We start from the raw sequence: 67,134 nt of genomic DNA, 5'->3' as shown, positions 1-67,134 counted from the left end.
GAACCCAGAATTAAATTTCCAAAATGTCATTGTGCAAAGCTAGCATTTACACAGAAATTTAATGTTTGCAAAGCGTTTTACATTTGTCGTCCCATTATAATGATTTAAGATATTGCCATTTAATTTAGTACATTTATGTAATGTCTGGGCTAGTTCTCTGGAGGACCACGGGATCAGGCAAAGTCCTTGGTCTGAGGGTGGGGAAGTGAAGGAAGCAGGAGCCTCCCTGTGGCTGGTCAAAGAAAGAGTGGACTCTGAAGTCTGGAGTTTGAGCCCTTCTCTGGCTAAGAGCTGTGGGTGAGAACGCTGTGGCCAAGAGAACTGTGTTCCTCCCTTGGCCCTTAAATCCGTTAGTAGGATTACCTCACTACACCACATTAAGCTTGCAGCCATAAGCACCATGCTCTAATTCAAGTATACCTTTTCAGAGTTCACACCTACACATTTACATATACCTTCAGATCGTTATTAAGTTAGGGATCCTTTAAGAGCCAATATCCACTTTTACTAACTACTTTATTATTCCCCTATCAAACATATTAACCAACAAAAATTATCTACTTTCCCAAAAATTTACTAGTTCACTCTGACACTGCCAGTCATTTACCCTCAAGGGACTTTCAATTTAGCAGAACTGTGTTGTGTGTGTGAGTATGTGTTTGAAATCAAGCTCACTATGCCTTGTATGGCTTCCATACCTGTCTCCTGCATTCATGACATAAACAGAGGGACATGAGCTCAACCATAGGTTTTTATAAAAAACCAGATTAGATCAGACAGATAAGATCTGTAAAGAAATAAAAGGGCACAGAAATGAATTCTCACCACCAGCCAGAGTTTGCAGGACCCTTTATAAGATGTTTTCATAGACCTTATCTCCTATCTTCACAATAAGCCTGTGAGGTAGATAAATAGGATAGATATTATTATTATTCTCATTTTACAGTTGAGGAAATGGAGATTAAATGAGCCTAAATAGTTTTTACAGGGTTTTCTAAGACAAGCATGAAAGCAAGGACCCACAGTCAAATTTTTTTTTTTTTTTGAGTCTAAATTCAGTGCTCTTTTGTTATTACATGCACTCTTATCTGATATTTTCTTCCACAAACATATTTAACAGACCTGAAGATTCCTCACTTAGGAATTATTTAAAGAATGTGACTCAGTCATTTGACATGTTAGCAAGAATGGATGAATTTTATAATTGTCATGAATGTTGCAGCATTATAAAATATTGATACAGGAAAAGTAACCTTTCTATTTTCTTCTAACCTCATGAATACATATAAATGTATAATTTGAAAAAATTGTAATATAGTGAAAGGTACTATAGAAACAATTCACACTAATTAAAGAATTATATACAATGGAAACAAACCACAGAAACAATTCACATCAAGAGGCTATCTCCTTCAATCCCTTCATTTTCAAGATAAGGACAACTGAGGCCCAGGGAAACTAATTGATTTTTTCATTTTCCAAAGGCAGTATCAGAAGGGAGATTTGAATGACTTATCTTCTGCTACAAACAAAACAAAAAATGTTGAAACCTGTGTGACATTAGTGGAAATATTTCTACATATTATTCTTTTAAAAGTGCATTCTTTAAAAAAAAAAAAGGTATTGTCTAATTGGAATTGTGGGTATACAGCTTGATTGAGACACTTGAACCTTCTATTTCTCTACCACATTATCATTCTACATTCCAACATGGGAGATAGCCAATGAAAAGGCAGAGTTGAGAGCTGGGAATGTTGAGTGCAGAGAACAGCAAGAAGACCAGCACTGTTTTGCTTTTCCATTTCAGTTTCTTTTGGAGATTTTTCCTTTTTAAAAAGTAGAGTTAACTCCCTTTTTAAAAGTCTTGAATCATCTGCTCTTCCTGCTATTGCCAAAAATATTATGGCCTTCAGGACAGTGCTGTAATGTTTTATTGCCCAATTAAACCTGGCAGGCTGGGAGTATCTAGGGACTTCTCATTCCAAAATTCCTCAGAGCTGAGCTAGCACAAATAGCTGATAAGAAGGAAGCAGGGCAATTATGCATATGCCCTATTACACTTTTAAGAAAAACAAAACAAAACTTCTATTTTAATGTTAGCATACACAATTGTTAATAAACTTGAAGGAAGGATATTATGTTTTTAATGTGTCAGATTCTACCTTTTATGCATTTTAGTTGTATCTGCCTAAAATTTCTACTTTATTTTTAAAATTACAAACAATATCAGCAAATACAGAGGACTTATTTACCACAAGATTTTGTAACTAGAAGACTCCCTAGTCCCACTCATTTCACTGAAAAAGGAACTGAGACCTAGGGAAGGGACATGACTTGCCTGAAATCATTCAATATAGAATCTCAGATTTCAGGTGTAGTAGTTTATTATAATCTGTCTACCCACAGATTAAGTAGAAGGTTTCAAAACATATCTAAGTCTGATGTTATAAAGGAAGACATTCAAATTTGACTTAGGTACCCTGGGGACCAACTGTCCATGGGGTTCTCTTGGCAAAGATACTGGAGTGGTTTGCCATTTCTTCTCCAGTGTTAGGCAAGGATTAAGTCAGAGTCTGAGTTGGCATTTATAATTCATTAATAAACATTGATCAAGTGCTTATTATATGCCAGTCATTGGGCTAGGTGCTTATTATAGAGTTTTTAAAACTTTCTACTCAAGACCTCTTTTTACTCAAGACATTTTATACTTTGGGTACTTAGGTATATAAAATAGATATATAAATCAAATATTTATTGATAAAAAAAAATCATAATTTTGTGACTCCCAATTCAGGTATGTGGCTTCCATAAAAAGCTTTGGTTTATTAAACAGTATAAGAATATCAAATATTTGATAGTGTTTATAGAAGAAAATTTTATAAAGTCAGATGTGTTTTCTGAACAAAATGTAATACTATTAAAATATCTTTGATAATGAAAATTTCTATAACTTAAAATGTATATATTTTTAATTTTTTTTTTTTTTTTTTTTTTTTTTTTTTTTTTTTTTTTTTTTTTTTTTTTTTTTTTTTTTTTTTAGTTTGTACACTTTTTTGTAGAGAAACAGATCCATGCAATAATTACTTTGGAATAGTTTTTTTTTTTTTCCCTTGACCTGTAGTTTCATGTTCTAATTGACACTGTGCCATGCTGTCTCTCCAATATACTGATTATGTCAAAGAAAGGCTTACTCAGTAACTTAGGTGAGCACAACAAATTTTATTACTATGTGTACCCTGGAAATTTTATTTATTTTTAAAGGCAAACATTTATTGAATACTATTTGGATAATATTATTGATCAACTAAAGAAATGAATAATTAACTTTTGTTTTAAAAAAAAAAAAACTAACCTACTTTGAACACCCCCCTCCATTAATAAATAAAATTAGGACCTAGTTTCTTGAAAAGACTTATAGCCATATATATAATATGTAGTATATGTGTTTATGTGCTCGTATGTATACCTTCCTCCTTCAGCCTAGGAACTGGAAAGAATCATTTTAATAATAGTACAAAAAATCCTTCTAAACATATGCATGGCCCTGAAAATGACACTAAAACAAATACCACCCACTTCAAAAGAAAAATCCCCAAACCAAATACCCTGATTTGTAGCTTTTAGTGAGATCTTATCCATCTCTGAGCTGTGGTTTCTGCCTTTAAATCTTCTTATTCAGCCATGTACAAGCTCTGTATGAGCTTGTATTAGAATTGTAATTGTTATTATAAATGTAACATAATATGATATTATATTAGGATGGCATGAAAAAAAATGAATTGAAAAAAAATCTATCTGATTAAACTCTTATGATCCTCCAATTGTAGGAGGGAGGTAGGAAGTGTGGAGGAGTACAAGTGGGAATGGGGAATGTTGTCAAGATGCAGACCCTTCTTAGAGCCCTAAAAAGAAAGGATTTGGGGGAAGGTGTCTTCTCATTATGATAGAATAGGAAAACATGTTTTCTGGACTTTGGAAAGAACATGGACATCTAGGAAAATCAGAAGGTGGTGATGATTTGTATTTTGATTTGAGATAAGAAGAGATAAGGAAAGGGAAGGAAGACCAAGGGGCACAGCTTGGTCCTCCTTCCCCTTCCCTCTGCCCCCCCCTTCAAAGTGGTTGGCAAGAAGGGAAGGAAGACACTGGAACAGATGTTCAAAGATTGCTCAAGAATTCTTTTTTTTTTTTTTTTTTTTTTTTGTTCCAGCACCCATTTGCTATCATGTTTCTGGTGAGCCCCATTCTTTGGCAGCTGTTGGCAGATATCAAATAGAAAATGGGGTCCGATGAGAAAACCAAACCAGACATAAAAAATGAAAAAGTGGAAATTACAACACATGAAGATGAAATAAAAGATAGTGTTAGAAACTATCATGCCCAATTAAATGCCAAGCAAACTGATAATTTGAAAGAGATAATGAATATAACAATGTAAAAAAAATCCCCATTAATAGAATAGAGAAATTTAACAACCTAACTTCAAAATAATTGAAAAATATACAAATATAATAATAATGACTATATTGTTATAGCAATAAATGTTGAAAATGCTTTTATAAAATGCAACATTCATTTATGTGAAAAACACCAGAAATATGAGGGTAGAATTATTCTATGGGCACAGTTAAATGCTCACTAAGGTGCAGCTCTTTGGGAAGGTGTCCCCTGGTGAATAATCTTGTGCCAAAGTCCCCTTTTAATGTCATGACCCAGTTTCTCCAATTGTCCTATTTAGTTATTCTGCCTCAGGTTATAACCTTAGCCTCTTAAATTTTTTTTTTTAAATAACTTTTTATTGACAGAACCCACGCCAGGGTAATTTTTTACATTACCCCTTGCACTCACTTGTGTTCCGAAAGCCCTGAAGAGCATATTGTACACTACAATACGGAAGACCAGTTTAAGTTGGTGAGGCCTGTCAACACAGCCATTAAGATGAATGTCAGGGAAAGAGTGGAAGACGGAATTAGAATCTGAAGAGAGCAGGGACCCTTTAGTGGAATTCTTTTATTTCATAGATGAGACTGTAATGCCGAAGACACTGAGCAAGACAGAGATTAGAGACCAACTCAATAGTTTATTAAATGGAGAGAAATACTGGGACCACTGGATCCCAGGGCTAGAGGAGACTATCATCTCAAAGAGTCTAGCCCGAGTACCGGGGCAGCAAGCTTTTTATGGAATAACAAGAACAATGACATTACTGATACTCTAATGACATCTGAAATGGATAAACCTTAATCTAGTCAGACATTAAGGGATGTCTATGACACCTTTATCTCAAACGTTAAGAGGGGACGGTTATAACCTAAGGCAGGATTACGAAATAGGACAATTGGAGGAACTGGTCGCCCCATGGAAAGGGAACTTTGGCCTAGCAAGGCAAGGCCGAGGAAGGTGAAGTGTCCTGCCTGAGGTCAGTAGTAGTAAGGGGCAGAGGGAAGAAAGTGTGTCCCTGTCAGTTCTGCAGCTCTGTCCGGACAGTGCCCTTCTCGCCAACTAAATCCTTTCTCAGCAAGTTCCATTTCATCAGCATTTTCCCAAATTTTTTCTTTTAAGCCCTCTTTCGTGTTTATCAAACCCTCAGTCCTTATGAAACCCAAACGTTTATCCCCCAAATTGCCAAATCCTGTTTTTCTACAACGGGGGAGTTTTTGACACAGTTCTCCACCCTGTAGGTGAGGTCCCGACGCACCCCCGGGGGGCTGGGTCGCCTCGGCGCGGGGAGGAGGCTGCCTGACGTTCATCACTGGCCCGATCCTGGACGAGCACCTCCCCTCCCTGGCCTCGGTGCCCCCACTTATATCTGGGGCACAGCTCCACCTTCCTCCCAGGGGATGTGCCACAGACAAGCCTAGCCTCCGCGCTCGAGGCGAGGCATCTTTTTCTCCCCTCTCCGGGCTCAGTCTCTGCACAGAGGAGCTGCTTCCTCGCTTGCGTCTCGGAACCTCCGGTTCCAGCCCAAATGCCCCTTCCCTACAAGAGGCCTTCGGGTCCCCCAGACTGCGGCCTCCGGCCTCCGTTCCCTTTTTAACCCACAGTTTGACGTTTTCCCTCCCCCTTCTGCCCAGCGGAGTAAGCTTTTGGGGGCAGGAGACGATAGTTTCCGCGACCTCCAACGAGTCACAATAAAGGCTGCAGGAACGAATGAATGAATGAGGAAAGAAGAGGGCGGAAGGGCCGCAGAGGAAACGCGCATGTCTTTTTTTGGCTCCTCCCCCTCCCTCGTTCCCCCCCGCGCGGGTTCTCTGGCACCGAGAGGCCGAGGAGAATCGTCATACGCATGCGTAACTCGGGTTGCCTGGTTCACGTGATCTCGCCTCAGCCGGCTAGGGCAGAGTAGGGTATGCGGAAGTGTTCCTTTCGCTGGCGAACCCTACCCGGTCTGAAACACGTGCTCCCTGGAGAGAGGTTCCTCCGGCCCCCGCCCGGGTCGGTTCGGTCCGGGTTCGGGGTGGGGGTGGGGTGGGGCCGGCCCGGCCCAGCCAGGGCGGGAAGGGAACGGTTGGCGCGGGAGGCAGAGGTGGCCTCGGCCTGAGGGGCCTGAAGGCGGCATGGAGCCGGGGGCCGAGGACTGCGGGGAGGCTCCCCGCTTAATGGCCTCCTCCTCCTGGGAAGCCCCCCAGCGGGGCTTGGCCCAGAGCCTGAGCCTGGCCCTGACGGGCCTCGGAGGCCCTGACGGCGGCGGCGGGGGCGGCGACAGCTGGGAAGAAGAGGTGCTGGGGCCGCCGGCGCTGGGGTAGGTGAAGGGCCTGGGGGGCCCGCCTTTGGACTCCGAGGCCTGAGGGCCGGGGGAGAGGGAGGTCTCGGGGCACTCCTGGGAGCTGCCGCGTCCGGACCCCCGGGAAAGCGGCGGGAGGGGCGGGGGCAGTGAGCACAGGTGTGTGTGGCCAGGCGTGTGCCCAGGTGCATGTACACGTATTTGTGCCCCTTTGCACGTGCGTGCATGCGTGTGCGCGCGCCCAGGTGCAAGTCTGCACCTGTGGATAGGAACCGCTCCCACAGAAAGCACCCAACCTCCAACCCCCACACACACACACACGTGAGACAGTCAGTGCAGATTCCCAACCTCTCCTTGCGTGTCAGGACGCGGCTCAGACGTGACTTTGAAGTCACCTTTCAGACTCCTGCTGCCAAAACTTTCCTTGTCCTCCTTAATCCCGTGGCCTGTTTCGGTCTGTTCTCTCCACACTGTCCTGTACGTGGTCGGTTTGTGCACAGCTGCGGGCGTCGCACCAAGAGCTTCCCGAGAGCAGTTTTTGCCTTTTCTGGATCCCGCAGAATTTGTTTTGCAGCGTCTGGCCCTTAGTAGGCACTTTCTCTGTGCAGAACGCATTGTCTGGGGTGGAGCATGTCATTAAGGTGTGAGGTCCCCCCGGTAATAAGTGTACCTACCGCATCGTGAGTGCACACGTGCCTGCGTGTGTATTACATGTGCCCGTAATTAGTGTTACTTACATGTTTGTATAATGCAAAATGAAAATTACATAGTGTGCTGTGTGCGCCTACGCACGCCTGTATCCAGCTTGTGTACGCGGAGGCAGAGAGAGAATGCATTTCTGGGTGTGTCCATAATTCCATTTTGTCACCGTCCCCTGGTTCCGTCACTTACCTTCCTCAGTTTCCTCCTCTGTTAAAAAGGTTGGGTGGAATTTGGAGTCAGGCAGGGCTGGATTCCAGGTATTAACTGTAACACTACCATGTGATACCTTGGACAACTCATTTAATTTGCTGAGGGGATGACAGTGCCTGTGGTATGTACTTCTGAGGTTTGGAGGGGGGGGCTCAAATGAGATAATATATATAAACCGCTTTACTATAAATTAATGTTATGTTTCTGTTACTAATTAAGCATTGTCATGATCCACTAAGTGTAGATACACACACATACATAATGTAGTAGGATTCAATAATCAATCACCATTTCCATAATAAACAGTACCTCACATTTTTGTGGATCTTTACAGCTTACAGAATATTTACTTCACAAGAAAAGCAGTTTAGTGGAAAGAATAGAACTTAGTTTCACAACAGCTCTTGTACAGTCGCCTTAGTTTTCTTCTGCTTCCAAAAGACATACCTAAGTTCAACCTACCTACCCCTCATTACCCTTTTTCTTCATTAGCTGTATATTCACTTAAGGTCCCAGAGTCTCAGTACGGTGGGCCCATTTTGACTAAATACCTGTATATTAAAATCTTCAGAATGGGAGGGTCAAATGAGGTACTGTATGTGAAGAGCTTTGCAAACCTTAACTTGTTTTATATTCGGTAATGTTTTCTCAGCTCTAAAGTGAGGAGAAGGGATAGAATGATCCCTCTGGGTGCTTTCAGCTCAAAATTGACTGTGAGGTGGATAGGGCAGGTCTTACCCTCATTTTACTGATGAGGTTCAGTTTGATTACAATGCCATTTCTCTGATTTCAAATCCAATGCTTCCTATCTCCTCCACCATGGATGCAGTTTTACTGTATGAACTATATGAAGTTCTGCTTCCAAGTCCATCGTTCTTCCCATAACACACTAGTAAACTAAGGCCTGAAGAAAGAAAAAGACATACCAAAGTCGACTGTACAAGAGCCGTTGTGAAGTTAAGTTCTATTCTTTCCACTAAACTGTTCTTGCATGTTCTCTGAATATTTTACTCTTAGCTTATTTAATAATAAATTAGCACTTTCCTAAATTCATAGTAGTTATTGACTTCTCTGATCCATATGTATTTTACAGATGAGGAAATAACCCAAGAGAAGCTGTAATTTTTCTTAAGGAAAATGTATATATTCACTGCTATTTGTTTAGTTCCCCAAAAAAACAACCTTTTCTTTCTCTCATGGAATTGAAAAGGATTTCAAAAGTCTTCTTGTCTTTTTATTTTTTTTTTTCTATTGCTTCCCACCAAGAGAAAAGGAAGACTGGGGAAAAAAAAGAAAAAGAAATGAAGAATATAGAGAATTATAAAAAGGTGATATCCCAGAGAAGCTAGTAGTTTACCATCCTGAACTAGAAGTATAATTTTCAGTTTGTGGGCAGAACTTGGTATTAAAAATTCAAAAGTTAGCATATTTAGTAATAGTTGATGCTGTTAACTAAATATATATTAAAAACAAATACTCTTTCAGTGAGGACCTTGTGCTTTTGAAGAGGAAAGTGGACAATGAAGATGAAAGTTCCTGCTTTCTGTATCTAAAGTGTAGTCCTCACAGATGTGAAGAAATAGTTTCACTTGGGATTTTAAGTGAAGCCAGGAATATGGAAGTGTACGCCAGAGAGGAATATTGTGGAACCAGTAGAGGAGAGAATGTTTGTACTGTGCAGCAAAACAGGTTTGTACCTTTAAAATTTGAAGGTTTTTTTTTTTAGTCTTTTTGCTTTTATTTTAATTATTCCAACTCTTTAACTAATCATTGACTCTCAAGTCAATATCACATTCATTATTCAAATGTTTATTGAGAAAGTATAATGATATTATTGAGATTACAAAGATATATTGAAAATCAGCATTTTAGAAATTTAAGGGTAGAAACTGCTAAATCTTGTGTCATTCTGACTGTGGTGCCATGACATCTGAATTTTTTCTTTCTGGCTGCTTGCATTATTTTCTTTTTTCCTGGGAGCACTGAAATTTGGCTCTACCATTCCTGGGAATTTTCATTTTGTCATCCCTTTCAGGAGATGATTGGTAGATTCTTATAAGTTTTTATTTTTACCCTCTAGTACTGGAATATCAGGGCAGTATTCTTTGATAATTTCTTAAAAAGTAGGCTTTTTTTTTGGATCATGGCTTTTAGATAGTCCATTAATTCTCAAACTCTCCTGGATCTATTTTTCAGGTCAATTGTTTTTTCCAATAAGATAATTAACATTTTCTTTTATTTTTCATTCTTTTGATTTTGTTTTTATTGCTTTTGATGCTTCATTAACTTCTACTTGTCTAGTTCTAATTTTTAAGAAATTATTTTCTTCAGTGAGCTTTTTATACCTCCTGTTCCATTTGGCCAATTTTGCTTTTTTTGAGGGGGTGGGGGGAGGGAAAGGGAGAGAGGTAGTCAGGATTAAGTGATTTGTCCAGGGTCACAGAGCACATGTCTGAGGCTTGATTTAAATTCAGGTCCTCCTGACTCCAGGGCCAGTGCTCTTCTACTGCTCCATCTAGTTTCTGCTCCATTTTGCTTTTTAAGGAGTCCTCCTCAGGCCTGAGGCTTATTCTGGATTTTCTAAGGCATTATTTTCTTCAGTAATTTTTGTTGCTTCCTTTACCAATCTGTTTGCTCTTTTGTCATGTTTTTCTTTTGTCACATTTCTTTTCCCAGTTTTCCCAGTTCCCAGGAACTGTCTGTGAAGTTTTCAATTCTTCCAGGGGGGTATGATAGCAGGAGAAATGTGTTCACCACTCTCCTGGCCATATTCTCTTGCCTGGGAGCATTGGGTCCCAGGACTACAGCTACAGTGTGTGGTCAGTACAAGAGCTAGGAACCCTCATTGTCTCCTGACCAGTTGTTTCATCCCCACCCCACCCTTTACATTCCACTCCCCCCTTATTCTCAGTGAACAGACAGCTCTGGTAGCTGCTGCTTCCACGGGTCATCCCCAAGGCCTGCTGCTGGTTTGTTGGGATACAGCCTGTGCTAGAGCATGCTCTGTTCTCTCCCCACTGTGACAGACCCTTTCTGTTGACCTTTTAGGTTATCTTGGGCTACAAGATTGTTTCTAGTTCTTTTATTGGTTCTGCTGCTCCAATTTGAGATGTTCTGTAAAGTCATTTGTAGAGAGATTTGGGAGAACTAAGACAAGTCCTTGCCTTTCCTCTGATATCTCATAGTAGAGAGGATTTTTCACTTTGCATCATTAAAGAGACTACCCACTCAATATCAATAATTGAGATATATTATTGAAAAATACTTCTTATGCTCATGGTAATGTTTTCATAATGATTAGTATATGTATAAGGAACTGATTAGCATTCATTCAACAAATTTTGAACTCATGTTTTGTGCTAAATATTCTTTCCTGCCATCATGGAGTTTACTGTCTCCTAAAAGGGAAACAGATAGCTCTAATACAAAATGTTATATAAAAAGTGCGTTTTAAAAGTTAAAGAACAAAGGACTTAGTTTGTGAGATCTTAGTGGTAAGGGGCTGGAGGCAACTGGAAGTCACATTTCGAAATTTCTGGGCCCTTTAGAGATCTGTTCCTTCTAGGCAGCAGCACATTTTAGAGATCTGTCCCTATTAGGCAGCAGCACATTTTGTTCCTCTCTTGTCATTTCTCCCATTTTCTTTCCTCTCCACCTCCTGGGATAGTAGAATTCTTCTTGCCCTTGGTTAGTCTCCTTTTCTTCCTTTTTCCTGAATCCCTCTGTGAAAACAGGGAAAAGTATGGGAGAGTGGAAAGAACATTGGATTTGTAGTCAGGGCAGACTTGAAATTGGATCCCACTTTTACTTCTTAACTTTACTTCTTAATTATAAGGTTAAGAGTAACCTTGGGCATGTCACATGATTTCTGATTCCCATCTGTAAACAAAGGTGGTTATAATAATTCAAGAAAATAATATTTGAATGACACTATAATAGGAATTATCACTTTTTTAAATTTTAATTTTTTTAAATTTTTTATTTAATAGCCTTTTATTTACATGTGCATGGGTAATTTTACAGCATTGACAATTGCCAAACCTCTTGTTCCAATTTTTCCCCTCTTTCCTCCCACCTTCTCCCCCAGATGGCAGGATGACGAGTAGATGTTAAATATATTAAAATGTAAATTAGATACACAATAAGTATACATGACCAAACCGTTATTTTGCTGTACAGAAAGAATTGGACTCTGAAATATTGTACAATTAGCCTGTGAAGGAAATCCAAAATGCAGGTGGGCAAAAATATAGGGATTGGGAATTCGATGTAATGGTTCTTAGTCATTTCCCAGAGTTCTTTTGCTGGGCGTAGCTGGTTCAGTTCATTACTGCTCCATTGGAACTGATTTGGTTCATCTCATTGCTGAGAATGGCCAAGTCCATCAGAATTGGTCATCATATAGTATTGTTGTTGAAGTATATAATGATCTCTTGGTCCTGCTCGTTTCAGTCGGCATCGTGTGTCGGCACACGGCAAGTCACACGGCATCGTGTAAGTTTCTCCAGGCCTTTCTGAAATCCTGTTGGTCATTTCTTACAGAACAATAATATTCCATAATAGGAATTATCATTCTTAAGATTTCTGATATTACTAGTGACTTAAGAGGGCCACAGAAGCCCTCTTGTTGCAGGTGGAACTTTATCTGTAGAATGGCTAGGACTTGTAGGTAGACATTCAACCTATAGCTAATAGTATCAGCAGAGGCTTGTTATTAAGTGACTGGTTTGTGAGCAGAGTGTGGCTTATTTTAGTTGGGAGCAAGAGTATATTCAAAGAAGTAAGAGAAGGCTGGAAAGGTAAGAGGAATATGTCAGATACAGATGTTGAATGAAAAAAAAACCTCTCAATATGCTTCCAAAAGGTAACTGGGAGTCATTGAGGACTTTTGATCACAGGAATAGCGTGACCTGATTTATCTGTCTAAGAAAAATTATTCTTGAAGCATTATAAAGGATGAATTGGGTGGAGAAAGTCTGAAAGTGGGAAGAACTGTTAGGAGGCTACTGTGGCAATCCAGGCAAGTAGTAGTATGGTGATGACAGAGAAATTAGAGAGGAATGGATGAGGAAATGTGGAGTGGTAGACAGAACTTGGTAGATATGGGAGGTGAAGGAAAGGGAAGAGTCAGTCCAAGTTTTTAAGTATGAGAAACTGACTTAATAGGGGATTGCTAACTAAAATAAAGTTGTAAGAAAGAACAAATCAGGCAGAAAGATAATTAGCTTGTTTTAAATCATGCTGGATTTTTCTTTCTTAATAACTAATTGAATTTTTGAGCATTTTGAACAGGAGTCTCACTGCATAATGTTCTCAGTAGATATATTTTGAGGCCAAGTCCAATGACTCTTCAATTCTCTTTGATCTTTTTGCATCATTTGAAATTTTTGACCACCTTCTCTTTTCTTGTCTTCTGCAGCAATGTGTTTTTCAGATTTCTCTTCTTTTCTCTGATTCTTCTTGTTGTTTTTTTACTTTCTTTTGGTCCTTTGTTTTCCAAACCCCTGAAATGTTTTCTTTGGTTTATTTCTCTTCTTTCTTTAAAGGGTTTTGGGATTTTTTCCCCCTTAGCCATTACATCTCCTTCCATCATATCAGTCATTCTTTCTCTTCAAACTAACTTCCAAGTCTATATCTCCAACCAGTTCTTTTACACAATGCCTGGTACACACCATGTGCTTAATAATTGCGTTTTTCTTTTCTTCTTTGGCCTCCTGTCTTAAGTTTCACATTTTTAACTCATTGTGGAACACTTTCATTCAGATTTCCCATCCCCCCCTCAAGTTGACATGTCTAATACCAAAATCATCATCACTCTCCTCAAATCAACTCCTCCAGTTTCCTTACTTTTATATATGGCACCATAATTCTGTGTTCAAAACCTTGACTTGATCTTTGATTTATCATTTTCCTTCATCCCTATAGCCAGTCAATTCCAAGGTGTATCCATTCTGCCTTTGCATTATTTCTTGACTCCAACCCCTCTTTTCTACCCTCTCTTCATTCCTTTGGTTTAGACACTTAGTATAGCTAGAGTAATTTTATTGATCTTTTAAATGGTTTCTATGTGTGCAGGCTCTCTTTTCTGATTTATCCTTCATACCTTAGTGCCAAGTTAGTTTTCCTCATGCTCAGGCCTGATCATATCCTTTTCTAACTTAAAAAAATCTTCAGCGATTCCCCATTCCTTACTGACTAACTTATAATTTGTGTTGGGACATGCATGGCATTAAAGGTTCTTCTTAGTCTGGGTCCAAACCACCTTTACAATTTAAAATTTTATAGTTTTTGCCTGGTTGGTTTTAGTGCTGTTCAGTTCTCTGTAATCCCATTTTGGATATCCACAGTGGATAGACTGCTGGGCTAGGACTTTTCTTCTTGAGTTCAAATCCTGGCTCAAACATTTACTAGCTGTCCCTGGGCAAGTCATTTAATCCTGTCTTACTTAGTTTTCTCATATGTAAAATGAACTGGAGAAAGAAATAGCAAGCCACTCTAGTATCTGCCAAGCAAATCTCAAATGGGATCAGAGAGAGTCAGACATGACTGGAAATGACTGAACAAGAATAGTAGCAACTATCTTTTTGCTGCTTTGATCCGGTAAAACACTTGCTGATTTCTTCCTTGTCCTGTCATCATCTTCAATCAATGGTAAAGTATTAGGAAACAGTCCTAGTATTTTTAAAATGCTGGTTCATTAACATTTAACTTTAAACTCTTAAAAAGTGATAATTCATGGAATAAAGAATGGTTCTTTTTTTTTTTTTTTTAGTGAAAATGAGATTACTTTGTATAAGAAATATCTAAAATTAGAATGTCCCACAGATTATTGTAAAATTAAGGTAAGACATTTAATTAACATTCTTTTAGAGTATTAATTTTAACTTTTAAAAGTTATCCTACTATTTTAATATTTAATTTTGATGTAGTGACTAGAAAATTGGGATTAGAACTAGGAAGACCTGAGCTGAATCTTGCTTTTAGCTCACAGGTGTGAGTGTGTGAAAATCAAATGTGATAATATATTAAAACACTTCATAAACCTTAAAAGTTCAAATAATATGTTTGCTTGTATCATTAGCTATTGTAATTAGCTATTATATATTAGGGTCAGATCCAGCCTCAGACACTTCCTAGCTGTGTGACCCTGGACAAGTCACCTAACTCTTAGTGTTCTCATCTGTAAAATGAGCTGGAGAAGGAAATGGCAAACCATTCTATTACCATTCCAAGAAAACCTTAAATGGGATCACAAATTGTTGGATATGATAATCAACCAAACAGCTACTCAATTTTTTTGTTTGAAACAATAAAAATGTAGAAATTTTTTTTTTTCTAAAATTTTCTATTTTTTGCTTAGAGTTTTGAGCTGTCAGTTTGTGCAGTATTTATACTTTTAGGAGTAGTCAGGTATTTTGAAAGGTACTGAAAGTAAGAATATGCTTTTACCTTTATTTCTTTGGTACACTCTGCAGTTCTGTAAGTGATGATTAAGAAAAAATGAACATGGATGGTAGGATCATTGCAGGACAACAAACTTTTCAGAGGGTTATGGCTAGTTTATTCCAAATAGCAAAAGGATTAGGACTTCTCAGTCTGGAAAGTTCATGTAATCCTTTATGGATAAAATGAATGTTCTCTCCCCCCCCCCCCCCCCCCCCCCATCTCTCTGTCTCTCTTTTCCTCCCTTCTCCCCCCTCTCTTTCTCTCTTAAATTATATCCTTTAAGGTTACCCTGGAAGCTGGAGAGAGTTAAGGACAAATGAATTCTTATTTCACATAGCCAGTATGAAACTTTAAAATGTAACTCATTACTTTGATGATATTGATTGAAATTATATATAAACAGTTTAGAGTAGAGGTTCTTAATCTGTGGTCCATGAACTTGATTTTAAAATAAATTTGATAACTGTGTTTCACTATAATTGGTTGAAGGAAAAGGGTCCATGGACTTTACTAGATTGCTGAAGAATTCCATTGTACAGAACCTTGTCTAGTCCAGATACATTGATCAGTGGCAGTCCTAGTTAATGAAAACCAGAATGCCTCAGATACTAAGATATCCTTAACTTTTTTGAAGTTGAGAATGGATAACATTGCCTTATAAAAAGATAGCTTTCTACAACACTTTATATTACTAAGCCAAAATATTGAATCAAACTGACTTTGTCAAACCCACTCTTGTGACAGTTATGGTTTTAGAAAATTGTTTTAAATTCTGAAATCTCACCAACATTGTCAAAAGGTTTCCTGCAATTGACCCAAATTAAAATGAAACTTTTTGAGGATTTTGGTAGATAAACCCTCTGAATAGATAATTAAATTTTACTCTGTGAAATATCTCAGTAGCAAGTTTGAGAGCATCAGCGATGGAATAAGTAAGAACTGTAATTGATAACATTAAAGTAGTTGAAACATTTTTAAAAATGGAAAATTTCATTCTTGTAGAGTTAATATATAGATATTATTTCCAATATATTAAAATGCATTACTCTCATTCTAATTTTTGGAAAAAAACTTTTTTTTAACAGCTGCTCTCTTTTGGTGATAAACAAAGTATATTTGTGAGTAAAATTGTAGTCCAGTTAAAGGCAGGTTCTGCAAATTCTTCAATAAGCTTTCCTGCTCTAGGATCAAGGATAGATCTAGACAGAGTTCAAACCATGATGGAATCCATGGGTTCAAAATTATCACCAGGTGCTCAACAACTCATGAATATGGTTCGATTTCAACAAAGGGTAAGTTACAGTACCATATAGTATTAGCATGCTGATTTGAAATTAATGTTAAATTACATAAACAGATTGGTTTTCATTAAAAAAATACATTTAAGTTAGAAATATTTTCCCTTTTTTACATTGATTTAGCAACTACTTTTTAGATTCTTAAAAAAACATGTGCATTGAGGGCTTTTAGCATGTGTCATCAAGATAATAATTTCCAATAAATAAGTTATTTTGATGGATTAAAATTGTAATTTTAAAGATTAGGTTAAATGGTACCACAGAAAGATGTTTTAGGGGCCTTACTTAGAAAATTCAAACTTGCCAAGTTTGATTTTTTTTTTTCTTCATTAGATATGAAAATAAAATATTCTATAATAAAATAAGAAAGGCTTTTTTCTGTCCTGGAATGCATTAACTAATGGTTATCTTTAAAGAGATTTTCTAACTAATAGAAAAAATTTCATAGTTCAAGAATAAGATTAACATGGCAAAAATATGTTTAGTGTTTTGTTCCTTGTGTCAAAAAGATCATTTGAAGAGGGAAATAGTCACATACATATACAGCTTACATTTGCTACAATCATACAGTATTGTAGTAGTGATAGCACTGACATTATAAGATTACTAATAATAACCACATTTTAAGATTGGTTATGTGTATACTACTATAAATCTGTTACAAACATAATTATGAGTTTTACATTTTCTTTGAATACAAAACAAGTGACTTTAGAACACCCACTCTAAAAATAGTTCATGGCTTTTTTATAATTGGTTATACATAAAATCATATAAATGGTTTTTATAATTGGTTAGTTACAGACTGAATAGTAGAAATAGAAAGGACTTTAGGTCATTTAGTTCAAAATGCATTTTAAGCAAGAGAAAGCAAAGGCTCAAGAAAGATACAGTTAGTAAGGCCACTCAGACTCAAATGAAAACCTTACTGTGGTGATGGAGATAATTAAAACTGTAAAACTTTAGTACTTTTGCTAATAAATAAAGTATTTTCTTTTAATGTGTGTGTGTGTATGCGTGTATGCATGCATGTATATATTTTCCTATTAGAATTGTATTCCTTTTGGAGAGCAACTTCAGTGTTTCTTGGGAAAGAAAGAACCACCTGTTTTCGGAGATGAACATATACCTGATGGATTGCATAAGTCAACGGCTTCAGGAGTACTAGACAAGTCATCTTCTACATCGTTTCCTTTAAAGTCTGGATTGACATCTGGAGCAGTCACTGAAGACATAAAAGCTTACACTGACAAAAACACAGAACTGCCTGCTAGAGGAAATATAGGAAGTATTCCAGATCTTGAAGAATGTAAAAGTGTACAACAAAACAATCTTCTTCCTGAAAATGATCTTAAATTTGTAGTGTCCTCTTGGTTGCAAAAGAAAGCAAATGATAACTCAAATATACCTAGTTCTGAGCTGCTTCCTTTTCTTCAAAACTTGTGTAGTCAAGTAAACCATCTCCGTGTAGGAGACAAGAATAAGCCTCAGGGAAACACCACCAAGCCAAATGAAGGTGTTGTAAACATTGGGTAAGTTTTATACATATATGGGAATATGCAGTCCTTAAAAGAAGGTAGTGTGGAGGGAGGGTGAGGCTCTCATTTGAGGGGAATCATGAAAGGTGCTGCATGAAGTATATCTTAAAGGAAAAGAGGGATTCTGTGAGCTGGAGGAAAGGAAAATGGTTCCAGGCATGCTGGCGGCTGGTGCTAAATGGGAGATGAAGTGTTATATGTGCTAGAACACTAGTATTGGCATGGAAACATGTGCGTTTAAGTCCTAGATCCATGTGTAAGTTCAGTTAATGATAGTTTGTTTCCTTGTGTATAAAATTATGTTAAAACTTGCACTATCTCGCATTTTTGTGAAGGAAGTAATAAGCCCTAAAGTATTATAGTTGTGATCTACTAATAGTTAGTGTCATCATTGTCAACATTTTTATTACAGCAAAATAGTCTTTTAGTTAAGTAGATGCATGATAATATAAAAAAGAAACTGGCCAGACATAGGCAAACTCAATGTGCAGGTTAGTAGTCTATTAAATATTATTATAAATGTACATATTTTTTGCACCAGAACATCCTCTTTCTTCGTGTCACAAGAGTTTGATGTTACAAGAAGTATTCAAAGGTGTCCCTAGACAGTTACTCACAAAATTTATAATTTTTAAAATCTTGTTTAAGATGCCTTACACTGGCTTTGAGTAGAACTACTTGAAAGAGGGATGTGGAATCTTTTTAAATCTGGGAGTTCACTTTTCTCCTGAATTTTAAAATTCAGAAGAAATATGGGGGATTTTTTAAAAGAAATGTCCATGGAGTAATGTATTAGATATCTATTTAAATATAAAAACTGAGGTTTTTTTCTGCTCAGATTCGCTTTGATGTACATTTCTAAGTGTTTAAAATCTTCAAGATGTTGTTAGATACTAGAGAAGCAAAGAAATGAAAAGCAGTTTCTCTCCTCAAGAACTTTATATATTCTTACTTGGTTAGATACATGTGAGCAGTCTAAGTAAGTAAAAGGTAATTAGAGCAGTTAGAAAACATTCACAGCAGAGGTGATTTTTCTCTGTCTCTGTATACGTGTTTGTATGTGAGAGAAATATGATGTATGAAAAAATAAGGTTGATTTAAGGAGCCATTAAATATGTTTAGATGAAAGAGCAACATACTTAAACATGTTCTTTAGGAAGATGTTTAATAACTGTGTGTATGTTAGACTGAAATAGGGAAAGACCAAAATCAAGAAACCTATCAGAAAGTTATTGCACTAATCCAGGAGAGAAAATGAGGGAATTAGGTAGCCATGTAAGTGGAGAGATGGAGTTTGTATATGCAAGATGAGACAGAACTGGCTAGATCTGGCAATTCTTGAATATGGTGGTGAGTGAAAGGAGAGTTGAGGGTATTGTGCCCCCAGGGAGTTGTGAAGAGAGGATGAGTTTCAGGGGAAGAAATTGATTGATTTCCTTTTGGGATCCCTTGAATTGCTTGTGACACTGGGCATAGAGTTTAGGAGAGAAGTGAGGGATCTAAGTAGAGAAGTGTGTTTTGTTGGCTATTGAACTGTATGTAACAACTCAGTGAGAACTTATTCTTTCTATTATTTACAGAGTGGAACAGCAACCTGTATGTTCCTACTTAGAAAAGATAATTTCTAAAAATCTGGAACTGATGGAGAAGAAACTTATGGACTATATTGACCAGCGTATGTACAAACTCCAAGAGCATATAGATAATAAAGTTGTTCTGTTAATGGACTTGCTGCAAAATTCCAATTCTACATCTACCCGGGTGACACAAGAACATTATGATTCTGGAGAAAGACTCTCGAATGGCGAGCGATAACTACTTAATATTGTTAGGAGCAATAGATGCCTGCTAGACATATGCACACAAAACTCAAACCTCCAAAAGGTCTGAGGGAAATTGATATTCAGTTTGATATTCTTCCAAGGGTTATTATCTGGTTAACATAAAACAACCTCAGTGTTCATTTTTTTATTGCACTTGTTACTGTAATTCTCAGTATTGTACGCTAAAAGTTAATCTGTTAGTGTCATGAGATATTTTTTACTAGCAATATTTTTCATTCTTATGAGACCTTACTTCTGTGGCTTTATTGTTTAAAAAGAAGTTGTTTTAAAGGAGCCACTTTTAGAATTCTAATTCAGCTAAAGAAAACTTACTGTGATCTCTACACACCCTTTAAAGAGAAGAACATTTTTTCTAGACCTTAATTGCTTTGTAATTTTTAAAGTTATGAAAAACTGCTAAAAAAAAAAAAAAAAGATTTGATTGATATTGTTAAGTTTTGTTTTGTTTCTAATTGAACATTGGAAAATTGTATATTCTCAGCATGGAGACTTGGATGTTTACAACCTTGGATGTAGGTTATAAACCTACATGGTACTTGAGATAGAAAATTATATCTAATGTCGTGGCATTTGTAAAATTAATTAACCATGGAGTCATTAACTAACCTTCAAGCCATGTTGGATAGAATAGAGCAGTAGAGATCAACATTGGCATTGGTAGGATTATTATTTTTGACTCTGGTCATCCTTAAGTCCCGTGTCCATGGTGTTAATTTGTGCTTGCTAATTCTAACCCTATTCCTAATTGGTAAAGTGGAAATTCTTTTTATGTGCAGGGTCAGTGTCCTCTTTCCACAGTTATTTGCTGAAGTGGCTCAATATAAAATGATATTTTGTAGGATTATCAGGGTTTATGTTAATGGAGTCAGGGCATTGCAGGTCTCTTTGGGACATGTAATTTTTAGGATTTACTACTAGTGCATATGTTTAAGAAAATATATTCATTTCTAAAGACAAATCCATTCATTCTGAAAACCACTTATTTTAGATGAATGGAAATCTATATCCCAAATATTTGAATGGTAGATAATATTTTTGCTTAAGGTAATTTGACTTTTTTTTTTTTTTTTTAAAGAAAAAAGTGAGATAAGATATTTCTTCTTGGTTAATAATTTTGTTGAATTGATTCCTTAAGCATGGGCTAAGTGATCCTAAATCATATAGGGTACTTACTATAGGATGTTCATCTACAATTAAAACAACAACAAAAAAACCCCAAATAGTAAAAAAAAAACCTTTTTCCAGTACATATTATTGTGATTTAGATTTTGAAATTAAAAGTAATGTGAGGAGATATAATAGAGAATCTTAAAAACTCTTAGTCTAATTTTGTAAATTAGAACTTTTGAAAAAGTGAATCTGTTTTCATTAGAATGTGTAAAAAGCAAGATGCAGAGGATTGCCAGTTTTCTTTTTTGTCCTTTTTGTGTGCAAAATATCTTACCAAAAATACTGTGTTCATCTTTTTGGATTGTATTTATTTGAAACAGTCTTGGTATTATTTATTATAAAATATATATGTGTTTACCAGTAATTTTGGTGAATTTTACTCCTGTAGCCTTAATGGGGACATGGATTTCTTTGTGAGGCAGTATAGTGGGCTGTTCAATTTAAGGTATATCTTAAAAGAGGTTTCATTAAATGAAATATACTTTCACTAAATGTTGTAGGAATTTATTGGTTTTATTAGGTATTGGGTTCCCTTCAGATTTATTTTAGAAATTCTCAAAATTAATTGTCCAGTTGAAAAACAAAATTTTATTAGATGTTTTGGGAAAATATTTTTCACTTAGGTCTGGGTACTTCTGTTAGTAGTTCTGTAGCTTCTGGTATTTGCATTCTGTTCCATGATTTCTGAAATGTCTCACTAGCATTGCTGCCACAATCACCACATTTAGAGCCAGAACCATAAAGGAAAGGATCTGTAAACTGCTGAAAGGCTGTGCTTGCTGACTTTCTTCTGCATGGACTTGATTCTGAAATTCTTTAGTTAGAAAAAAAATATATCAGATTCAGAAAAAGGTTTTTTCCTAGCACAGTAAATTACTTAGCAGAATTAGGCTTTTTTCTAGCAAAGATAACAATATGTAAATACTGGGTTCATTTACATATTTTCATACATATATAGACATACATATATACATTCATACATAACTGAGTGTCATAGTGAACAGAATAGAATGCTGGTCTGGAGTCAGACTCTTCTTTTTGGAGTTCAAATCTGGCCTTAGTCACTCATACCTGTTTGCCTTGGTTTCCTCACCTGTAATATGAGTTGGAGAAGGAAACTGGCAAACCACTCCAGAATCTTTGCCAAGGAAACCATGGGAAGGGGGTGGGGGGAGACAGAATGTTGGACATGACTGAAAATGACTGGGCAGCAACATCCATAAATATATCCATATATAGTGATCCACAAATGATAATTTAATGGTAAGAACAGTGAGAAAATTTGAATAGTTTTCTATTCATATTTTAGTTTTAAATGGGAATGAACTTTAGAATGAAGTTTGTCCATATAGGATTAATTGAACTTTGAAAACAGATGGGAAATTGAACTTGTGGAATTCAAACATAATTTTCAAATGAAAACTAATTTTCACATGGAAACAGTGTACATTAATAGTAACTAAATGATGCTGCTGAGTAGGAAATCTGTTTCACAAGCATTTAAACTGAGTAGCTGTCTTTGAAATGCAAGTAAGATATTTTCTAAACTGATTTTAATTTCAAATTCTTATCAGTTTTGCAACCAAGTGATTAAAATATTTCCAGTGCATATGATCTTGATATACTCTGTGGTATATTGTTTAAAAATTTGACTAGAAAAGAATCAGTTGACTCAATTGAGATCATGAACTTCAATATTTTTGGAAGTAGCAGTAACACATGGCATTCATAATCTAGATTATTTGGAACTTTCTATTTAGAAAATATTTTTGCATATACCCCCTTCTTTGGTTCTTTCAGGCAGTCCTCAAAGGTAGATAGAACATAGACTGTACTCATTTTATAGATCAGGTAGCTGATGCTTTAAAGTGTAGTATCCTTTTTTACTATGATAATATGCCAGGTTCATTACTATCTATTTTCCTCTATACTTTTAATGATTAATAGTTTTATCTTCAAAGATAACTTGTTTTTTTCCTTTTAAAAAATGCTCAAGCCATGCATTTGCAAGACCTTATAGGTCCTGATTCTTAGGTAATTGGGAAGAGAATGAAATTGGCCTTGAAACAATACTTAGTCAAAGTTTATTGTTGTTGTTGTTTACTCTGATAGAACTTGTCAATAACATGAGCTTTGTCAACAGAGCTTTCAAGGACTAAGGGACACTTCTACTCTTTGAGAAGGTAGCAAAATGACATTTTAGTGGAGGATTAATGCAAGTGAAATACTGAAAATTTATTTAAAATCATACCATCATTGTGATGGAGCTATTTGAAAAGAAAATAATTTATAAACTTATTTAGGACTTTGTCAAAATATTTCTCTCTAAAACCTTTAAGCTTGAAATTTACATGCTGTAAGAAAAGACAACTCTTGAATATTTTCTTCCTTTGATTTCCTACTTCATAAATAAGCATATTGCTTACCTGAATTGCTGCTTGCAGTATGATGTGTTTTCAGACGAATAGGACCAATGATTGATTCTGTTTTCCATTTATATGAAGAAATATCTCGTCTTCTTCTGGAGACACAACCTTGATTACATCGAGATTGTGTGTCATTGCTTTCACAAATCAAAACTTTACATTGGAGATAAACAGATCCAAGCCTTCTCAAGAACTTAAAAGCACTGAATTGAAATCTTCCATAGTGCCCAGATAGGGGATAGATCTTACAAGTGTCATCTTTACTACATCTGTAACAGAATGAATAACAAAGTTAAAAATTGATTTTAACTCAAATATTGGACTCAACAATTTCCTCGTTGGCATGGTTGGTTACCTTCCCTCGGCACTCAAATAAAATAAACAATCTTAAACAGATTACTACCAGCAAAGATCTTGTGTACAGATCCCCCAACTTTAAAGAATAGAGAGCATCCAATTGGAATTATTTTATCTTGAGTGACCTATTAAATAACATTAACCATAACATAAAATTGTTCAATAAAAATTATCTCACATTGTTAATACCAGAAAATGTTTAGATCAAAATTATTTTCTCTTCATTTTTTTGAACCTTCCAGGTTATATCAGAGTTACATTTTAGGCTTTGTTGTTGTCATTAATTTATAATAATTTATTAAAATATTAGCATATAGGAAAAATGCTCCTATCTGGGACATTATAATTTTTTAGTATTCTTTTTTTTTCTTGTTGTTGCTGCAAAATTATAATGATCAAGCTTGACCCCAAAGTAAAGAGAGAAGAAAAAGGTATCCTTTGCAATATGAAACACTGCACATGATGACAGACTTTTTTTTTTTTTTTTAATGTCATGGTTGGCTAGTTGGCTTTGCTAAATTTTTCTTCCCTATTTTTTCATTCTCTTTCATTGTGTAACTTTGAAAGGAGATATTAGGAAAGGTATATCATTTAAAATTTAAGTATATCACTAAAATTCTAAGAAAATAACAATGCTTTGCTAGATATGATTGTATAAAGTACATACCCACTGTTGATTAGGTCATACGTTGGTGGGGCCAAGTCAGATGTTGGAGATGCTGTACAGGTATCGAGGAACACCACTAGATTTGGATCTAGCACATGAAGACTGACTTGAACAAAGAGTGTTTGGTTCAAATCCACATAGTATGGTGAACTAAGTAAAGGATTGCTGAAAGATTCTGACTCATAAAAAGCCATACTGATATTATATTTCCCCAAGGCAGTTATATTTTTAATTATATCATCTTCTGTTATGTACATTATTTCTACGGTGGAATTGTTTTCCATTTCACATTTCAGAATAATTTGGAAATGTTTCTGACGAGTGATCACTGCAGAATTGGAAGAGTTAGTAATGGTGATGATGTTCGTGTGAGTAATGGTATGATCTTTGACCTGTAGAATGTAAATAACATTTTATGTATAAATTGCAGCATTAATCCAGGATTAGGCACGAAAAATTTCTGAAAGTAGACATGATCCTTGTTTAAAAAACAAACGCAAAAGCCTTGGTTTAAAGATTCTATGTAAGCATAAAGTTCAATATAAATTAAACTCATTTTTGCATCTGAAAATACTGGAGCAATAAGAAAGGAAAATAGTAAAAAATTATATATGTTAAACAGAATACTAAAACATCAACTTTCTTCAGTAGACATAACTATATTGCCAATTAATCAATGAATACTAGCTTTGAGACCCTGGGTAATTCATTTGATTTTTGTTTGTCTTGGTTTTCTTCATTGTAAAATGGGGAGAATAAGGTTGTGATGAGGATCAATTCATAAAGCTCTTAGCATGGGTCCAGTACAGAGTAGGTGCTTAATAAATGCTTGTTTTCTTCTTCCCTCCTTTATATCCATTCATAAACCTAAGATAAGTGTTATATCCTTCACAAGTCTTTGCCCAACTGACTTAATGCTCTTTAACTGAAATTATTTTGCATATACTTCATTCTTTGTAAATGTTATTTCCTCTAAGACAAAAGTAAACTCTGAGATCAAGAACTTTAATTTTTCTTTGTAACCCCAATGCTTAATAGTGCCTGAATGAATAGGACATTATCTTTTTCATCTTGTTATGTAACTATGGATGAAAGATAAATGATAAGTGCTTTGAACTTTTCTGTAGAAAACTACCACATATGTAAATTCTCATTAGCCTATTAAACTTTGTGTCCCTTTAGTCATCAATGCTTTATTTTTAAGCATATTATTAAACTTTAAGGAATGATAATAAAACATTGTTTTGAACTGAATGCTTCAGTTCTTCACCCTGATGATCCATTCATCTATTTGGAAACTCACTTAAATTCATTAGCATACATCTTTGTCATAGTTTACCTGTTTAATTGTACCACATTCATTTAGAGGGATAGAAAATTCCAAAACATTTGATACTCTTGGTCTGCAGAGTGGATCATTCAGTTGTAAGTTATTCTCATTGTAGTGAAGCGACTCCAGATAAGATTTGCTTATGATGACTGTCATTTGGTCAGAAGAGCAACTCAGGGATGCTATCAAGGAAAAGAGATGTTATACTTTATACAAGCTGGGGCCAGATGATTTACATGAAACTTGTCATAAAGGAGCATCTCAAAGCCATATCACTGAAAGATATTTTGCCCCAGATTGTGAAATGTGTAGATAGCATAAAATTACACCATTTTCTTGTGCTTATGAACTTTAGGTTGCATATTAGAGTCTGTAAAGCTAATATTGATCTCTATAACCTTCCAGATGGTTTACTATTAAATAACTGATTAATACTAAAATTTTACTTTAAGGACTTGGCTTTAGGAAACCTCTGAGTTGTGTTAGCAATGTCTTATTGTATTTGAGGTTTTAAAATATATTAATTACAGAATAGATTAGATTACTGCTTATTCCTAAATCATTAACATTCAGTTTCAGATTAGAAACTGTTTACTGACATTCGGTTCACTTTGGAGTATGAGTTACTAAAAGTGGGACACAATTGTTGTTTCTAAAAGAATTTAAAGTTGGACCACGAAGTAGGGCGTATCTTATTTGATTCTCACCCTATTCCATTCACTTCTTCCACAGCTGAAGGATGGAAAACATTGATTTGTACTATCTACATTTAGAAAGATGGCAGAGAGAAATTTAATCCCTAGATATTTAAGAATTCTTAACCTGGGATCTGTGAATTTCTAAAAATACATTTTGACAACTCTCAGTGTTATTGGTTCTTTTTGTAATGCTATGTGTCTGACTATGCAATTAAAATGATCATTCACAGAAGGGGCCCATAAACTTGACCATATTGCTAAGGGAATCCATGATGCTAAAGAATTCCTGCCCCAGAATTTGAAATTGAGGCCTTGTGTTTTTGGTGTTAGAACAGTGGAAAATCACAAGCAGTTGAGGATAGAACGTATTTCATTCTAGAATCTGAAGATAGGAACCACTGATTTTTGGTATCTACCATAATAATCTATCTCATAACCATATCACTATATTGGTAAATATACATTATGTACTTTATTTGTAGCTTATTAAAGGAATGAGTTCATGAAGTCTTGAAATTATTAAAAACCAGTAAGAGAAGATGGACTGTGACTTACTGTTGACTTCTTTTTCATAAATTGGAGTATAAGAAGCAGAGAAGCCTCGGTAGGAATTGGCATAATCCGTAGAGAGCGCTACCGTCAGAGTATTTGAAGAAGATTGAAAGGTGGGTGCAATCCGGCCACATACTTGTGCAAGTAAGCCAGAGTTTGTGGAGGGACCATCATAGACGGCAACAAAATCAAATCTGCAGTTGTCATCTATTTCTAAGCTAGAGAATCAGAGAAATGGAATAAATAGATTTTCAGGGTGCAAACAGCAACTGTTGATCCCACAAGATGACAATCTACTGATTAGAATGTTTCTGCAGTGGTCATTGATTTTTAAAAACTAAATTATAGTACTTCACATTTAAGCATTCTGTGATTTTTAAAGTACTTAACTATAACAACCCTGTAAAGTTAGAACTTCAAGTGCTATCTTCACGTCACAAAGGAGGAAGCGTGAGATTCAGAGATATCAAGGGCACTTGTCTTTTGGGCCCACAGTTGCTAAGCTTCAATGTCAGAAGCTAAACTAGAGTCTTTTGGCTTTTAAGGGCAATGCTACTTTCTAATAATGATGCCTTCTGAATTTTTAACACTCAACTCATAAAGCCCATAACATAACTATAGATCTCAGATGAGCTTTAGAGAACAATCTGACTCCTTTTTTTAATATGTGACAAAATCAAGGCCCATAACGGTTAAATGAAGTTTAATTGAATTGCATAATACTGTTCTTCATTCTTGAAGAAGATTGATAACAACATGAGGGTGATGACTTGCGCATGAATTGGATTTAACTCACTTTAGACCTGTGCAAAGTCATCAGCCTCCTTTCCTCTATAGTCACTGAAGTCCAGTGTCAAGACTAGAATCAGGATGACTGATGATAGTCAAGCTCCAGTGATGGTATTGCTGGATCAAAGGGTATGCACATTTGCATAACTATTTGGCCGTAGTTCCAAATGTTCTTCAGAATAGTTGGATCAGTTCACTACTCTACCTGCAGGGCATTTATGTTCCAATTTTTCCACATTCCTTCTAATATTTATTATTTTTCTTTTCTGGCATAGTAGCCTGATAAGTGTGAAGTGCTACCTCAGATTTGTTATAATTTGCTTTTCTCCAATCAGTAGTGATTTAGAGCATTTTTTCAGATAGCTATTGATAATTTGGACAGCTGGGGTAGCACAGTGGACATAGGGCTAGTACTGGAGTCAGGAAGACCTGAATTCAAATGTACTACATATGTAATCCTTGGGCAAGTCATTTAGCTCTATTTGCCTCAGTTTCTTTATCTGTAAAGTAAAGTGGAGAAGGAAAGGCAAATCACTTCTAAATAGTATCATGAACAGCAATGATTTTAACTATACATAATGTATATATTATATATGTATAAATATTAGAAGTTTTCATTATATTCTAATTCCTTGGAAATGGATAATTCTGTTTGTTATCAGATCACTGAATGAAATAGAGCATTTCATTTGCTACTCTGTTCTACAGAAAAAAACTGAGATTTACCTCACTTTACATAACTACAATGACACATAGGTTTTAAGCAGGATATAATAATACTTACAAAATCTCTTTGAAGTTTAGATTTATTTTGTAGCCCTTATCCACTTGTATGTGCCACACACAATAAGCAAATTCTGGGTGAGGCTTTGGGTAATTAGGACTGGTAAAGGAGCCCCCAAAAGCATCAAGATAGCCTCCACAGTTATCAATTCCTGAAACAACAATGGAAAGGTACAAATCCAGGTGCAAGCAAGGTCAGTTACTCTGTTAAATATTAACCAGGTTAAATATTTGGGCCCTATGACATGCATGACGTTAGATTATTACAAGAATAATTTTTTTTTTATCTCTACAAAGAGATAAAGTGATTTGGCCCGGGCCCCACCACTGTGTACTCTTGAAGTTGTCCAGTTCCCTTTTATCTCAGTGAGATTTCTAGTCAGGTTATGAGAAAGACAATCTGATTTGTTTTAGGCCTCTGCATACAGTACTTAATTTTACAGTATTAATAACAGTTTGCATGATTGATAGTGGGTCACACGAAGGTACTATGTCTTTATCCTTCTATAAATGTGGAAACTGCTCTATTAAAGCCAAAGAGCCTCGGCCAGGGACAAATAGACTGCAAAGGAATTGGGTTTTGAATTTGACACAAAGCTACCCAGGATCTTATTCTTTTATTGCAATTAATAGTAGCAATTGCAAAGGAATAAAAACATTATTAAAAGCCCAGTATTATCAGGGAAGAGAAAGTCATTTACTCAGTGTTCTCTATCTCCATTTCTTTCCCCTTCCTAATCACTTTATATTTAGTTTGTATAACCAAATAGGGAATCATCCTCAGAATTATTAGGGTCTGTATGTAAGGTCAGGCAGCCCCTGACACCTACTGTCCTCCACATGTGTCCACAGACATGTCTGTACATATATGCATTACATGTGCGCATTTATGCATGTGTAAAGACCTAAATGCATTTATAGAATGAATATAATTTGAGGGTGGGCATTTTTATAACTCCAATGCCTAGTACAATGCTCAATGTAATGTTCAATAATACAGGCTTGTTGAATTGAAGCCATATTTGAAACCTCCCTAGCCTGAAACTTTGGAGCATTGTGTTCAGGATTTTATTGAATTTCACTGGTATAGTTCTTCTAGTTTCTCTCCTTAGATTAGTGCTACTTACTCTTTTCTGGTGAAAAGTAGTAATAGAAAACAAAGGCACTTCTTTGAACTTCTGAAGAGCTGGTGGATATCTGAAATGTCAGGCTGTTAGATGATGATTCAAATACTGGAACGTAGTCTACTTTGCTGCAGATTTTCCCAAGGAGAGGCATCTCAGTGGAGGCACCATCATAAACTTGAATGTTTTCAACTTCACATTTTGCACCTGGGTCAAGTCTGTGGGCAAAAAACAATTGCAATGATTTGTCTTTCCTGCATCTACCCTTTCTATGATCCAGGATGTGTTCTGTCTAGTAGCCAGAGCAGTAACCATAGTTCCTAGCTCTGATATTGTTAATGTCTTTGTTCTTGTTAATCGCCCCACCCAGAAAGCCTCTTTCCCGTTTGCTCAAATCTGACCTGTCTTTTTCAATCTAACTGAGGCTTCTACTATTACAAAAAAGACTTATTTGATCTGTCAAGATAGAAGGAATTCCTCCTCCTTGTGGCCTTTCAAAGAACATTTTTAAAAAAACTTCTATATTTACATTTTCTGATTGGTATTATAATTATCTGTTCATATGTTTTATCTCTCCCAAGTACACTGTAAAGTCTTATGGGGCAGGGACCAGCACTGTATATATCTTTGATTTGAAGGACCTAAAATTTGAAAAGATCTTAAAGTTAAGAAGAGATCTTTTAAATCAAACGCTTTGCTTTGTAGATGAGAAAGCTGAGGCCCTTATGTAATTTGTTCAATATCATGAAAGGAGTAAAGAGCAGTGATCCAACAGAGTCTTAAATCAATCAAGAACCACAAATTAAGCTCCTGTTGTGTGCCAGTCACTGTGCTAAGGATTGGGGATTACAAAAGAAGAGAAAAAGATAGTTTCTGCCTTCAAAGAGCTTACAGTCCTTATATGCAAACAAATATACAAAGTGAACCATACCTAGGAGAAATAGGAAATAACAGAGGGAAGACCTTAGATTTAAGAGAGGTTGGGGAAAGCTTCCTGTAGGTGGTATTCAAGGAAGTCAGGAAGGTCAGTAGTTTAAGTGGAGGAAAAAGTGTTCCAGATGTTGAGGATATCCAGAGAGAATCCCTAGAGCCAAGAGATGGAGTGAACAAGAGTTTGTGGAATAGCCAGGAGCCCAGTTTTACTGGATGGAAGTGTATATACTGGGGAATAAGGGGAAAGACGATTGGAGGTATAAGGGGCCTAGATTATGAAAGGCTTTGAATATTCAACAGAGCATTTTGTTTGATCCTAGAGGGCATAGGGAGCTACTGTAGTTTACTGCTGAACTCAGAGATATTCCTATGGTTAGATATCATGGTCTAATCTGAAAGAGACTCCAGCCGAGGCATGGAAGGAACTTTCAGATTGTAGAAGTACCAGGAGAGAGTGGTATCCCTAAAACTGAGAGAGGAAGGGTATTGAGAGAGTGATCAGTAGTGCCAAAGGCAGTAGAGAGTTCAAGGAGAATGAGGATTGAGAAAAAGCCATTGGATTTGGCAACTTTGGATCACTGGTAACTTTGGAGAAAGTAGTTTTGGTATAATTGTAATTGTAAGGCCAGAAGTTACATCTGAAGAAGTTAAAGTGGGAGGAGAAAAAATACATAATTGCTGAGGTTTTAATGACATTAAAAATAAATGCCTATTTCATTGGGATAGGGATTCCTGTCATCTTGTTTGTAATGTTTTCAAATGGGAAGGGTGAAGCACAATGTCACTTAGTCAATTTCCTATAAAATAAACACATTTAATGTTATTCTGGCTTTCTCCAGGGCAAAGGGGGCACATTCTCCCTTATTGCATATTATATAGTGGTCAACATTTATATGGCACTTTATGTTTGCAAAGAAATTAGCATTCCTTATCTCATTGAAGTTTTATAACAATCTGAGAGGTAGGTAAAGTAGATCTTACTTCCCCCATTTGTAAAAATTGAGACTCGGTGACTTACTGAAAGTGGGAAAAGATGAGTCTGATAGTTTTGTTTTCTGATCTTTCTATTGTCCAGGTGCAGTTTTCATTGGCATTGAGGTTCAGGATCAGAGCCTTTTGGATCTCTCCTAGGTGGCTTCCACAGCTGGATTTGCCTGATTGGGACAATACTTAGGAAATCAGGTACCCTACCAAAGTGATCAGTAATTAGTCATTCATTCCCTCCAGCCCTTTCCCCAACACATTGAAGAATGAATCATATGGAAACATAATTTTTTAAATGGTCTTTGGCAAAAAAATAGTGATGGAGGAACTGGTGCTGCTTAGAAATTAATTTCCAACTCCTAGAATTTATTTGAAATTATGTTGAAAATATTAGTTGAAATTATGTTGAAAATATATAATATCATTATATTAAAAGGGAGAAAGAAGAGGAGAGGCAAACATATAAATACATACAAATACACACATCCTACAGCTATCACACACGTGCATTAATAAGAAAGCCAAATATTTATAATGAAAAAGGCTTCTCATGATTAGTTACAATAAAAACATCTCTATTTAGAAATGAATCATATTGTAACCCTGCTTGTGCCTTTGTTTTTTCAAAGGGTATGGGCCAATGAAGCCTCAGTCCCAAAATTTTGGATTCATAGGAAGGCAGAGCTGGGAATATATCAGAGCTCATTCTCCTCCTTTTAACAAATCTGAAAACCTGAGAGTCAGAGAAATTTATCGATTTGTGTGCGCTGCCCCCTCCATTTTATGTCCCCACTCAGGTCTCCTATGTGGTTTCTCTTACCTTGAGGCTCCATCAAATTTTTTTCTGCCAAACATGATGAAATTAAAAGGGCCAAAAAAACGAGTCTCCTTACTGCCTCCATTCTTGTAAGTGGCTCATCCACCTGCAAGGCTCTCATGTTTTTATACTAAAGTTTTATAACTGTTTAGTTATATGAAGATTAGTAGCTACTATTTGAGATTGGTCAGGTAGCTGATACAAGTGGGAAAACAACAGGTGTTTTCCATAAGTCACTACTGAAATTGAATTATCTTACTAATATACTTCCTTTCTGGAGACCAAGATGTTCTTTTAACTTCATTTTTCATTTTCGAGGTTAAAAAACGTGCCAGTGGTTTCATAATCAAGCCTCCTTCTTGACTCCTCCATTGGATCAGGACTTCAACCTGGTAGAATTATATATTGAACTTCTATCTCCAACTCCTAGTTCTTTAAAAATAATAACTCTTTGCCTCCTAACAATAATACCCATATGGTATAGCTCTAGTAGATCAGTAGGTATGAATACTTTGATTTTCAAAAAGATTTTATCAATTCACATCTCCACCAATAATGTGATAAATAAAACATTTGTGTGCCTACTGTGTGCTAGACACTGTACTAAACAAGAAAAAAAAAACTATCCCCTCAGGGAACTTAAAGCCTAATGAGAAAAAAACTATAGAGAAAGGGAAGCTGGAAGAAAGAGGATGTATGCTCATGGCTGTGTGATTTGAAGCTAGTTACTAGGAAGTGAGATGGAGATCTGATTCTGGTCAAATATCATCTGTCACAGCTTAAGATGGTAGCCTTTTTCTCTATATTCTTTCCAGAACTTAATTTTATCATTAAAAAAGTCCCACCAATCTCTGCCAAATTAGTAAGGGGTAAGTTAAGGTAACGTTTGTTTCTAAGTTTAAATTTTTTTTTTTTAAGATTTTAAATTGAACAAATTTTCAGATGATTATTGCTCATTCATATCTCTTTTGAGAATTCTTATTTCCATTGACTGCTTATCTACTGGGGAATAGAGCTTACTTATATAAATTTGCTTCAATTCCTTATGTATTTTGTATGACACTATAATTATGAAAAAGATCCCATTCCCCCCTATTGGGTATCTTTTTAAATTTTCCTTGTGAATTTTATTGGTTTTTCATATGCAATAGCTTATCTTTATAATAGAGTCCATTCTTTTGTGTGCTATTTTTTCTCCTCTCCAGAATTACTCTTGGACATATATCATTCCATTAAAAATTTTTTTTTTTTTATGATTTTAAAATCACTGGTCACTGGTTCATTTACATTTGGGGAGGGAGATATATTGTAAGAGATATTCTGATCATTAATGATTTAGAGCATTTCTTCATATGACTAGAAATGACTTTAATTCTTCATTTGAGATTGTTTGTATCCTTTGACCATTTATTGATTGGGGAATGACTTGTATTCTATCAAGTTGACTTAGTTCTCTATATATTTTAAAAATGAGGCCTTTATCAAAAACACTGGTTGTAAACATTGTTACCCAGCTTTCTTCTTCCCTCCAAATCTTGACTGCATTGCTTTTGTTTGTACAAAACCTTTTTAATTTAATGTAATTAAACTTATCAGTTTTACATTTCATAATCATCTCTAATTCTTCTTTGGTCACAAATTCCTTTGGGACATTTTTTGTACTTTGATTCTTGCTACAACTTCTCAGTAAATAAGCTTTTTAAAAAGCTAATTGATTTTAATTGATAGTGAGAAGAAATCAATAGCAGCTGATATTGGAAAGATCTAGCTAGTGACTGATATTGGAGGGAACACATACTGGATGGGGGGCCTATTAGAAGTATTACTAGAAAAACCAGCCCTGAAGTGCACAGCACAGTACGTGGCACATAGCAGGTGCTATATAAACAAATGCTTTTCTCTCCATTATTTCCTTCAGGATTACTCCTAACACCTAGAGCATAGTAACCAATTGTTCTCCAGAGACTCACCTGTCATTGTGACTGAGGACTTGTGAGAGTGACCATGAGAGGGTGCAGAAAAGACCATTAGTAAAGTGTAATACATATTAATACTGAAAAAACAAAACAAAACAAACAAACCTAAAAAGAGGTATAAGGAGGGACCTTGTTGTTTAGTCATTTCAGTCATGTTCAATTCCTGGAATCGTTTGCCATTGCTTTTTCCAGCTCATTTTTACAAATGAGGAATTGAGGTAAATACAGGGTTTAAGTGACTTGCCAAGATCATTCACCTAATAAATTTGATCTCATAAGGAGTCTTTCTGGCTTCAGGTCTTCAGTTCTATCTACTAACTGCCCAAGTAGGGAAGTATTTTTTTCTTAATGTGGCAAAAAAGCATTTATATGAAACCAAATTGTTACTTGCATATAATGAAGAAATATTGGAAGCTTCCCATTAAGAAGAGGGTGTAAAGCAAAACTTTACATTCTCATTAATGATAATTAGTTTTTTTTTTTTTAGAATTGTTAGCGTAAGAAATATTTCTGAATTCCTAAGACGTCAAGGTCATATCTAGGAATGATGCCATGTTTTTTTCTGGACTATTTACTCTACCCTCAGAAGGCAATTGGGTAGTTTTGTTCATTACAGAGAACCTTAAAGTGCAAATACCAAGGGGCTGTGAGTAGGAATGCAGCGTACAGATAGGTTCCAAAACAAGGTTTTGAGCAAGGATCATAGGGAAACTAGGAAGGAGAGGGAGGAAATAGAAGGAAAATATGTGCTATGGGAATGAATGGCATAAATATTTTCTTTCAGGTGACTTTTTATTTTTATTCCCAGCATCTAGCACAGTGTGTTATTCATAGTAGGTGCTTAATAAATGCTTGTTGGATTGGCTTGAATTGAATTTAATATGAATTATCTGACCCATCTTGAATTGGGGACAACTATTACAAATGGGATCTCCTTACCACCATTTTGTGTCCTGGCAAGTAGGATTGACTTCAATAACTTATATACATGAATTATTCATTTCTATGACTATTTTGAGGAGTTCTTGAATGAGGTACTGAGAAGAAATATACTCAAAGGATACGAATTAAGCATACAAGTGTATGACTTCCTTGCCTTGCAGTTCTACAGGCACACAAGTGAATGGTGGCTCATGCATACAATGGGATATACACTCCTATCAGAGCCTAGATATTTGGGTCTCTGGCCTTATGTTTATTCAGGGCAGAATCCTGATCAGAAAAATTGTCCCAAAGTGGTGAGGTGATTTGTCTAATAGTTCACAGATAGGTGGCTTAGGATTTGAACCCACTTCTTTTGACCTTTTTCATTTTACTTTATTCTGTACTCAGTACTGAGATGCAAATTGAGAGCCCAGGCAACTAGGGAATTAAAATTCTTGTCATTCATATATGATTCTCCCTTCTCTTGTATTGGATGGAAAGAGGAGGTGGTTCTAGGTTATTTAGGGATTACTTTCCCTGACAAGTAAGGGAAAAGGAAATCAATTAGGTATGGATTTTGATCAGATATAAACAGGGAAATTCTTATTTAGATACTCGTTTGGAAAGGGGATCAAAGGTTCAGGCCTCATGGTCTCAGGCTTCATGACTCCTGGAGAATACAAAATTCAGGTACTAGTCTAGAACGAGAATTGGAAAAGCTAACTTTACCAGAAGGACATAACTAGCTGTTGTACTTAGATAGTTAATTTGTCTGGATAGAGAATAATGGGTTAAGGGTGAGAGAGGACTCAGAAGCCCAGAGGCATTAAGTACAAGAGACTGAAGAAAATAACAGTTATGTTGGGTTACTGTCAGATTGGAGCACCAGAATTAGGAGAGAAATGTTTGGAAGACAGTTAAAATATAAGATTTCTAATCCAGCAAGCAAAAACAGATTTTGAAATAAGAGTATGGACTCCCTGAGACCAGGTGTAAAGGAAGACATTCCAAACCCCTTGTGGAATATCCTGAAGTTTGGTTTTGTTTTGGGGGAGCTGGAAGAATTAAAGAAGTGAGTTTTTTGACCAGCTGAAAACATTCAACTGGTCTTAGATCAGGGTTACAGATAATGAGTCCTATGAAGTATTTTGCAGAAATCCAAATTTGCCTTAAAGTTATAATTATAAAATATGGTGATTGGTTTCATCCCAATGGAAACATGAACTTCAAATTCAAATAATGCTACTTCACAAGATTCATCATTCACTCTAATGGGGAGGTCCCCATTAAGTATATTAAGTCCCACATGTAAGTATAACTATATTTCACATCTGTGAACCTTTCAAAATGCATTCTTCACAACAACTCAGTGAGGTAGATAGCAGTATACTATTATTCCTATTTTATCAAGGAGGTCAGGTTCCTTGTGATCCATGGATCATAAATGGTAGATCCAACTCTTGAATCCAGACCTTCTGATTCCACGTCCAGTTTGGCAAGAAATAGACTCTGATTTAACATATAATCCAGGCAAGATTTATTGAGTTTACTTTAGGGAAAATATTTGGAAGAAGAGGTTCAGTTAGAGAAGAGGGTGGCGATCCAAGGCCCCCATAGCTTGTTTCATTTTTTTCTATAATGAATAAATATAGATTGCTTGATGATTTCCAGTACCATGAAAATACAGAATAGTAAAATAAAACAATGAATAGGGAATTAGGCAAATAAGTGTGCTAGTGCAAGATTCACTACTAATTAATAAGCTGTAGGAACTGGGTTAAAATACTCATTTGTATGTTTCCTCATATCAAATAAAGGGGTTGGACTAAATGATAGAAAACTCTTCCATTTATAATAGTGGATGACTCTATAGTTGCTAAGAAGAGGAGAAAGCCTTTGTTTGAAGACCAAGCAAACTTGGGTGAAATTGTGTGGTCCTGGCAGTGAAACCCAAGGAGAGCCTACAATATCAAAGTGATGGAACTTGCTAATGGAAGAAAGGTGTGGGTAAAGGAGCTGCAACAAGCTCAAGTTTCTAAAGCATTTAGATCATGTTAGCTTCTAAGCCTTTCAGTGTTGAGGACAAAAACAACAGCACCATTTCTTTAGAAACTAACTTTACTTAATATTTTTTTTTTCAGGGAGGGGGAGGGAATTGTGGCTTGAAAAGTTATTGTTTGATATTGGAACAGATGACACTGGCATCTTCATAGTGACCACAATTATGGGAGAACCAGTTTCTGTGAAAACAGTCAGTGAGTTGATATTCATTCCCCACACATTGGACATCATCTAGGGAAATGGGTCCAGTTCCTTGGCCAAAATAGGCATTTCCTGGGGCAGAAATAGCTGTTCCACAGCCAAGTTGTCTGCATACTACTTGGGCATCTTGCAGGTCCCAGTCATCATCACAAACTGTCCCCCACTGTCCATCGTGGTAAATCTCCACACGACCTTCACATCTATTAGAGGAAGCTACCAGTCTCAAAATACCAGCTAGAAAAGAAAGAGAAAACAACTATAAATAATCATATGAAAAATGCTCCAAATCTCTTATAAGATATATGCAAATTAAAAAAACTGAATTTTTGTTTTACTTATTAGATTATTATTGTTTTTTTTTTTTTTAAAGACAATGACAATTCTTGGAAAGAATGTAGAATGATAGGTACACTAATGTATTGTTGGTAGAACTATGAATTATGCTTCATCTTTTCTGGAAAACAATTTCTGGAAATCAATTCTGGATGGCATTAAACTCTGAAAGTTACTAAACTGAATCCTCCTCTTGACTGTGTGATCCTACTGCTAGGCAAATGCTTCAGAGAGGTTAAGAATATGGAGTGAAATGATATAGATATACAAAATGTTCATAGCACTTTTTTGTAAAACCTTGAAACAAAGTGGGTATGTATGGGGAAAGGACTGAATAAATTGGAATATATGAATAGAATAATTGTTCTATAAGAAATTATGAAAAATTCAAAGAAAACTGAGAAGACTTACAGGAATTGATGCAAAGTGAAGATAATAGAAACAGGATAACAACTGATACCGTGATAATCATAATGTAAAAGAAAACTTTGAAAAGTTTCGAAATTTGGATCAATGCAATGAGTAATTAAGATTCCACAAGACTGATAATAAATGCATAATTTCCTTCTCTTTGGCCAAAAAATGATGTACTACAGGTACAGAAAGAGACATATTTGCAGACATGACCAACATCTGATTTTTTTTTATTGTTGTTTTGTGATACTTATTTTTCACAAAGAAATACTATAATTTAGTTTAGTTTAGTTTTGTTTTGTTTTGTTTTGTTTTGGAGATTTGTTGTAGTCTTCCAGTGTTGAGCTCAATTACAATGCTTTCCTTGCAAATATAGACCAAAGATTTGTTCTATACTATTATGACATCAGCTTGGCTCTTGTTATGGACTTCCTCCTCTTTTGGAGGGAAATCCTCTATTGGTTTCTGTAGGAGGGGAAGATTATATCGACAAGATGGATAGTATCAGAATGAGCACTAGCAAGGTGTGGCTAGGGACAAGTCAATTTAGACTTTTGAGACTATTTCTTCAAATAGTAAAATAAGGATATTAATACCCATGACACCTACTTCAAAATTTTGTGTTGAAGCTCAAATATGACAATGAGTGCAAGTTGTTAGACACATCAGATTATTGCTATTTTAATAATAAACAAATGAACGAGACTCTTACCTCTGGGAAAAGTTTCATACCGAGCCCGAAATCCTCGTTTTTGAATACTGTGATCACTTGTAAATATAACTGTCATCTTGTTTGTAAGTGATGCAATTGTGTGTTGGGAACCAGCACAAATTCTTTCCATCAAAGAACCATTTGGTGATCCATCTATGATGTCAATATAATCGAAATGGCAGCCTTCTAGCCTGAAGAGAATTGGAGACATGATGTTTATTGTGCTGTGTCCAGATCAGTCTTCCATAATCCACATCAATATCTTACTCTTTACACACAAGCAGACATATCTCCCTAAAAACTGGGACATTGATGCATTATTGGTGGAGTTGTGAACGAATCCAACCATTTTGGAGAGTAGTTTGGAACTATGCTCAAAAAGTTATCAAACTGTGCATATCCTTTGATCCAGCAGTGTTACTACTGGGATTATATCCCAAAGAGATTATAAAGAAGGGAAAGGGACCTGTATGTGCACGAATGTTTGTGGCAGCCCTTTTTGTAGTGGCTAAAAACTGGAAACTGAATGGATGTCCATCAGTTGGAGAATGGCTGAATAAATTGTGGTATATGAATATTATGGAATATTACTGTTCTGTAAGAAATGACCAACAGGATGATTTCAGAAAGGCCTGGAGAGACTTACACGAACTGATGCTGAGTGAAATGAGCAGGACCAGGAGATCATTATATACTTCAACAACAATACTATATGATGACCAGTTCTGATGGATCAGGCCATCCTCAGCAACGAGATCAACCAAATCATTTCCAATGGAGCAGTAATGAACTGAACCAGCTATGCCCAGAGAAAGAACTCTGGGAGATGACTAAAAACCATTACATTGAATTCCCAATCCCTATATTTATGCACACCTGCATTTTTGATTTCCTTCACAAGCTAATTGTACAATAATTCAGAGTCTGATTCTTTTTCTACAGCAAAATAACGTTTTGGTCAGGTATACTTATTGTGTATCTAATTTATATTTTAATATATTTAACATCTACTGGTCATCCTGCCATCTAGGGGAGGGGGTGGGGGGGGGTAAAGAGGTGAAAAATTGGAACAAGAGGTTTGGCAATTGTTAATGCTGTAAAGTTACCCATGTATATATCCTGTAAATAAAAGGCTATTAAAAAAAAAAAGACATATCTCCCTACTGTAGCAAGCACTAAATGTGTTGTCTTTTTTTAAAAACCCTTTGTACTTTGACAATTTATAAAAATTCGTTAGGCTTGATGACTAATGGAACAGTATTTGGTATAAAATTCATGTCATGTTTCAAGGTGGAGTTACCTAACTAGAGTTATCATGAGAAGTATGCAAGGGTTAGGGTTAAAGACTAATAACTCATCTTGGTCTCCACCTAACCTAGGACACGGCACATTTTTATATGATGACATGGAGTGGGGAGGTGAGCTTTCCTTTCCATGTGGTCCTGGAGGCTGTTGTAATTGATATTGAGGAAGGACACTTTAAGAACACTAGTCAGCCAGTCTCAGTTCTGTTTTAGATTATAAATCTCTTTATTGTCTACAATGGGGAAAGAAATATCTTACTCAAGACTAATGAATCATGCATCATATAGGTAATTTGGGAGCAGATCTCCTCACCATAGGCAGTTGCTAAGTGATAATAATTCTCTGGTTCAACTCATTTCTACAACTTATATCAGTGCCTGGTACATTTTAGCACTTCGTAAATTATTAGTGATCAAACCTATAGATAGAACTTACAGACAAAACTAATAGAGTTCTCTTGAGCCTTCCCTTTCCAAGGAGAGGACTTTTCCCTTGGGGTCTCAGTGTTAGGACAGTGACTGATGAAGTTAAAATTTCACTGATCACAATTACAATTAAACTTTTAGACACAGACCTAAAAGAACTGCTGAATTCTCGCCATTCTGCAAAGTGAGCTGGCAGATTACAAATCAACTTCTACAGAAGCACTCGGGAAAAGAAATAGCAGTGTGAGGGAAGCCAAAGGTTGCCACTATTTTCAGTTTTGAGTGACTGTCCATTGTCATTCTAGCCCGCAAATACTTACTCCACATCATCAAAGATAAGGTTTATGAGTGAATCTGGGTCCACTTCTATTTGCCACACACAGTGGGCATTATTTGGATACTGTCCGGGGTAGAACGGACTGGACAGTGAGCCTTCAGGATCAAACAGAAAACCTCCACAATCCATAGAGGGATCTATGAAATGAAAGGAAAAACCTTTTATAGATACTCAATTAAATCAAAAGTCAGGGAAGAGGAGATACCAGTCTGAGTTAATGAGAAATCTGAATTAAAGAATATTTTTATTTCTCACTTCCCTGATCTCGCATGAAAAATCAACCTAATAACTGTGAAACACAAAGTGACCTCTTCTGTTTTTGTTGAGTGCTGCCTTCATCTCTTATTTTACTCTGTCTTATGTTACATTTATGTCCCTATATATTCATCCCAGAATCCACACTGTCATAGTATTTTGGAGACAGGAACTATCTCATTTTTGTCATTGAATTCCTAGCACTCAGGAAGAAAGTCTTAATTCAACAATCATTTGTTAAGTGCCCAGAGGGCAACTAGGTGGTATAGTGCATGAACATTCTACTTGGAGTCAGGAAGACCAGTATTTGAATTATTAGTTACTAGCTCTCTGAATCTGAACAAGGTACTTGAGCCTTAATTTCCATCTACAAAATGAGAATAATGAACAAATACTTCATAGGCTTGTTGGGAATCAAATAAAAGGAGATAAATGTAAATTACTTTGCAGACTTTAAAGTATATGACAAAAGTTAGATATCGTTATAGTTCAAAAACAAAAATCAGCAGTTCCTGCCCTAATTAAATTAAATTTTTTTGGTTTTGTTATTTGCCATCAGTCATTGATACAAGTCAGAGAAGTCAGGACTTCTCAGCAGTTTGGGATAGGCACAGGAGAATAGAGTTTGAGAAAGAGACATAATAATGGAGCAATAACATTTTGCATGGCCTTGAATATAAGTATCTATATTTAGCTGACCCCTAGGCCAAAACTGTTTTACATTCCTTCTAATACTCTATCTGGGTCATCTTCTTATGTGTCCTGCTATCGGCAGTGTTACAATTTGTTGTTCATTTGTGTCTGATTCTTGGTGATCCTATTTTGGGGAAACTGGTTTGGCAATAAACAGGGCTAAATGAGTTGCCCAGAATCACACAGCTGGTAAGAGTCTGAGCCTGGATTTGAATTTAGAAAGATGAGACTTTCTGCCTTCAGGACCTAAGGCCTATCCACTGTGGCCCCTAACATCCCCTCTTAATTCCTATCCCTTGTTTACCCTTCTCTGGAAATGGCAATCAAATCATTAGTACTGTCACTTCTGGAAAGGGCAGAATTTATTGTCCTATGGATCAACTCATCATCTCTATAACTCCCCAGATCAAAACTCACTTTCCAGATCATCACATCCCAACACGTGTCTCTTTAAGGTTCTTAAAAGGTAGAATTGTATCACTTTTGCATTTTTATTCTCAATGCTTAACCTAGGGCCTGAAACATAGTAAATGGTGAGTAAATTCCTTTTCATTCATTCAATTAAGAGAAGATTGGACTTACCATATGTAGGAGGAAGTGTATTGCATACTGTTGGAGAAAGAAGTCAATGTGAGATCAATTAAGAAAACAAAGAAATCGCCCTGTCAAGACTGAAAATGCCTCCAATGTCTGCATATAGTTTTTTTGTTTGAAAGAATACAAGGTTTTTGAAGGCAAGAATTATTTTTGTTTCCGAAATTTGCAGTTACTGACATGGGTAGAGAGGTATTCCTCCCTTTACTGAAATGGTGATTTATTTGGTAGAGGAAACTCCCAGATGAGGGGACTCTTTCTAACAATGCTGTTAGCACTTTCTCTGCAACTTACATTCTAATACTTGGAAGAATGAGAGCATTTGCTCTAGGTTACATGGCTAATGGGTATCAAAGTCAGAATTTGAACTTGGGTTCTCTCTTTTCCTTCTTCCTGCTTTCTCTTTCCCTCTCCCTTTTCTTCCCTCCTCTCTCTGTCTCTTTCTCTCCCCCATTCACTCTCTTCCTCCCTTTTTCTCCCTCCCTCCCCACTCTGTCCCTCTGTCTGTCTTTCTGTCTCTTACAATCTCTCTTCCACCACTGCCTCTGCTACTTTCCAGTGCTTATGCTTGGCATTTGGGAATAGAATGATTTTTATTAATTCTAATCCCTTGAAATCCTAGCTACTAACACAGTTCTTTTTTGTTCCCTCTGGTGTATTTGTGATGACTGTCATAGGGAATATTAGTTCTGTGAAGTGTTAGTCTGACTATCAAGGATTAAGAGAATGCAGTGACTAATACAATTTAAAAACACTTTTGGATTTGAACTCTGTCTTTAGCTCTTAAAAGAGCCAACTTACCTGGTGTAGTGAAGGGAGTAGTAGTAAAGGGAGGGAATGGAGTGGAAATTTCTGTTTGAAAAAGAAGAGAGGCAGAGGTAATCAATCACATTTAGATTTAACACATACAAAATCATGTTAACCTTTTACTTTTGTTCTTAAAATCTCTTAAGAAAATGGTTCTTTACCTGTACTCCTCCATCTATTTCTTCATGTACGCAGTTTACAAGAACTGACAGCTCACCTACCTGGCAACCTTACCTGTCTGTAACATAGCCAAGAGCCACATAGAAAGGCAAACAGCCTCTCAGCAGCCAGGCTAAATGGGCCAGAGTCCCTTTCTTAAAGCTTATGTACTGTAAGTCTTTCAGACCCTCACCCAGCATCTATTAACATGAAGCTGAGGTGACTTTGGCAGTACTTCCCCTCCTCCCCACATTTCTCAATTTTTTTTTTTTAAGTTTGGTTTTCTATTTCCCAGTTCAGAGCAGATTCACAATTTCAATACTATTTCAGTATTAATAATGGGCAGGAACTATTTCAGGACTGACTTTGTGTCTCCAGTATCTAGCACATTTCCTGGCACAGAGTGAGTTTCTTGAATGAATAAAGGGAGTCTTTGTAAATGGGAAAGAAGCACAACCATCCTCGGCATGGATAAATGACAGGAAAAGTGAGGAAAGGAAAAAAAAATAAAAGCAGTAACCAAGAATCAAACACTACAGAACTATGGACACTTTATTGTAGGGACAGCCTCCTCAAGACATAGCCTCAAGAAATAATTAAGTTTTATTTAGTAATATGTGTTTAAGGATTCAGGGAATCTTGTAAACTATTTTGAAAAGAATCTATCCAAAAATGATTAAATTTTTGAGAAAGGGTGACACTTAAAGGGGTATGCTTTAGGTCAATCAATCAATCAGCAAGAATTTGTATATCATGTATTTTGTGCCAGAAATTCTGTTGGCACAGAAGACTCAAATGCAGAGAATGAAACAATTTCCTCTTCTCAAAGAACTTACCTTGCTTTATGGAAGACAACATGTGCATTTATAATTAATATGTAGTTTTTTGCTCTTGTTTAGTTATTTCAGTCATGTCCTTCTTGGCAAAGATATTGGAGTGGTTTTGTTTGTCCTTCTCCATCTCATTTTACAGATGAAGAAAACGGGATTAAGTGGTTTGCCCAGGGTCACACAGCTGGTAAGTGTCTGAGGATGGATTTGAACCCAGGAAGATGAGGCTTCCTGCTTCCAGGCCCTTAGTTCTATCCATTGCACCCCTCTAATCCCTACCCCTTTTTTAAGTTTTTCTGGTCATAGTAATCAAATTATTAGTACCATGGCTTCTGGAAAGGGCAGAATTCATTGCTTTATGGATCAACTGATTCTCCTCAGACCAAACCTAACTTCTCTGACCACACACCTTTATATGTGTCTCTTTGAAGTCTCTAACTTTTTTGTATTTTCTCAATGTATAGCCTAGGACATGGCACGAGGTAAGTGCTGAATAAATGCCTTTTCATTCATTCACCTAAGAGAAGGTTAGACTTACCAAATGGAGGATCAGCTGTGTTGAATTCTATTGGAGAAAGAAGTCTATGTGAGATGAATGAAGAAGATCAAAAATAATTCTCCCTGTTAAGACTGAAAATATCCCTAGATCTGTTCACCCAAATGGAGAGAAATCTCTCTATGGTTTCCCCTCCCACCCCCCAGAAGAATATAAGGTCCTTTTTTTTTCTTTTAAGTTCAAATATCCTCTATTCAAGGTTGAAAAATGTTCCTCATGGCATTATTGCAATAGTACAAAACACTTTGCGGCTAGTGAAAAGGCAATAAAAAGTTGACTTTTAGATTCATTACTATAAATTAATTCTCACAGTACTTTGCAAAGAATATAAGGTTCTTGAGGCAAGAATTATTTTTGTTTATGAAATTTGTAGAGCTACTGACATTGGTGGAGGTATTTCAGTACTGAAATTGTGATTTAATTGATAAAGGAAACACCCAGGTGAGGGGCCTCTTTCTAACAATATTGTTGGCACTTTCTCTGCAACTTACATTCTAGTAGCTTGGAAGAATGAGAGCATTTGCTCTGGGTTACACGGCTAGTGGGTATCAGAATTAGAATTTGAACCTGGGTTCTCTTTTCTCTTTCCCTCCTCTCTCTCCTCACTTTGCCTCTCCTCTTCCCCTCTCTCCCTCTCTTTTCCCTTCCTCCTTCTCTTCCTCCCTCTCTTCTTCCTCTTTCCCTTTCTTCCCTCTTTTCTCTCTCCCCTTTTTTCTCCTTCCCTCCTCTCTCTGTCTTTGTCTGTCTGTCTCTTTTCTCTCTGTCTCTCTCTCCCTTTCTCTCCCCCTCCCTGCCCTTCTACTCTCCTTTTCCTTCCTTCCTTCTTCCCTTCCTTCCTCCTTTTTTCTCTCCTTCCCCTTTCCCCACTCTGTCTCTCTGTCTCTCTCTCTCTTTTTATCTCTCCCACTGCTTTTCATTGCTTATGCTTGGAATTTGGGAATTGAATGATTTTTATTAATTCTAATCCCTTGAAATCCTCGCAGTTAACTTGGTACCTTTTTGCCTCCTTTGGTGTATTTGTGATGACTGTCATAGGGAATACTAGTTCTGTGAAGTGTTAGTCTGACCACCAAGGATTAAGAGAATCCAGTGACTAATACAATTTAAAAACACTTTTGGATTTGAACTCTGTCTTTAGCTCTTAAAAGAGCCAACTTACCTGGTGTAGTGAAGGGAGTAGTAGTAAAGGGAGGGAATGGAGTGGAAATTTCTGTTTGAAAAAGAAGAGAGGCAGAGGTAATCAATCACATTTAGATTTAACACATACAAAATCATGTTAACCTTTTACTTTTGTTCTTAAAATCTCTTAAGAATCTGGTTCTTTACCTGTACTCCTCCATCTATTTCTTCATGTACGCAGTTTACAAGAACTGACAGCTCACCTACCTGGCAACCTTACCTGTCTGTAACATAGCCAAGAGCCACATAGAAAGGCAAACAGCCTCTCAGCAGCCAGGCTAAATGGGCCAGAGTCCCTTTCTTAAAGCTTATGTACTGTAATATTAGAATCTTTCAGACCCTCACCCAGCATCTATTAACATGAAGCTGAGGTGACTTTGGTAATACTTCCCCTTTCCCCCCTCAGTTTCTCAATTCTTTTTTTCATGAAGCTCCAACAAGTTTGGTTTTCTATTTCTCAGTTCAGAGCAGAATCACAATTTCAATACTATTTCAGTATTAATAATGGGCAGGAACTATTTCAGGACTGACTTTGTGTCTCCAGTATCTAGCACATTGGCACAGAGTGAATAAAGGGAGACTTTGTAAGTGAAAAAGAAGCACAATTATCCTCATTATGGAGGAATGACAGCAAAAGGGAGGAAATAATTCAGTTTTATTTAGTGATCTTTGCTTAAGGATTCAGGGAATCATAAACTATTTTGAAAAGAATCTATCCAAAAATGGTTAAACTTTTGAGAAAGAATGACACTTAAAGGGGTATGCTTTAGGTCAATCAATCAATTAATCAATCAGCAAGAATTTATTAATCATCTGCTTTGTGCCAGAAACTCTGTTAGCACAGGAGACTCAAATGCAAAGAATGAAACATTTCCCTATTCTCAAAGAACTTGTCTTATGGGAGACCACATATATATTTATAATAAATCTGTAACTTTTTGTTGTTGTTCAGTCATTTTAGTCATCCTACTCTTGATGACCCTATTTAGGATTTTCTTGGCAAAGATACTGTAGTGATTTTGTATTTCCTTCTCCATCTCATTTTATAGATGAGGAAACTGAGGCACAGTTAAGTAAAAGGAAACGAAGAGAGGAAACAGGAAGCAGTAGGGTAGGATAAAATAGGATAGGGGATGACCCATAGCTAAAGGACATAATATAGATGATGGGCCAGCAGAGGAGGAAAAGAAATCAGGTGAGTAGGAAGAGAAGCAAAATTAAGCATTATCATGAAAATCCAGAGAAAAAAAATCCGGGGAGAATATAGATAGCAAATTTAATGCAGTAAAATGATAAGAACTAAATTGTTTCATAGAAAGTTCATTGATATGGAACAGCTTTTTGTCACAAAGATAAAATGCTATTCTAATTTGGTCCTTAGAATCTCCTTAATTCCATCATTTGCTATTTTAGAAATACCTGATTGTCAGAATCTTTGAATTTGAGAGTTGGAAGGGATTTTTAGGAGCTATGTAGACCAATACATACACTTCTCCTTGTCAAGAGTCCCTGTCAAAACATTGTGAATGAGGGGGTAGACAGCCTTTGCTGGAGGACTTCTAGTGAGGAGAAGGCATTCCTCCTCCATTTTTGCCAAGTTCTGGTTGTTTTTAAGTTTTCCCTTTACCTTAAGCCTAAAATTCCACCTTCTCTCTATTGTTCTCTTTCCTGTAAGGTTAAAAGAATAAATCTAGCCTTCTTTCACTTGAAAATCCTTTAAGCAGATGAAGACTGTTATGTCACTCTTGAATCTTCTTTCAAGGTTAAACATCCCTATTTCAACTTATCCTCATATGACATTAACTTGAGGCCCTTTCTTACTCAGATGTTCTCCTTTGGTATTCATACTATAAATTTCTTTCCCAAACTATGTTGTTCCAAAATGAAAAGGAAATTTCTATGTAGAGCAACCAGGGTGGTCTGAAATACTTGTGGTTCAATTGTGTCTGACTCTTTGTGACCTTATTTAGGATTTTCTTGACAAAGATACTGGAATACTTTGTCCATTTTCTTCCCCAGTTCATTTTATAGACAAAGAAACTGAGCCAAACGAGGTTAAGTGATTTGCCCAGGATCACACAGCTAGCAAGTATCTGGGGCCAGATTTAAACTCCTGAAGATAAAGCTTCCTGACACCAGGTCTTCACTGCACCACCTAGCTGCCCATACTGCTGCAATATAGTATTTTTGAAATTAAACTTCACTTGATACAGTTCAAGGTTCCATTTTTTTGTTTGTTTGTTTGTTTTGGGGCTGTCATATTAAAACTGTTGATTCCCATTGAGCTTGGAGTTCCCCTAAAACTCAGATTTTGTTTTTTGACAAGTTGCCATTTTAATAACTCCTCTCTGACTTGTAATTTTGCAGTCAATTTTTGGTACCCAATTATAAGAATTTAAGTTTATCTCTACTAAATCAGGGTCATTATACATGTGCATATAAGGAGATACCCTTTTATTCAAATATGGAGAAGAGAATAGGTACAAGAGAATGCCATCTTGATGGTTATGAGAGACACTGTAGGAACACTGACAAAGATAGTCTTCAGTTCCTCTACATTGTACATTATCTATTGCAATGACTATAGAGCCTTGGCCAAAATAGGCATTTCCCAGGGGAGAAAGAGCTTCCCCATAACCCAGTTATTTGTAGACTACCTAAGCATCGTCACAAATGGTCCCCCTTATTTCATTATTATAAATCTCCTTCACACCTATTGTAGGAACCTTTCATTGTCAAGCACAGCTGGAAAGCCATCAAAAATATACTCATTGACTTTCTGTCCATTTTGCTATTTTAGTGATCAATGGCAACCTTCTTCCAGAAAACTTTGCTCAGGGTGCTATTTTCAAAGACCCATTAATTAATTATCCTGTGATGCTGCCAAACCTCCGTTCCATTTTGACAAAGGAGGTGTGACTTGGGTAGTTAGCCACCTGCATTTTCCAAATTTAGCCTCACTAAAAGGGGAACTCAATGTACAATAGTAGGCAACTAGACCAGTGGCTGATCAAAAAAAGCAAGAACAGATAGTCATTCTACTATTTAATTTGCCAAAGTATTAGTCATGGGTATTTCTTACCTTTGGGACTCTTAGTATAAGAAGCAGAAAATCCTCTATTGGTGATACTGCCATCAGTTTTAAATAAAATTGTTATTCGGTTGGAGTTTGATATCAGTGTCCTAATGGGACCTTTACAGAATCTTCCAAATGAAGAAGCATACAATGAACCATCAAAAATCTCAATGTAGTCATAAATACATGAATCTTCAAATTCCAATCTGTAGAAAAAGAGAAACATAGGAGAAATGATGGGACTATCTGTAGCATATTTTAGCAATAAGTCTCTTTATTTTCACCATAATACTCCTTACTCTTGTCTTAGTAACAGGCAAAATTTCATGACAATTATCCTATATTTCAAACAATAAGAAACCTTTGTTTAATAGAAAACATTTCCTCCACCCCAAGTATATTCATAAAGATATAGAGAAAAATCTGCAGAATGCTGCTAAAATGTTTGAAAATGAGTAGAAAATATCCCAGTCTTCAATCATCTGTTTAAAGAAAACCTCTAAAGTAACACAAATAAAACAGTCAGATGACTGAACCATATCTTTGGACTATAGAGTCAAATCAAGTCAACAAACATTTATAAGCATTTAACTATGAGTCAAATACTGTACTAAGTTCTGAGGATACAAAGAAAGATGAAAATAGTCTCTTAAGGAACTCATTCTAATGAAGGAGACAACAAATTTATTCTTTCTGTCTCCCTCTCATTAAAATTTTTCCACACATGAATAAAGATTTTTTCCCTAGTGATAGCAGATTTAGAACTTGGCTCTTACGTGGTGAATCTGTTTAAACTGTTCACATATGTGTGTTTTAAAAAATGTTTTATAAATAATATTCTCATTTCATAATTCTGTCTCTTCCTTCCTCTCCTACCTTCCTCAAATATCACAAGAGAATCTTTCTTTGGAACAATGAAATATAGTTAGAGAAAATAAAGTTTTACATTGACTATATCTGGTAGTAGCTCAAGTTGATTAATATATGATTATCAAGGAGAAGTGTTACTCTGAGATAACCAGGGTCTTACTTACTGCAGATCATCAAAGACCAGAGTGATTTGGAAATCATTGTCTACTTCTATTTCCCAGATGCAATTTAGAAGATTGGGGTAGTATCCTGGATAGTTTGGACTTGTAAATGATCCACTGGAAGCGACAAGGGAACCCCCACAACTTGTTTTACTATCTGTAAAATAGAAATGGAAAAGCAATTTTATCATTTGTGAAGAATTGGGGAGTTAAGCTTATTTTTCTTGGTAGTTATTTTCAAAACATATATTGAGTTCCTGCTAGATTTTAGGGATTGTATTAAGCCATGTTGCCCCATATGTTCTTTGATGCTTTACTCTGAATCAGAATAAGACTAATGTCATCACCACCTGGTTGTGCTAAAAAGAGAGCCTTCACTTCTAATAGGGTTCTTAGAATAGAATAGAGAGAACTAGCCTACATTCTCAGTCCATAGAACTCTCACAGTGTAATTAATTTATGTTCTTCCATCTTTAATACTAAGACCTAACAGTCACCTGCTTTTGGGAACAGCCAAGAAAGAGAATGTATGAAGAGACTTCGAATAATTCTCATAAATAGGAGACATGAGAAGATTATTATTAATTATTCATACCTTTAAGTTGTCCCATGTCCTTTTCTGCCAGACATGATAAAATGAAAAGAACTAGAGGAAAGAGGCTCCTTAATGTTGCCATGTTGTCAATGAATTGCTTTGGGTCACACACACCTTTTATACCTGTGGCGAATTTACAATCCTTAGGATTTTTGCCAACTAAAAATTTTTTTTGATTAGTTTCTGCTTGACAATTGTAGATAACCAGTATAATGGGAGCAAGTGAGAAAACCACAGATGTGCCCAGTTTTGTTTTGTTTTTTGTCATTGGATTATCATAAAATGTTTTCTTTTTTGCATTACTCATACTTCTCACACATATACATAGACATACATGCATATTCAAGATTTCTATACTATAGAGACAGAGGAAGTAAAGGCAACCTTTTTTTTTTTTTTTTTTTTTTTTTTTTTGATGTGTTCTTTATCCCACAGGAGCAATCTGTCATCCTTATCTTTTTTATTTAATATTTAAAATTTTTTTCCCCAAATACATGTAAAAATAATTTCTAACATTCTTATTTTTTAAACTTTGAGCTCCAGATTCTCTTCATTGTTTCCTCACCATACCCTCCCCCCTAAATTGAGAAGGCAGCAATTTGATATATTATACATGAGCAGTCATGCAAAACATCTCCATAATAGTCATGCTGTAAAAGAAAACATAGAATAAAAAACAAAGCCTAAAGAAAAATAAAGGAAGTAAAAAAAGTATGCTTCCACCTATATTCAGAAGCCATCAGTTCTTTCTTTGAGTATGAATAGCATTTTTCATCATAATTCCTTCAGTGTTAGATCATTGTACTGCTAAGAATAGCTAAGTCTTTCACAGCTGATTATCTTAGAATATTGCTGTTACTTTGTACATGGAACATTTCACTTGTACATCAGCTCATTGAAACCTTTCCAGGTTTTTCTGAGAATATCCTCTTCATCATTTCTTAGAGCCCAATGTTATTCCATCATAATCACATACTACAATTTGTTCAGCCATTTCCCAGTTGATGGACATCCTCTCAATTTTCAATTTTTTGCCCCCAGAAAATAACTATTATAATTTTTTGGGTACGTATTTATTTTTTGGTGGTTTTTTTTGGGGGGATGCACATCTAGTAGTGGTATTGCTGGGTAAAGAGGGTGTTTTGTTTTGGTTTTTTTAGCCCTTTGGGTTACTTATTTCAGAAAGATCAAAAAAACCTTTCTACAGCTCAGAAGATCAGATTCTTACCAGAAATGTGGTCTTTGGGTGTAAAGTTAAAGTGATGGGAGTGGGGAGAAAAAGCATGGAGAAAAAAATACTAAAATGCTAGAATGTCAGTGCTGAAAGGGATGTTTGAAGGATCTAGGTTTCCTAATTTCCAGAACCAGGGCTAAAAGTAAAGGCTGAATGTTTTGGGGAGAGTAGATCAATATGCTGATCAGTATGCATCATCTTAGGTATTCACAGGATTGCCATTGCTCCTATATCTGGGTATTGTGGAAAGACAGCTGGATGGCCCAGTGGACAGTACAATGGGCCTGGCATCAGGAAAACCTCAGTTCAAATGTGGCCTTAGACACTTACTAGCTGTGTGACTCTGAGCCTCTGCTTCGGATTTTTTCTCCTTTTTTCCTCCCTCTCAACAGATAATAACAATCTTTTAAATTTTATTCATTTATTTTAGATTCATTTATAATCTCTCCTTCCCACCTCTCACCCCCATTAAACAACAAAATAAACAAACAAAAGAATCTAGAAACGAAAGCCTTCAAAATAAGGATCCATAATTGATAAAACATTGTCCATACCTGAAAGTATATGTATTTCTATGCATTTTAAGTTTGTCACTCTGACAGAGGGTGGCTGGAGTGTTTCATTATAAATTCTTTAGACTGGTGGATTGCATTGACCAGAATTCTAAAGTATTTCAAGTTTTTCTTTATAATGCTGTTGTTGTTGAAAAATTGTTCAACTTTTGCTTCCTCCTGCATCAGTTCATAGAAGTTTTCCCAGTTTTTTGGAAACTATCCACTGTTATTTCTTATAGCAAAATAAGATTCCTTTGTATTCATACTTTACTATCATTTATCAGTCATTTGAAAATGGTTGTTGAAAACGTGGATTTCTTCTTTTGAAAATTGCCTGTTTGTTTCATTTGATTTTATATATTAGTTGTATAAATTTATATCATATCCTTTTGTAGTTTAGATGTAAGAACTTTATCACAGAATCTTGATGGAAAAATTTTTGCCAATTGCTGTTTTCCCTCTTTGATTTTAATACATTAGATTTATTTGTGTAAAAAATTTAAAAATTTTACTTAGCCAAAATTTTCCATTTTGTCTTGTGTAATTCTCTCTATTATTGGTTTAGTCATTAATCCAACCAGAAATATTATCTTTGTGTCTTGAATTTGTTTATGATATGACCTTTTCTATCTAAAGTCATGTATTCATTTGGAATATGTTGGTATAAATCTAATTTTTGCCAGATTGCTATCTAGTTTTCCTGGAATTTTTTGTCAAATAATGCTTCCTTCCCTCAGTAACTAAAATCTTTGGGTTTATCAAAAATTATGCTGTTGTATTTGTTTGCTTTGGCATGTTGTACAATTAATCTGTTCCACTGTTTGACCATTCCATTTTTTTAACTTCTACAAGTCATTTTCAATGATTACCACTTTTCTGTATAATTTCAGCTCTGGTACTTTACTGTTTTTTTCTTTATAATTAAAATTCTTAACCTTTTGTTCTGATATAGGCCTCATTTCTTTCTTTCTTTTTTTTTTTAAATAACTTTATTGACAGAACCCATGCCAGGGTAATTTTTTACAACATTATCCCTTGCACTTACTTCTGTTCCAATTTTTTCCCTCCCTCCCTCCACCCTCTCCCCCAGATGGCAAGCAGTCCTATACATGTTAAATAGCTTACAGCATATCCTAGATACAATATATGTGTGCAGAACTGAACAGTTCTTTTGTTGCACAGGGAGAATTGGATTCAGAAGGTAGAAATAACCCGGGAAGAAAAACAAAAATGCAAACAGTTTACATTCATTTCCCAGTGTTCTTTCTTTGGGTGTAGCTGGTTCAGTTCATTACTGCTCCATTGGAAATGATTTGGTTGCTCTCTTTGTCTAAGAAATCCACTTCCATCAGAATACATCCTCATACAGTCTCGTTGTTGAAGTATATAATGATCTCCTGGTTCTGCTCATTTCACTTAGCATCAGTTCATGTAAGTCTCTCCAAGCTTCTCTGTATTCATCCTGCTGGTCATTTCTTACAGAACAATAATATTCCATAACATTCACATACCACAATTTACCCAACCATTCTCCAATTGATGGGCATCCATTCATTTTCCAGCTTCTAGTCACTACAAACAGGGTTGCCACAAACATTTTGGCACATACAGGTCTCTTTCTCTATAGGCCTCATTTCTAACATACATAGAGAACTGACTCAAATTTATAAGAATTCAAGCTATTATCCAACTGATAAATGGTCAAAGGATATGAACAGATAATTTTCAGATGAAGAAATTAAAATCATTTATAGTCCTATGAAAAATGCTCTAAATCATTATTGATCAGAGAAATGCAAATTAAGACAACTCTGAGGTATGAAATACACCTCTTAGATTAGCTAGGATGACAGGAAAAGATAATGCCAAATGTTGGAGGGGATGTGGGAAAACTAGGACATTGATACATTGCTGGTGCAACTGTGAACAGATCCAACCATTCTATAGAATAATTTGAAACTATGTCCAAAGGGCTATAAAATTGTATATAACCTTTGACCTAGCAGTGTCTCTACTGGGTTTGTGTCCCAGAGAGATTTTAAAGCAGCGAAAGGGACCTGTATGTGCAAAAATGTTTGTGGCAGCCCTTTTTGTAGTGACGAGAAACTTGGAACTGAGTGGATGCCCATCAATTGGAGAATGGCTGAATAAGTTATAGTATATGAATGTTATGGAATATTATTGTTCTATAAGAAACAATTGGGAGGATGATTTCAGAGAAGCCTGAAGAGACTTACATGAACTGATGCTGAGTAAATGAGCAGAACCTGGAGATCATTATTCATGGCAACAAGAAGATCATACGATGATCAATTCTGATGGACATGGCTCTCTTCACCAATGAGATGATTAAGCCAGTTCCAATGGCCTTGTGATGAAGAATCATCTGCACTCAGAGAGAGAACTGTGGGGACTGAGAGTGGATTACAATGTAGTATTTTCACCTTTTTTGTGGTTGTTTGCTTGAATTTGATTTTCTTTCTCTCTCTCTCTCTTTTTTTTTTTTTTTTTTTTTTTTTTTTTTTTTTTTTTACTTTTTGATCTGATTTTTTTGGTGGAGAATGATAATTGTGGAAAAAAAAAATATATATATAGAAGAATTGCACATATTTAACATATTTAATTGCTTCCTCTCTGGGGAAAGGAGTGGGGGGAAGGAAAGGAAAAAAATTTGGAACACAGGGTTTTGCAGAGGTAAATGTTGAAAATTATCTATGCATATGTTTTTTCTTTTTTGTTTGTTTGTTCTGCTGAGGCAGTTGGGGTTAAGTGACTTGCCCAGGATCAGACAGCTAGGAAATGTTAAGTGTCTGAGGGTAGATTTGAACTCAGGTCCTCCTGATTTCAGGGCTGGTACTCTATCTACTGCACCACCTAGCTGCCCCCATGCGTATGTTTTAAAAATTAAAAAACAACTTTAATCAAAAAAAAGGGAAAAAAACATTCTTGACCTTTTGTTCCTTCATATGAATTTTATTGTTATTTTTGCAGCTCTATAAATTTTTTTGGTAGTTTGATTAGTATATCATTTAGGAAGTAAGTTAATTTAGGTAAACTGCTAATATTATTTAATATATTTGCATCAATGTTCATTACTTTTATCTATTTTGTCTCACCCTGATTTATATATCAAAACAATTAAAAACAGATTAAAATATTGCTTTCTTCTTATTTCTTTATTATTACTGAAAATAATTTATATTATACTTATTTATTCTTTTACTGTTTGATATGATTCAATTATAAATTCATTTGTTCCTGGAATTTTCTTTTCACGTACAAAGAACAAATTTGAAAGTGACATTGTAACCTTGGTACAAATCCCTTAAGAAAAAGTAGAGATTAGATAAAATGTGGTTTTCTTTCCACATCTGGGAATTTTAATCTTTTTCATGTAAATTTTCTAGGTTTCTTGTAATGCAGAATAGATCCTGGAAATAGGCTGGGAAAAAGAACAGATGAGCTTTTTTGGCACCTAAGGGAGGAGGCTTTCTGTATCCTTATGCTTCTTGTGATTTTTCAAATTCTGTACCTTCCTGAAATGTGCTATGTCTAAACGATTACTTGATTCAGTGAGTTTGTAAAGAAATCTTGCGATTCATTGATAGTTAACAGTAATAGAGCTTTAAGGTTTGGTCAAGATTTTGTGTCATTTGATTATCACAACAATTTTGTAAGTAGATGTTATTATTCTCCCTATTCTACAGCTGAGGAATATGATGCTAAGGGAACTTAAGTAATGTGCTGAAGTTGCCTTAGGTAGTATTCAGACTCATGTCTTACAGCATATCTGGAGTAGTATTCATCAAGCCATCTGGTTGCCTCAATCAATTAAATAGCATTTATTGAAAAAAAAAAAAAAAAAAAAGAAAAGGAAAGAATGCTCCACTTCTAATTAAGAGAGTCTTTATTTAAAACCAGAAGCCCTGATGTTGGATCCCTGCCCAGTTTTTACCATGTGATTTTGATGAAGTCATTTATCTACTTTGGAATTCTTTAGTGACTTTATTTGTAAAATGTGGGAAATGGACTAGGTGATAAGTGCTATGGATCATTTCATTCATTGGGCCTATGAATGCCAACTTTTGCATTAATAATCCAAATAGGTATTCTACCTTGATTTTCTTTCTTGAATTTTTTTTTTATTTTGCACTTGAAAATATCAAGAAAAAAAGTGTTTTCATATACAAAGTAGAAGAGAAATGTTCATAGCATCCTTTAAAAATAATAAATTTACCACATTCCTTTCTAAACTCTCCATTTTGTCTATTTACTTCTGAACTTTCCTCTGTTTCTCTTGTGCATGTTAAAAACATACTTTAGTGACCCTTTTAAATTTTTTTTGAAGGGCATAATTATTATAAGCTTTTCTCTTTTCCCTAAACCCCCCATCATGAATGAAAAAAAAAAAAAAAAAGAACAGTTCTGGTAACAAATAGACAGTCCACATGTTTTCCTTGTCTTATTTTCTACCTCAAGTTCATCACATTTTGTCAAGAAATGGACTGATGCTCATCATTGGTCTTTTTGTGTCATGTATAAATATTTCTCTTCTTTGTATATGAAAATATTCTTTTTTCTTTTTTTCTTGATATTTTCAAGTGATATATATATATATATATATATATATATATATATGGTGGAATATCCATATAGGTTAATTGATTCAAGAGTTAATTGAATAGGCCCAGTTTTCAAAGATTTAGGGATAGAATTTCTTGAATGAGCAAGGACAAGAGAAGTGGCTTGAAAAGTTCACAAAAGCATGGATTTTCATCCACAAATGGACTAATAAACCCTCTAAGATTTTCCCTAGAGTCTTCCTAAGATTGTCACTCTGGGAGCTTCATTTAGGAGGGCAAGCTCAGGAAAGGAGATCTCCTTGGTCTAAGTCCACATGAGCTCCAGAGAGGACAAAGACTGGGCTCCAGTTCAGCAAAACTTCTCCAGGAGGATAGAACTGGCTGTTATATCCAGACAGTGAATTTGTATCAGGAAAATCAGTGAGGAAAGAGAATGAATCAAGATGGGGAGAACCTTGAAGTTATAGCCATTGAAACACCTAGCACTTGGGTTTGAATGTTACCTCTGATGTTTGCTACCTTTGTGAAACATAAACTTAACTTCACTTTCCTCTTGATATAAGGGGATTAAAATGTATTTTCAACTCTAATTCTATCATTCTTTGGGTTTATAAGGGTGAAGGTACTATTGGGTTGGGGCAGAAGAACTGAGGTCTAGGAAAAGACTCTATGGGCCAGATTAAAATTCAGGCTGAAAAACAGGACTTTAATTAAAAAGTGCTCATACTCGTGGAAATCAGCCAGGAAGGAGACTATAGAGACGTCACAAATGCCTGATCCGTAGGGAAGTGACCAGAGAAGAAGAGCCTTCTCCCAGCATGGTGTGCTATTGTTCAGTCATATCCAACTTTTCATAACCACATTTGGGCTTTTCTTGCAATGATACTGGAGCGGTTTGCCATTTCCTTCTCCAGCTCATTTTACAGATGAGGAAATTAAGGCAGAGTTAAGTAACTTTGCCAGGATGACATAGCTAGTGTTTGAAGGTGATTTAATCTCAGGTTTTCCTGACTCCAGGTCCAGCACATCTTATTCAGTGGTACCATCTAAGGGTACACATCTCTAGAGATAAGACTGGGGAAGCAGATAATAAAGTAGTAGGATAACATCTCACTTTTTTTTAGGACTTCAAAGTTTATGAAGTATATTTTTCATGCAGTACTATTGTATCATTTCCATTTTATCAATACTCAAAGAATTTACATAACTTTTCCATGAGCACAAGGAATTGAATTTAACTAAGGCCTTTTGATTACAAATCCAGTATCAAGTTTGGGAAGAAATCTAGAGTTTGATTCAACATCCAATTTAGATAGGATTGCATGTGTTTATTCCAGGAAAAAAAAAGCTCTAGAAGGCAGCATTCAGTCAGAAAAGGGAGTGGGAAATCAAGGCCCTAAAACTGGTTTTTATATATACACATATACATGAATACATATATAATATGCATACATATATTCACACATATAAATATATATTTATATGTATGCATTTAGATATATATGTATATATGTTTTTATTTTATATGGAAGCCTAGTATTATTCAGATTTATGTAACTTGGCAACTTTGTCCTTAATTATTTTTACTATCTTTCATTTTTCTGGGCAGAGAGTATTGATAACCATCTGGAATAATTTAAAACAATAGGGCAGTGTAAAGAGTCCTGGATTTACCACTAATGAGCGGTAAGGCTTTGGCAAGGTGACTTTTTTCTCTATGGACTTCAGTTTCCTTATTTGTCAACTTGGATTGGACTAGATAATAGCATTTCCTTTCATTTATAACAGTGAGAAAATATACAGTTTCTAAGCAGGGGAAATGCTGTGCTCCTCAGAGTAAGGTAAATTGAAATGGAATGAAGTAGTTCTAGAAATGAGAAAAAAATTTAGGAGGACCCCTCAATCAGGCTTCCTGGTAGAATAAAAGTGTGGGAGATGCCATAAGCTTAAGTTGCCAAAACACTCACATTATATCAGCTTTAAGCCTTCTTCCCCCCACCCCCCACCATAATGTGGTGGTTGTTTAGTCGTTTCAGTTTTGACATCATTTGGGGTTTTCTTGGTAAAGATGCTGGAAGGGTTTGCCATTTCCTTCTTCAGCTCATTTTACAGATGAGGAAACTGAGGCAAACAGCATTAAGTAACTTGTCCACTCTGAGGCCAGATTTGAACTCTGAAGGATTCCAGGTCCAGCATTCTAGCTGCATCCCCTCTCCCCCATCCCTTTTTTAAGTATAGGAGCATAATTTCTAGTAATTGACCACAGCAGTATTTCCATGTAATATAATCTTTATTTGTATGAATTTCTTAGATTATAGTTTAAAAAAACAATTTACATGATATTGGAGCAAATGACACCGGCATCGTTGAGGTGAGTGCAATTATGGGAGAGCCAGTCTCTGTGAGAGCAGTCCCTCAGATTGTCTTCATTCCCTGTACACTGGACATCATATAGGGAAATGGGTCCTGAGCCTTGACCAAAATAGGCATTTCCTGGGGCAGAAATAGCTCCCCCACAGCCCAGCTGTCTACAGACCACTTGGGCGTCCTGCAGGTCCCAGCCATCATCACACACCATCCCCCACTGCCCATCATGGTAAATCTCCACCCGACCTTCACATCTGTTGGAGGAAGCTACCAATCTCAAGGTGGTGGTATCTGAAACAAAAACATAAATAATGAGGTATTGAGTAGTACCACAAGATCCTGGAAAGGTCCGCTCTTGCCTGAAGCTCTTCTCAGGGCTAAACAACTGAAAATGCACAATGCTTTGGAATAGCCCTTTATTTCCTTCTAAGGATAACTTCTGAAGGAGAAGAGACAAGGAGGGAAGCATTAAGCTTTTCAAAGGATTTCACTCCCGTTCATCCTGCCAATAACCCCTGTTAGGTACAGAGGAGAAGAATTGCTCCTGTTTTGCAGATAATGAAACCTAGCAAAGTTTAATGGCTTGCTCAGGTCAAGCAGCTAATTAGCATTAGATCCAGGACAATAATCCAAGTCTCCCTCCCAAATTGGGGTTAAGTGACTTGCCCAAGGTCACACAGCTAGGAAGTGCTAAGTGTCTGAGACTAGATTTGAACTCAGGTCCTCCTGACTTCAGGACTGGTGCTCGAATCCAAGTCTTTTTATGGCTAGTTGTTGTTTCTTTGCCTCCCTCCCAGATCAGATAGAGAACAGAGGTAACACTCTAAAATTTGGTGTATATATAGCTTAATCAGTCAATAAATCAGGAGCTTCAGGCCAGGATAATGTGATTTTGTGGTGGGAAATTCTTTACTGGTTTTCATGTAGTTAGATCACACAGGATTAATGGACTTTTTAATTCTGGGGTAAACAAACCCAAACATCCTGAAGCTATCCTTGAAATTTATGCCGATGACCTTGAATCTTCAAAAATGCTGAAGTTATATTCAATATTCTCTTCCTAAGATGGGAAGGGAGTAAAAATATTTGAAAATATTTTTTCTTCCAAAGTTTTATTTAAATAGGAGTGGGATACTTAAAGGATGAAGATTCAGTTACATAGAGAATTCACTTATGTGGAATACCTCCAATGATAAGGTATTAGTAATATTTGCTCCCCAGAATCTTTTTAATACACCTTAAATAGATATTCCAATTTGCCTTCTTTGTAAAAACCAAATTCTAGAATCACAGATTCTGATATTTGGAAAATATCAAAATTATTTGATATTATTTATAGTGCCTTTAGAAGTCATTTAGTTCAATCCATATCCCCAAAAGAACTCCCACTATAGCATTCTTGATAAATATTCATCTCTTCTTGGCTGGACTTCCAGTGACAGGACACCCGTTCCCTCCTGGAATAGCCCTTTTCATTTTTGACTAACCCTGGTTTTTAGGAATTTTTTCCTTACTTTAAGTTGAAATTTGCCTTTTTAAGACTCTTAACTGTTTTTGCTAATTCTACCCTGTGAAGCCAAGTAAAACAAATCTTAATCTCCTCTACATGATGTTCTTTCAAATACTTGAAGACAGCTATCATATCCTCCCTTGGTCTTCTCTAGGTTAAACACCACCTTTCTATTAACTGGCCTTCATTTGCTATGAATTAGAGGTTTGCACATTCTGGTTGCCCCTCTAACTTGTCAATATTCATCCTAAATTGTGTGCTCAGACTAAATGCAGTTTTCTGTATATGACCTGACCAGTGTGGAAATCTGCAGGACGATTCCCTGCTTATTCCTGTAAACTACGCCTTTCTTTATAGAGTGCAAGAACATATGATTATTTTTTTCAGTCTGCTTTCTTATATTGTTGGCTCATGTTGAGCTTGAAGTCTACTACTAAGACTCCCAGATTTTTTTTTTCCATTTTGTATTTATGAAGTTAATTTTTTAAACCCAGGCATAAGACTTTACATGTTTCTTTCTCATATTTTTAGTCTTCATAAATTTATGGAAATGGAGTTTCCTAGTGGGATGCCTTCCAGTTCAAAGACGGAGTAGGTAAAAAAGGATACCTGAGCAGATAACACCGGCATCTTCATAGTGATTACAATTGTGGGAGAACCAGCCTCTGTGGTTACACTCCCATAGATGGTATTCATTTCCTGTACATTGTACATCATCCATTGCAATGGGTCCTGAGCCTTCTCCAAAATAGGCATTTCCCGGGGAAGAAATAGCTCTGCCACAGTCCAGTTGTCTGCAAACTACCTGAGCATCATTTAGGTCCCAATCATCGTCACAAATGGTCCCCCACTTTTTATCTCGGTAGATCTCCACCCGGCCTTCACATCTGCTGTGGTTGCTCACCAGTCTCAAGGTACCCTCTGGAAAACACATTGAGAACATAGGAATTGCTTGAGTTTTCATACCTATTTTCATGTTCGTGATCAGGAACAACCTTTCTCCAGGAAGGTTTGAGAAGGATTTTCCAAAGCATATATCAGTAGGTAAATTACGTCATGATTTTTCCTAAACCCACCCATGGGAAATGAAGGAGATCCTCAAGTTCCCAGATTTAGTCCTTATTCATCAGTAATGGATAATTCGACAAAATAAATGAGAAGATAAACTTTTTTGGAATGATCCCTTCCCAAACAGTTGATCTGTATGTATTTTACCTTTGTGGATAGAGTTATAGGAAGCAGAGAATCCTCGATCTGTGGTGCTGCCATCAGTTTTAAATACTACTGTCATTTGGTTGGATTGTGATGTTAGTGTAGGGATGGGACCTCTGCAGAATCTTCCAAATGAAGGAGCTTCCAGTGAGCCATCAAAAATCTCAACGTAATCATAACTGCAGGAAGGGTCAGATTCTACTCTGTGGGACAGAAAAGCAAGATGACAAAATTTCCTGTTCCACTTATCTGATCAAATGTAACATTTGAAGCAGAAATGGCAGGGCTTCCTGTAGCATGCTCTGGCACTTTATGATTCTCACTGTGATATTCACTGTTCTCTCCCACAAAATGGGAAAAATTTCCTTGCAATCATTCCACAAGAAAAATAACAAACAACAAACCATCGATTTAATTGAGCATATTTCCCCAACTGTGTTTTCACAGAAAAAAATATTTGGAAGAATTTTTCAAAGAATATGAGTATATATCATTTTAAGGAATGAATGCTTTCCTGAAAAGATGTCTATGTTACACCATTTTAAAAACATTGCATTTATATCGTTTAAAGCATTATTTAAGTCTCAACGTAAATACTTTTATAGAATGAATGATAATTCTTAAAATTAATCCATTGTGTCAACAGTTTCGTGGATTTTCATTGCTTAAGGTAGCTTTGTCTGAAGGTGTCCAGAAATGAGCTGAAAAGGCTCTCAACCTACATTGTTTTCCTATTGATCAAAGAATGTATTCCAAATTGTGCAAGTATCCCGGGAAACATATTGGAATACATCTTTGGATTATAAGGTTTTGTTCTTCCTCTCTCCTTATCATGAAATATTTCTCTCCCATGATTAGGAGAAGCATTGACCAATGACGGCAGATTTAGAATCACTTCTGAAATGTGAACATGTTAAATTATCAAGCAATGTTTTTAAAAATTGGTTTATTGATGCTTTTTCTTTACCACAATAGAATTCTTTGTAGAAACAAAAAATACATTTGAGAAAAAAATGTCATGACACATAGCTCATAACTAACAGTGTATTCATATTCTGCACCTGTCTACTCCCTTATTTTATCAGGAGGAGGGAGAGAGGTCAAGACAGTTTTCCAAGGTAATGGGCCAAATATTCAAGTAAAACAGCTACTCAGAGAAAGAAAAATACTGGATAAGGTTCATATTACATTATACCAATAATTGAGTCTAAAAAGAACAACTGAAATTGAATCACAGATCATAAAAGCATCTTGCAAATAAACATTCTTGAGAAGCATATTGCTCCAAAGATCTACAGTTTGGACAGTTAGAAATAAATATCCAGAGCCTCCTTTCTCTTAGAGAAAATTCCTTCACTTTTTCTGGCTTTAGGCTGGGTTTATAGGTTTTCCTGCCCCCTTTATCCCTTTACCTTATCCCCCAGTTCTAAGAAATAGTATTTCTGAATCACCAGTATCTAGCAAGGACTGCCAATGAGAAAAATGCCAAGGTGAGGGTAATAAATCCCTTCCTTACAAGGGGCTTATCTGTCTTGCTCAGAATCTTGAAACATTAAAATAAGAAAGGGGCCCTATGTCTTTAGTTGGAGGCTATTAGTCTCAGCACTTGAATTGTCAAACTGAAGCTCAAACTGATATCTCTGATTACTGAGGAGGGATGATATTATCAGTCACCAGCCTTTTACTTACTGGAAATCATCAAAGACCAGACTGATTTGGAAATCTTTGGCAACTTCTATTTTCCAGATGCAGTTCAAAAGTACAGGATAGTGCCCAGGGTAATATGGACTGGTAAATGAACCACTAGAATTGACAAGACGGCCCCCACAAATTACTTTTCTACCTAAAAAACAGAAAGGAAAAAAAACTTATTTGTGAGAAATTGAGATAATAGGTTGGTTTTTCATGTCAGACCATCTATTCAGTTCCCTCTATGTCCTTGTTACATATCACCATATATAAAATCCTATAGTTCTGACCTTTAATGTTTTATTGGGTATCAACACTTTACTCTTGTGTCAAGTACTCTGTTCCTCAGAGAATAAAATTTAAGGATTGCTCCATATTAGAGAATTGATGCAGATTTTTGATCCATATATCTATGGAAAAATTATTTTCATAGTGTCTGCAAAGAATACAAGATAATACACAATGTATATAGTTCTTATGCATTTTGAGAAGACATTGAGAGGACTTTTGCTCTAGAAATCAGATGCCAAAGAGAGTTTATTGTACATCTCTGACATACTATCTGTATCCCATCCTCCCCATCCTCTTCTTACTGAAACTGAACACTGGTCTAGGTCTGGGTTCTGATTGAGAAGTCCCTTTACTTAATCCAGATCCTGGTCCACCATCCCATTTCCTTGTGTTTTTTTCCAAAGCATGCTACCTTTTGCTTCATCTTCTCCCCTATTCTAACTCTTACTTTCTATGTGTATTAGCTTTGTCTTTTAGAAAGTAAAGAAGGATACATATTTTAAAAGCCCCTATTATGTGCCAGGTATTGTGCTAAGTGCTTTGCAAATGTTGCGATGTCACACATATAACAATAATGAGAAATGCCATTATTACCCCCATTTTACAGTTAAATAAAATGAGGCAGAGATTAAATGACTCCCCCAAAGTCATACAACTAGTAAATGAACTTGATCTTTCTCATTTCAGGGCTAGCATTTACTTTTATAATGTAAACTCCTCCTGGGTTAGGGACTCTAACGTGTTTTCATTTGTATTCCCAGCACATAGAAAAATGCATTTTACATAGTATGTATCTAATAAATATCTTTCATTAATTACCAATTAATTGATTTCTAGTAACTTAGGTGAGATGTAATGATATACTGGGAAAATAATATTAATTATGGTGTTAGAGATGAAAAATCAGCTTTGCTGGTAGATTTGTCTTTATAATAATTAATAAGTAGCTAATATTGATATAGCACCTATTATGTACCAGGCACAGTGTTATATTTTATAACAATTGTTTCATTTTATCCTGATAATAATCCTTATAGGTAGGTGCTATTATTACCCATATTTTACAAATAAAGAAACTGAGGAATGGGAGATTGAATGGCTTGCCTGGAGATCACATAGCTACTTAAGTATCTAAGACTGCATTTGAACTTGGGTCTTCCGGGCTCTGGGCTCACCGAGCCATCAAGCTGTTCCTTTATAGACAAATTTATTAAAAAATTTTTCATTGAATTTGAAATAGAAATGCTTTGAGTTTCCCCCTTCCATCCTTTCATTATACAAGATAGGAAATTGAGGCTGGGGTAGATTATGTGATTTGGTCTAGGTCATAAAGCACAGTAGAAGCAGAGAAGAAATTAGAACCAAATGTCCTGCCTTCATTCTCTCCATTTTACTGTTGGGTCTTTAGGTTAGGGGGAAAAACCTCAATAAAACCTACCAAATGATGAAGCATTTGATCTTTGGTCCAGTGGCTTCTCTGGAAAATCAGTAATACCAAAATTAGGTAATTCAAGTCATAGAAGCAATAGATAAATTAGTAATATAATTCTAGATCACATAGGAAAAACTCAATTTAGACCCAAACTCTTTCCCCCTATTCTGAGGCTAATGTGAAGGGGTAAAATTGTAAACTGTAAACCCAGGCCTTGGGGGCTGCATTCCACCCCATTCCACCCATTTTTGATGGATACATTAACAAGCAAATTATCTTCATTTCTCCAGAATCTCTGAAGGGGGCTTTTAGACCCATTGCAAATGATTTACATCCTCCTCCCATTGCCACTGAGTGACTATGTCAGCAATAGACATGGAGGGAACACAACTGCTCCTGACATAAATGGAGATAACAGCTCCCATTTTTAAAGATGTCCCAACACATAAGGGAATGGATGGAGATATTGTGGGAAACATACAGTGCATCCCAAATAGGAGACATGGGAATGTTATGATTTTTTTCATACCTTTTGGCTCTCCCCAGCCCTTTTCTGCCAGACATGCCAGAGTGAGAATAGTGAAGAGGCTTCCTAATGGTGACATGTTTGTCACTGAGCTGCACTGAGCCATCCAAGCCTTTTATACCCACTTTGTATTCACAATCTTTGAGGGTCATGTCAACTATGCTTTACTTGGATTAATCTCTACTTTACCTTTCTAGATAAATTATGTGATATAGCATGTGAGAAAACTGCAGATGTGACCAGTATTTTCCATGGCCATTGGTTGGGAAGTACAAACTTTGAAGTGACTCTCCTAATCCCAGCTCCTTGGATAAAGTTCTTGTGATATGGCTATTATATCTCTCTCTCAAGGTCCTAGAGGCAACTTTGATGGGGTCCTTCTAGAGTTATAGATTATGGGACTCCATTGATATGGTTTCTTTCAATATTTTATATCAATGGAGGTCTAAAAGCCTTATTAGGACCTTGTTCCTTAAGGTCCTTGTGCCTTATAATATCACAGAATAGTATACCTGGAAGTTATCTCAGAGATAAATATATCCAATCTTCTCGTTATACAGGTGAGTGAACTGAGGTCTAAGCATGGCATAGAGCCAGGATTGAGTGTTTTGCTCCTAGTCCTTCAAGTAGAAGAGAGCAGATTTGCTCTATCAAGATTCCTGACTCTAAATCTAGTGCTCTTTCTACAGTATCATCCTTTTTTTTTTTTTCCGGTGGGGTTTGGGAGGATAGTGAATAGATCTAACCTTGGAGTAAAGAAGATAAGAATTCAGATACCATTTCTGATATCCCGAGGATGTGACTCTAGGAACAGGTGACAATCTGAGTTGATAAAAAAGAATCTTCCCACCTAGGATTTCCTTAAGCCAGTGAAATGTCCT

General features: G+C 36.0%; 4 protein-coding genes across 4 annotated transcripts; 1 reads left to right on the top strand and 3 right to left on the bottom strand.

Moving 5' to 3' along the window:
• The first annotated feature begins 6,472 nt into the window (after positions 1-6,472).
• Positions 6,473-21,424, top strand: C2H10orf88 (chromosome 2 C10orf88 homolog). The gene is made up of 6 exons (XM_031955997.1): positions 6,473-6,742; positions 9,122-9,325; positions 14,409-14,478; positions 16,168-16,374; positions 17,431-17,912; positions 19,499-21,424. Exons 1-6 carry the CDS (start codon positions 6,558-6,560, stop codon positions 19,731-19,733), a joined length of 1,383 nt encoding a protein of 460 aa, XP_031811857.1. The 5' UTR covers positions 6,473-6,557; the 3' UTR covers positions 19,734-21,424.
• A 76-nt stretch (positions 21,425-21,500) lies between these two features.
• LOC100927202 (CUB and zona pellucida-like domain-containing protein 1) lies at positions 21,501-32,516 on the bottom strand. Its single transcript, XM_003755291.4, has 9 exons — positions 32,396-32,516; positions 31,610-31,745; positions 29,662-29,876; positions 28,536-28,686; positions 26,966-27,180; positions 25,722-25,894; positions 24,383-24,774; positions 23,359-23,627; positions 21,501-21,746 (listed from the first exon to the last, which is right to left on the bottom strand). Exons 1-9 carry the CDS (start codon positions 32,511-32,513, stop codon positions 21,571-21,573), a joined length of 1,845 nt encoding a protein of 614 aa, XP_003755339.2. The 5' UTR covers positions 32,514-32,516; the 3' UTR covers positions 21,501-21,570.
• Positions 32,517-37,237: 4,721 nt separating this feature from the next.
• On the bottom strand, positions 37,238-50,963 carry LOC105749160 (deleted in malignant brain tumors 1 protein). The gene is made up of 10 exons (XM_031955996.1): positions 50,856-50,963; positions 50,264-50,417; positions 49,236-49,435; positions 46,134-46,184; positions 44,957-44,983; positions 43,424-43,474; positions 42,611-42,637; positions 41,064-41,217; positions 39,014-39,204; positions 37,238-37,788 (listed from the first exon to the last, which is right to left on the bottom strand). Exons 1-10 carry the CDS (start codon positions 50,935-50,937, stop codon positions 37,463-37,465), a joined length of 1,263 nt encoding a protein of 420 aa, XP_031811856.1. The 5' UTR covers positions 50,938-50,963; the 3' UTR covers positions 37,238-37,462.
• An 8,534-nt stretch (positions 50,964-59,497) lies between these two features.
• LOC116421906 (deleted in malignant brain tumors 1 protein-like) lies at positions 59,498-66,353 on the bottom strand. The gene is made up of 6 exons (XM_031956001.1): positions 66,257-66,353; positions 65,734-65,772; positions 64,005-64,158; positions 62,319-62,518; positions 61,713-62,024; positions 59,498-59,884 (listed from the first exon to the last, which is right to left on the bottom strand). Exons 1-6 carry the CDS (start codon positions 66,330-66,332, stop codon positions 59,559-59,561), a joined length of 1,107 nt encoding a protein of 368 aa, XP_031811861.1. The 5' UTR covers positions 66,333-66,353; the 3' UTR covers positions 59,498-59,558.
• Positions 66,354-67,134: the final 781 nt, after the last annotated feature.

The sequence above is a fragment of the Sarcophilus harrisii genome, chromosome 2 (genome assembly GCF_902635505.1).
Source record: "Sarcophilus harrisii chromosome 2, mSarHar1.11, whole genome shotgun sequence".
NCBI lineage: Eukaryota > Metazoa > Chordata > Mammalia > Dasyuromorphia > Dasyuridae > Sarcophilus > Sarcophilus harrisii.
This window is presented reverse-complemented; position numbering and strand designations above follow the sequence as displayed.

Excerpts from the sequence above, each read along its gene's own strand:
- LOC100927202 (XM_003755291.4), bottom strand. The coding sequence starts at position 32,513 with ATGAGAGCCTTGCAGGTGGATGAGCCACTTACAAGAATGGAGGCAGTA. Across the intron at positions 28,687-29,661 it reads CTACTTTTCACCAGAAAAGA|GAATTGATAACTGTGGAGGC; the intron begins GTAAGTAGCACT and ends TTGTTGTTTCAG. Across the intron at positions 21,747-23,358 it reads TACTGCAAGCAGCAATTCAG|AATTTCAGAATCAAGTCCAT; the intron begins GTAAGCAATATG and ends TTCTAACTAAAG.
- C2H10orf88 (XM_031955997.1), top strand. The coding sequence starts at position 6,558 with ATGGAGCCGGGGGCCGAGGACTGCGGGGAGGCTCCCCGCTTAATGGCC. Across the intron at positions 14,479-16,167 it reads CAGATTATTGTAAAATTAAG|CTGCTCTCTTTTGGTGATAA; the intron begins GTAAGACATTTA and ends TTTTTTTAACAG. Across the intron at positions 16,375-17,430 it reads TGGTTCGATTTCAACAAAGG|AATTGTATTCCTTTTGGAGA; the intron begins GTAAGTTACAGT and ends TTTTCCTATTAG.
- LOC105749160 (XM_031955996.1), bottom strand. The coding sequence starts at position 50,937 with ATGGCAACATTAAGGAGCCTCTTTCCTCTAGTTCTTTTCATTTTATCA. Across the intron at positions 43,475-44,956 it reads CACAGCTGATCCTCCATTTG|AAATTTCCACTCCATTCCCT; the intron begins GTAAGTCTAACC and ends TTTTTCAAACAG. Across the intron at positions 37,789-39,013 it reads GTATGAAACTTTTCCCAGAG|CTGGTATTTTGAGACTGGTA; the intron begins GTAAGAGTCTCG and ends TTTCTTTTCTAG.
- LOC116421906 (XM_031956001.1), bottom strand. The coding sequence starts at position 66,332 with ATGTCACCATTAGGAAGCCTCTTCACTATTCTCACTCTGGCATGTCTG. Across the intron at positions 65,773-66,256 it reads GGGCTGGGGAGAGCCAAAAG|AGAAGCCACTGGACCAAAGA; the intron begins GTATGAAAAAAA and ends CTGATTTTCCAG. Across the intron at positions 62,025-62,318 it reads CTATAACTCTATCCACAAAG|AGGGTACCTTGAGACTGGTG; the intron begins GTAAAATACATA and ends TGTGTTTTCCAG.